Source organism: Hyperoodon ampullatus (assembly GCF_949752795.1).
Source record: "Hyperoodon ampullatus genome assembly, chromosome: 2".
NCBI classification, from domain to species: Eukaryota; Metazoa; Chordata; class Mammalia; order Artiodactyla; family Ziphiidae; genus Hyperoodon; species Hyperoodon ampullatus.
The window spans coordinates 9448433-9502603 of NC_136915.1; the positions used below are offsets into that span (position 1 = coordinate 9448433).

Consider the following 54171-nt stretch of genomic DNA (forward strand, 5'->3'; position numbering starts at 1 on the left):
CTAATATGTATACAGAGCTTATTAAGTTACTTATATACTTACTTGGTAAGTTTACATACATATATAATATATACTATAGTATGTGTGTTATATAACTTTCAATCTTCAGACTACCTCTGGGAGGTTAATGCAGAGATGCAAACCCAGGTGGTCTGGCTCTAAAGTCAGATAAAGTCTAATGAGGGAATAATTTAGAATGCCCGTGAGCTACTGTCAGTTGTGTGGCATGTTTTCCCAAATTCGTGCCCCACCGTCAGGGGAGTAGGGAGCCTGCAGGAGGTGGGAGGGGTAGGTGGATACAGGGCAGGTCGAGAGACAAAACCTCGGGGCAGCCGCAAGCCTGGTGGGAGCCCGACCCCAAGGCGGGTCTCCTGCCCCCTCTCCCACCCCCACCAGCCCCGCTGGGAAGGGTGACTCGAAGGGGAGGGGACGTTAGAAGGAGGCTGGAGGGTCTCGGAGGGCTGGGAGTGGCTGGCGCTGGAGGTAGGGACCCAGCGCTAGGCTGGCAGAGCTGGGGTGAGAGGGGGCGTTGGGGGCGGGGCGGCCGGCTGTGTGGGGCGGGGAGGAGGTGTGTCCACGCCCCTCCCCTCCCCGCCCCGCCCCCCGGCCTCTCTCCGGCAGCGCGCCGGCTTTCACTTTCAGTCCGAGGCGCCAGAGGCAGCGGAGCGGGAGCGGAGGCGTGAGGGCTCAAGGGGCCCGCCGAGCCGCCCGCACCCATGGTGCCCACCGCCTTCTGGGCCGCGCTGGCCGTCGGACTGCAGCTCTGGGCCGCAGGGCGCGCCGTGCCCACCCAGGTAGGTGACTCGCGCGGCCCTGTCTGGGGTGGGGGGGCTCCATCCCATCCACCCCGGGCTGGCGCGCGTCCCCCGCCCCGGGGCGTCCGGGGCTCCGTGACAGGGGTGCGGGGCTCGGGGCGACGGAGGCGCCGCACCCGCCACACCGGATAAGATGCACGCCGCTGGAGACCCTCTGGGGACCCCGGGTTTCGCACACGTGCGCCCGGGGCCGGAACTCTGGCCACCGCGACCCGGAGTCGCACCTTGGTCCCTCCGCCGTCGGTGGCCGGCCAGCGGGGCCTGGGCAGATCCCAGCCAGACTGTGGACCCCAACTCCTGTTATCCCTGCGACCCCTGGCCTCTCCGGGGTGACTTGGGGGTGGGGGTAGGCGGTGATCTGTACTGGGGCGCTGTCCCCGCTACCGATGCCCGGCACCTTCTTCAGAAGACTTCCTCCCCTTCTGGGCTACGATTTTCCTCTTTCTTAGAAATACTGGGGCTGCGTGTGTAAAAGAACAGGGCCAGGTGTGCAGTAAGCACCTAATAAGGGCACAGACTGTGGACTGTCTTCCGTGCCCTTTGCCCAGACCCCTTCCCCAGGACCCACCTGGAGTGTCCAGTGGCCACTTCAGAGCCTGCCGTCTGTGGACTCTGGGGTGATGGGGAGGAAGACAGTGCCCTCAGGTTCCCCTGGGCTGACGTCCCCAAGGATCTGTGCCTGAGCTCTGGGCGACAGGGGTGAGGGAGGACTTCTGGGCTGGTTATCAAGACAAACATGATGTCTAAGGGGCTCTAAGAAAATGGAGAGAGCAGAGACCCCAGAGCTGTTATTCAGCGCTAACTGCACCCACCACAGTAGCAAGGGAGAGTGTATAGAGGATTGTTCCACCTTTGCCTCTTGTGGCAGTCTCCATGGTCTGGTAGGACAGAATAGCCCCACTTTGGACTTCCCTGGTGGCGCAGTGGTTAAGAATCCGCCTGCCAATGCAGGGGACACGGGTTCGAGCCCTGGTCTGGGAAGATCCCACATGCCGTGGAGCAACTAAGCCCGTGCACCACAACTACTAAGCCTGCGCCCTAGAGCTCGCGAGCCACAACTACCGAAGCCTGCGCGCCTAGAGTCTGTGCTCCACAACAAGGGAAGCCACCGCAATGAGAAGCCAGCAACAAAGAGTAGTTCCGGCTCACCGCAACTAGAGAAAGCCTGCGTGCAGCAACGAAGACCCAATGCAGCCAAAAACAAACAAACAAATTAATTAATTATTTTTTAAAAAAAGAATAGCCCCATTTTGCAGAGAAGGAAAACTGAGGCTCAGCAAACTCCTTGTGTTTCATGGAAGGGCATGGGGTGCTCTCTTTCTTCAAAAGGGACACCTCTTCCTTTCCCCTCTTGGCTAGGGAGGAGGTGTACCTTCATCCTTTCCTCATGATCTTACCCTGATGGATGGGTGTGTGCTGACCCGTCTGGATATCTTGACCAGGGAGGAAGGTGGGAGGTGGCATTGACATGTGAGGTGACTCACTGGCTAAGGCTAAAGACACCTTTAGAGTCCAGTTCTCAAGAGCAGAGGACAGAGGTGGTCAGACCAGAATTGACTCATTCACAGTTGGTGCCAGGGTGGGACCTGGGAGTGTTGCCCCAGAGGTTGTTCTGTAAACAGAGGTCGGGAGAGTCCCAGGTCTGAGACTCGAGTGTGGATGCTGATGGCTCTGGTCCCCAGCCTGACTGCAGCGTGCCAAGACTAGGGGCATCACTGTGCCTCAGCGAGCCTGGGGACATACGAGCCTCTGGGGGGAGGAGGCACAGGGCTTCTCTGCAGGACAGCAGCCCCTAGTCTTGGAGTTGCTTGAGGGGTTTTCCTGAGTCTCTCACTTCCCTCCCGTGTGCCCAGCTCCTGTATCAGCTCAGGTTCCCTCCTCCGGGACTGTCTTCACAGCCTTTTAGCTGGTCCCCTGGCCCCTCTCCCACTGATGCTCCTTGGTGGCATCGCTGGGGTGGCCCTCCTCAAATAGGAGTGCCTCTCTCCCTGCCTGGGAAGCAGAAGGCTCCCAGTGGCCAAGGCAGAAACTCCCCCAGGTGTCTCAGGCCAGAGCGAGTGAGGTCTCCGGGTGTTTGCTGCCGCCTCTCTGCATCGTACCCCATACCCCACGAAACACGGCCATTGCGTATCTTCGTACTCCACGCTGTCTCTCTCCGTGGGGCACCCTTTCCCCCATCCTTCAGGGTCTTTTGCACGTTTCCCCCTACCCCCCACGCCAAAGCCTTTCCTCACTCTCCCAGTTGGATTTTTAAAAAATTTATTTATTTTCTATTTTATTTATTTTTTTGGCTGCATTGGGTTTTCGTTGCTGTGCGCGGGCTTTCTCTAGTTGCGGCGAGCTGGGACTACTCTTCACTGCGGTGCGTGGGCTTCTCACTGCGGTGGCTTCTCTTGTTGGAGAGCATGGGCTCTAGGCGCACGGGCTCGGTAGTTGTGGCTCTCGGGCCCAGGCTTAGTAGTTGTGGCGCACGGGCTTAGTTGCTCCGAGGCATGTGGGATCTTCCCGGGCCAGGGCTCGAACCCGTGTCCCCTGCATCGGCAGGCGGACTCTCAACCACTGCGCCACCAGGGAAGCCCTGATCCTCTGCTCTTTGAACTCCCAGCCCTTCATCCCTCTCTAGGACAGACTACATTCTGCTTTTTAATCTGGTTGTGTTTTATCCACCTCAATAGATGGAAAGTTCCTTGAGGGCAGGTACTGGGGGGTCTTCCTCCTTATTATTAGCACCACAATAGCACCTGTTGTTTGAATGCCTACTAAGTGCCAGGCAGCATGCTTAGGATTTAACTACAGAATCTTGCTGAAACCTTCCTTATAGCAACTCTTAAAAGGTGGCGTTCCCACTTAGAGATGTGGAAGCTGAGGCTCAGAGAGGTTATGGCCTTTCCCAGGATTATAGAACTGGAGGGTAGAGGGTGGGGAGGTTCGGATGCAGGTCTGCCTGATTCCAAAGCTCTTCTTACTCTACCCTCCCCATGCCTGTATCCCCCTCCTGCCCCCAGCCGGGTCCCTGGCACACAGTGGATACTCAGTTGTGTCAGATGTAATAGATCAAGTTGTAGAAAGAGCCCCAGGGAGACCTGAGCTGCTGCAGGTGTGGCAGAATCACTCTGCCTGCAGGGTTTTTGCCTCCTTTAAAAGCTGTATTTGCTGGCTGGTGTGGGATGCATCATTCATTCATCTAGTCATCCATTCATTCAACAAACAAATGCCAGTACAGCTGGCAGGATAGGTGAGCCTTTGGTGCCATCTAATGGGGATGGGCAGGGCTCCAGCTGTCTGGCTTTCTGTTGTTGCTGGGAGGGGGCTGAGGGGATCTCTACCTGCTGGGTTGGCCTGAGGCTGAGGGGCCTCAATACCTAGGAGGCTGGGACCAGCTCGAGTTAGGGGAGAGGTTGGGGACTCCTAGCTTGGCCTGGGGACGTTAGCCTTTGGTGGAGATGGGTGATCCAGGGTACCTGCTGTCCTGGGATGTCTCTTTGTCCCCTGTCTGATATGTCAGAGGGGAACCTGTTTGCTGACTGAGGATGTGGCCCTCACTGTGGTCCTGGGTTTGGCCCAGTGGCTCCTGGAGGGGTATCCAAGAAGGTTGGAGGGGGAGAGTTTTGATGCCATCCGTGGGGTGTTTGTGTGTGTGTTTCATTCAGCTCTACACATCAACTTAGTTCTCAGGTTTATGCCATGTGGGCTGCTTTTCTGTTGCTCAGACATGCCACACACACCCCTGCCTCAGGGCCTTTGCACTTGCTTCCCCTTTACCTTGAATGCTCCTCCCGCTGATATCCTCTGGTCTCATTCCTGCACTTCCTTTTGCTGAAATGAATTCTTCTCAGGAATGCCTTCTCTGGCCATCCTACCTATAAAAGCTCCCCACCAGGTACTCTCACTCCCCTGACCTGCTTTGTTTTCCTATGTAACACTCATGGCCTATTATATTTCTTTCACTTGCATTGTGTCTTTCTACTAGAGTGTTAAGCATGGTGAGGACAGGGACTTATTCACTTGTTCATAGCCTAGAAGAGGATTTCTTGTTCTCAGTTCTCTTGACATTCGGGCCATATGGTTGCTGTGGGAGTTGTCCTGCGAGTTGTAGGATGTTTAGCAGCATCCCTGGCCTCAACCCACTAGCTGCCAGCAGCACTTGTCCTTCAGTTGTGACAGTTAACACTGTCTCCAGATGCTGCAAAATGTCCCCTGGGGGGAATTGCCTCAGTCGAGAACCATTGGCTTAGAACGGTGCCTAGCATGTAGTGGGTGCTAAAAAATATTGAATTAATGTCCGAAAATATTCATCTGACCTTCATAATGACCTTGTTTTATGGATGAGACAGAAGCGTTTGGAAAGCCAGTGGTGGCAGGGCTGGGCTCCAGTTCGTCTCACTCTCTCTGGGATATTTCTCTGGGTTCTTCCTCTGCTGTGCTGAGTCTGCTGAGGCTAGCGGTGCTCTCCCCAAAGTGCTCACCCGCCCACATCCCCCTCCCGGCTCGTGACAGGGCCACCCGCTGGCAGTGACTCAAGAGCCCAGGAAGCATGTGACTTGCCCAGAAGCAGACAGCGAGGGAAACCAGGGGTTATGGTGGAGAGAAGGGTGCTACCAAGGGAAATGGGAACAAAGTGGAGTTGCTGTGGCTCCCGCCAGGCCCCAGGGAAGCAATATTGATGACTTAGAAGAAACGCTCTGGCCTCAGAACTGGACAGACCTTGGCTAACTTCTTACTTTGCTGTTTATAGACTCTGTGACCTTGACAAGTCTTTCCATCTCTAGGAGCCTGCCTCTGTGTTCCCATCTGTAAAATAGAAATGATCCTTCACCTCACTGGCTGGTCGTCAGGATTAAAAGTGCTTTATATGCTGTGCAGCCCGTTGGTGGCTATTTGAGCATCTGTGGCTTCGTAGGGCCTGTGAGTCACCGTGGAGGCAGATTCCCTGTCTCTGAGCCACAGGGCTCCGAGGTAGGGGGGGCAGACCTCCATTTGCCCAGAGCTCCTGCCCAGCATCCCTGAGGACAGTTTCCCTCCTGCCCGCCTTCTCCTGGCTTTGCTTCCTGCTCCAGAGCCCTCTTCCTGGGGCCTCTCACACCACCTACCCAACTGCCTGGCCTTAGGAGCCTGGCATGTGGCACAGGCTGCGGGGTCAGGAAATCCTCCCCTCCCCCTCCCAACTCCTTTCAGTGAGTGACAGGTGCTGGATCTCATTTGAGGGTGAACAAGGGACACGTGTGGCATAGAATAGAGGAGTCTCATGACCTCTCTGTGAAGGGGATGCAGAAGGCCTCGACTTTCCCACCTGCAAGATGGGCATGGGCTGATTCCAGGCTGTCTTTAAAATCTCTTCCATCTCTGACCTCCGTGATCCGGAAGGTTGTATTTACCTGTAACCCTGAAAAGGGGAAGCTTTATGAAGGCTCTTCTGAGGTCATGCTGTCCATCCCCCAGCTTCCAAGTGATTTCTGAGACAGCAGGACCCTGAGGAAGGAGCACTGGCCTGGGGCCCAAGAGACCAGAGTTCCCATCTGTACACTGTGGTCACCGGCTCACTGTGTGACCTCGCTCGGGTTACTTAACCTCTCTGGGCCTAAGCACCCCTATCTGTAAAACCTAACAGCACTGATCCTGACACTGTCTTGGAATGTTGGGGAAGTATCAGTGTTGCCTGTGCTTGATGGAGGCCACAGACTGGGGGCGAGGTGGGTCTAAGGGTTTTCCCAGGAAGGAGAGTCCACCACTCCCCCCCATTAACATCTTTGATTCCCAGTCTCTCTTCTTCTTTTTTTTCTTTTTCTTTTTTTTTTTTTTTTTTTGCGGTACGCAGGCCTCTCACTGTTGTGGCCTCTCCCGTTGTGGAGCACAGGCTCCGGACGCGCAGGTTCAGCAGCCATGGCTCACGGGCCCAGCCGCTCTGCACGGCATGTGGGATCCTCCTGGACCGTGGCATGAACCCGCGTCCCCTGCATCGGCAGGCGGACTCTCAACCGCTGCGCCACCAGGGAAGCCCCCCCAGTCTCTCTTCTTGCTGACCTCAGTCCCACTTGTTTTAGCTGGAATGATTTCCTTGACTCAGGCCGCAGTAGCATCGAGAATTCCTGGCTGCTGGTTAGCTTGCATCCGAGACAAGATGCACAGCCCTCGGGCAGAGCAGGCTTCACGGGTTTCCCACCTCCCTGCCCCTTACTGCCTAATTAGCCCCTCTTAAAGTTCAGAAGCCAGACCCTTTGGGGCACCAAACCACGGGAAAATCCGTGCTGTGGGCATCACTGCGGGGCCTGCTGCCTGGGATCCCACAGGTTCGGGGAAGCCTTGAGTGCAGGGGTGGGGGGGTTCCTTGAAGAAGGCTTTGTCACCTGTGATGGACTCAGCTGTCCCCCTGGTTCTGAGTCCCAGGGCTTTGGGTGTTTGTGCCCCTCCGCTGAGATGTTGACTGTGGGGCTGGGACTCTGGGGCCCACAGTCATTTTCCATCGTGTCGTGTCATGAGGTCACAGGTGGTGGTGACATCACTGTGGTTTGGGGCACTCGAGGTGCGAGCCCAGGAAGAGAAAGTGTCTGTTCACCGACGGGGGTTTGAAGGAGTCGATTTCCATCTGCCCCAGGTGTGAGCAATGCTGGGGGCAGTCGGGGGGCGGGGCAGCTGTCCAGGAGACCCCAGACTCCAGCTCTGGTCTGTCTCTGCCCTGGTGGCCTGTTGACCGTGACACACCGCCCTAGCTCTCAGTCTCCACGTCCCCTTTGCAGAAGAGGAGAGGTTGGAACAGGCTGCATCTCAGGTGTCACCTGCGGAGGTTGAGGATCGCAAGACTATCCATTTTGTTACTAGAACAAGACCTGTTAGCCGGTTCGCAAGGCTGCAGAGTCCATCTCCCAGGCCCCAGACCGGCCAGCCGCCCTCCCGTTCTTGGTAGCAGATACTGAGTGGGCACGCGTGGGGACAGCTGGCAGTGCGGGGTGACATCGAGGGACATGGCTGGATCCCTTTGGCCAGCAAACCACTACTCTGCCCCCGGCTTCGGAGCTGGGACCCCGGGTTGATTCAGTGCTTTGACTGGAGGAAATCCCCAGGGGCTTTTGTTTTCCTCTGCTGTCCAGACAGGGGCCCACCTGTCTGTTTCCACCTGAGCCTGGCCCTGCAGTGGGTGTGGCTGATTTGGCCACACATTCGGGGAACTGAGCGGGTCTGAGGGTGAGAGCAGCACGGGGAGGGATTTGGGGCAGGGGGCTCCGGATGGGCATCTGCCGGACTGTCCGTGGAGAGCCTTCTCCAGTGCCGTTCAGGAGAGATGCCAGAGGCTGCGGAAGGGACCGGAGCATGGGGCTGGGGGGTGGTCCCGGGCCCAGCCCTGGCTCAGCCTCTAGCTCGGGAGGGCTTGGCCAGTTCCCTTCTCCTCTCTGACCCTCTCAGCTGGCCCAGCTGGAAGTGGAGATCAGCAGAGACCTGGCCCAGCCTGAGTGTTAGACAAGGGGGAGGGGGAAGGGGATAGAGAGGGTCAGTGACTTTGGGCAGGAGGTGGCCTGCAGCTCCGGCCTCTGTGGGTCTCCAGCTCAAGGCCCAGGTCTGGACTTGACAGTGACTCTTAGGGAAGGGCTCCCAGCACTTGGCTTTAGTGACTGGGACGGCCGCCAGCACCCTGGGCACCCCTCCGGGTCCTCCCTCCTGCAGACCCAGGGCACCGCTTCTGTCTGCCACGCGCAGAGGCTCCAGGTTCAGCTTGTCCCTGGTGAGCCTGTCACCTCCTGCTCTGCGTTCACAGCCCCCAGTTCTGCTCCTTCCTGTCCTGTCCTGTCCTCCTGGCTCTCTCGAGCCCCTCCCCCACCTCATGGCGTGATTCCTCGTCCTCCCTCCCCTCCCCCCCCACCCCATGGCTTCACTCGTTTCCTGGCCTGGCCCCTTGGCCACCCCCCTCGTCTTTTGACACCTTCCTGACTCTGTCCCCCACATTCCTCTTCCTGCACTGACCACACAAGGATCTTTTTAAAGGCTGAGCCCTGGAGGGTGGTCAGGATTGGGCTGAATGGATACCAGGAGTAGGAACAGCAGGGGATAGTAGCTAGGCCATCCTAGCTGGAGCAACAGGCCTGTTAGGGGTGGCGATGGCACTTGAGGCTTTAGGCCGTTTAGGACCAGTTTCTGGAAGTAGTAAAAAATTTAAAAATTAAATTAAAACATTGTAGCAACTGTAATTTTTTTTTTAAAGTAGTTATGTATTCAGTATTTTATTTATTTATTTTTGGCCGTGTTGGGTCTTCGTTTCTGTGCGAGGGCTTTCTCTAATTGCGGCGAGCGGGGGCCACTCTTCATCGCGGTGCGCGGGCCTCTCACTGTCGCGGCCTCTCTTGTTGCGGAGCGCAGGCTCCAGACGTGGAGGCTCAGTAGTTGTGACTCACGGGCCTAGTTCCTCAGCGGCATGTGGGATCTTCCCAGACTAGGGCTCGAACCCGTGTCCCCTGCATTGGCAGGCAGATTCTCAACCACTGCGCCACCAGGGAAGCCCCAACTGTAATTTGTGGAGCGTTTACTAAGCACTTTACATGTGTTATCTCATTTAATCCTCACAACAGTCCCATGAGGTATATACTGTTATCAGTTCCATTCTGCAGATGAGAAGACTGAGGGTTTTTAGCCTCATTTATTTATTTATTTTTTAAAAAACGAAACTCCTTTGATGCTGCCCTCCAATAGAGGGGAGTCTGGATTCAAAGCCAGGCATCCTTTTTCCGGTGACCATGCTTTCGGCTACCATACTCACTTCGTATCAGGAGTTGAGGCAATGGGGAGCCACTGATAGTTTTTGAGTGAGGGAGTGACCAGAGCAGAGGGTGTATTAGGAAGATCACTCAGGCCTCAGTGGGAAGGACAGATGAGGTGGAGAGAATGTTGCAGTAGTTGAGGCGAGAGCTCTGGCTGAGAGGTTAGTAGCAGAACAGGAAGGAAGGATCAAAGGCTTCAGGGAGCAGGAGGTGGGCTTTGGGCTGGACCAAAGACCGAGGGTGGGGACAGAGACGCTCGGGAGAAAGGAGAGCCGGCCCTCTCCACCCCGTCCTGCAACATGAGGCGCCTATGGCCTCAGGCCTGTCCCTGCGACCTGACCGTGGACAGTGTCACCCTCGTGTGTTCCTGGAGTTCTCGTTCTCGGCCCCAGGGAACCCGGCTTCGCTCACCCTGGCCGCTGCTGGGGTGGACCTGAGGCTGGGCAGGGCTGGCCTTTGCATCTCAGGCATGAAATGTGATGAGCCCCCCATGGGCAGAGGGGCAGGATTCCCGGGGGCCCGCCTGCCTCTGCTGCCAGGACCTTGGGACCTTCTCCCTGGGCTTTGGTTTTCCTCTCAGTGGTGAGGTGGGGATAAAAGGGTCCCCTCTGTCACTTCCCTTTGGGGTCTGGGAGAGTGCAGCAAACCCTGAGCGAGGACTGACGTCCAGGGGGTGCTTCGTGGGTGCCAGGCATGGGTCTAATGCATTTACATGCCCCGAGTGCCTTCTGTCCTCAAGGCCACCTGGGAAGGGTGTACCATTATCATCCCCATTTGATAGGAGAAGCAGTCGAGGCCCAGAGGTTAAGCTTTGGGCTCAGGCTCTCAGCTCACCAGAGGCAGAGCCCAGATGCCAGCCCAGACAGCCCCTTCCGCACTCTGTGCTTAAACTACCACCCAGAAGTCACGGTGGTTGCAGTGGCCATGAGGGTCTCTGCCATTCTGGGGATGCCACCCTCTCTCTCTCTAAGCCCATTTCCTGCCCAGTTCTCCTGCTAACCCCAACTCATTTCAGCTAATTGGAAATGAAACCTTTTGCTTCTGTTAAACAATTCAGCATCTATTAGGTACCCGCTGTGGGCTGTGCGCTGGGCTGGGTGTAGAGCCATGAGTAATAAAAACCCAACGACTAACGCTCAGCTCTTGCTGCTGCTGGGCATGGCGCACTCCACACGCCTTGGCCCAGTGAATCATAACAGCCCCGTGAGGTGGGCACTGCTTTTGTCCCCGTTTCAGAGATGGCAAAACTGAGGCTGGTGAGTGGCAGAGCTGGGACCGAAACCCGGGTGTCTGGTTCAGAGCTCACGCTAGAGGGTGCCGACGGGGAGACACAGGGAAGCAAACGATTAACCAAAAGGTGGTCCGTGAATTAGAGAGATAGACCCGGGGTGTCGCTGGAGCCCTCAGCGGGGGGACCTCTGACCCCATCTGCGGGTCCGGAGAAGGTTCCCTTGAGATGATAGTGGAGAGGACTCTTGAAGGAAGCCAAAGAGTTAGCCCTGCAAGAGGGGAGGGCAGGATGTTTGGGCAGAGGTATCAGCAGGAGGACACGTGAAGGAGGGTGCCAGAGCCAGAGGGATGATGCAGGGTGAGGTGAAGACTGAGTGGGAGATGCTGGCACGGCCCAGGTGGTGGCCCCCGGGCCCCAAGCTGAGGACGTTGAGCTCAGGACAGACTTGGTGTAGGAAGGTGGCTTCAGGTCTGTCTGGGAAGCCTGGGGACCAAGAGTGAGGAGGTTGAAGGTGGTGGCTGGGCCTGGGGTGTGTGTGTTGGGAGGGGATGGAAAGGGTTGGGGTGTTTTCTGCAACTAGACCGAGGGTTCCTTGAGGGTAAGGACCACGCCCTGGTATCTTTGTACCCCGGTGCTTAGCACAAAGCCTGACCCCAAGAACCGGATACCAGCCCGGGCTTCCTGTCCTCCCCCAGCTCACTTCTAAAGCGACATCACAGGCAGCAGGCGGGGAGTGGGATGTGTCACCCTCGGCCGCCGCCTGTGATGTGGTCGGTCCTCCTGACGTACGTGCCGCTCCGCTCCGTGATGGCAGATGAGCCTCCACTGCCTGGCTCTGGCGTCATCGCCGTGTCAGCTGCACCCCGAAGTCTGCGGGACTCCCGAGAACCCCCTAAGATTGAAGCCCAAATGGTTCTGCTGTCTCTCACCATATGCCAGGGCCCCAGGGACCTGCCATGGAAATGCTGTGGTCTCTCTATTGGTTGAAGCCGGTTTCCCTCCCTGGGTCCTTGGGCAGACGCCTCTGCTCTGCGCCATGGCTGCAGTGTCTGTGCCTGGCATCCTGGAGACCCTTTTACCTGGGAGAGTCATTGAACCCGCCCACACCTTGCTCACTGTGTGTTCTCCGGAGAGTCACTCTCCCTCTCTGGGCCTCTCCTCTGTGATATGAGGGAGCAAGAGAAGATCACGGGGTATAAGACTGTCTGAGGACACTGAGGGAGACGTGGCTGGGACTAGTTCTGCTGCTTGCTGGCTACGTGGCCCCAGACGTGGTATCGAATCTCCGGAAGCCTCTGTTTCCGCATCTCTAAAATGGGGTGATGCTGACCTCTGTGTTGGTGCAGAGGTAAAACAAGAGAATGCATGTGAGCACGCTCAGCGCTGTCTGCACGCCGTAGGTGCTACTCCTGGGTCTGAACAGTCTCTGTCTCTCCCACTTTGTGAAAAGAGAAGTTGTGTGGGGCATGTGAACTCCTCAAGCCTGAAGCTCCCCACCGTGGCCTTCTTCCCACCACGTCCCCTTCCTGCTCTCACCCTGCCCAGGGGTGCTCCTGGGGGAGGCTGGGAGTGGGACCCCTTCCCAAGGGTACTGGCATCTAAGTGGGGGGCGGGGGGTGGAGACCCCTGCAGCGCTTCGTCCGTGCTGGCAGGAAGAGCAGCGGGCTCCACGGCTTCAGTGCTTCCAGATGACACTGTCTTGGTGGTGGCCACTTCCTCCTCCTTCCCCAGGCCTGTCCTTCTTGCCTTCCCCTCTCGCAGTCTATTTATAAATAGGAGAAGGGACTAAGGGCCCCCATCTTGGGGTGCATGCAGGGTCTTGGTCGGGGAGCAGGGAGGCAGGAAGTCAGCTGGCGCGGGGTTGCCCAATTCCCCGAGAAAGTGCGCTGACTCAGACTCCACAATCAGAGAGGGTCTTGCCTGGTGCCCTGGCCCTGCTGCTCACTGGGCGAGCCCCAGTGCAGTGCCCACCTTGAGCTAGCCTCCCTCCTCCAGCCCTGGCTGCTAGCTGTGGTTTCTGGTCCTCCAGGGTGAGAGTGGGGAGGAGTGGGAAAGGGAGGGAGTGGGGGCGGGGAACATTCATGCCTGACCCACCAGGTAAGTCTGGTCCTGCTCTGGCTTTGCCCCCTGCCGGCCTCTGAGGCTCGCCTCCTTTCAGGGACTCACAGCCACATCCCTGTCCCTTATCCTGGACACTGGGTCCTCTGGCCACTTAATGGACCCCTGGCTGCTGGGTTTTGGTCACTCACCCAGACTCTTTATTTTGGGGTCCCCTCACCCCTCCAGGTGTTCCGCTTGAGTAAAGTGCCTTGGAGATGACCCAAGGCCACTACCCTAGAAAGCCCGCATCGGGCCTGCAGGCGTCCCCTCCTCCCTCTGCCTTAACGAGGCCCGCTCCACTGTCCCTGCAGCTGGCCTACTGCCGTCTCCTGACCTTGGGCTTCTTGAGGACTGGGCCTGGGGTCAGCCTGAGGGTGACTCCTTAACTCCAAGGGTCACAGGTCGGCTTCCCCAGACTTGCTCTCGAGGAGGGAGGGAAACCCCCTCCACTGCAAGGCCTGCATGGGCCACCTGGCGCCTCACCAAAACTGGGCCGCCTGCCCCCAGCGACTTGTCCTCGCCGTGCCTGTTCTTAGCTGAAACCGAGGCAGAGAGAGCCCGGTTCTAATATTCCCTCCGACACAAGTCCACATGTGTGTCAGGGCCTTCGCAGACCCTTAGAGCCACCCCCCTGGGTCCCCTGGGAGTCTGGGAGAAGATGACGGACCCAAGTTAAGACCCCACCCCCCGCCTTTAGGAGGAGGAGGAGGCCGGGCAAGGTGTTATGTCACTATTTTACGGATGACAGTGTTGAGGCTCAGAGAGTAAGTGATGTCCCCAAGTCCCCTGGGACCAGCATATGCATCCAGATCCTCTGAACTGAGTCCAGTGCTCCTCCTGTGAGGCCAGGTGTCCGTATACCTGGGAGGATGGACATCTCCAGCCACCCTCCTCCCAGGGGACGCCTGCTCAGGCCGTCCTCACCCTCGGAGGGCGTTTGAGGGGCAGAAGCCCCGCCCCACACCCACTCTCAGTCTGGCCTCACACCCCAGCCCCTACCTCCTAGGGCATTCAGTGTTTCCACCTCTCATGTGGGTGGGCCACCCACCCACCCCATCCTCCTGAGGTCTTGGGAGGGGGCTGAGCTTTTTGATGCCCATCCTTAAGAAGCCAGAGCTGGAAAGGGCTTAGAGCCTCAACCAGGCCACACCACCATTTTACAGATGAGGCAACTGAGGCACAGAGAAGCTAGTTACCGCCCACAGTAGAAGAAGTGCCTGAGTGGGGGAGGGAGGACCTTTGGGGTGGGCCCAGCGCAGGGAGGGTTGAGATCCAGTCTTCCTGGGGCGGGGAAGGAACACAGAGCTGGAGGTGAGGAGACCTCTGAGGCTCAGTTTTCTCATCTGTGACTTGGGAATACTAATAGTACCAACCTCACAGCACTGGAATGAGGAATCAGAGACGGTACTGCGTGTGAACAGCTCTGCACGATGCAGACTTTCAGGATAAGGTGCTGCCGTTTCTGTCTCCTAGCACCCTCACCCTCTCCCTCACCTTCGCCCACCCTGGCCTAGCTGCCCTGGCCCCCTGGCTGTGCCTGGAACACGCGGAGCACATCCTCCCTGGGGCTTCTGGCCCCACCTTGCTTTTCCCTCTTCCTTAGCTCCTGCTACCACCTCCCATTTTCCACTGTACGTGTCTGTGTCTCCCCAGCTAGAGCCCAGCTTCCTGGGCAGGGACTTGCTTATGTTTGATGCTGAGTGCCCGGCGCCTTCATGTTTGTTGAATGAATGAACGAACGTTTCCACCTTTGCCCCGGTCTTTCTCCACCAGTAAATGGGAGGTCATCTGAGATCATCTCTAAGGTTGCTGCCAGCCCTGAGCTGCTGCGCCTCAGTCCCACCCCCACTTCTGGGCCATGTTTCCTGGTCATCAGCTCCCACGTGTCCCTCTAGCACTTGACACAGCTGCAGATCAGCTGGGCCAACCCTCCCTGTTCACAGGCTCCTACCTTTGAGCCTTTGCTGACCCCGCTCCTGCTTGCTGAGGAGCTGCCGGCTCCTGACAGGTCAAGGAGCCCCGTGACACAGGCAGTTCTGGGAAGGGCAGGGTCTCAGGTGCTGGGTGTCCCTAACCGCTGCGGGCTCTTCTGAGATTCCTGCGTGGTTACCTGGGAAACCAGGTCAGAGCTGAGGTCAGAGGATGTTGGCCTGAGGCTGAGAGAGGTCCCTTGCACTGGTGTGTGTGTGTGTGTGTGTTTGTGTGTGTGTGTGTGTGTGTGTGAGAGAGAGAGAGAGAGAGGGAGGGAGGGAGGGAGGGAGAGGGCGCATGTGCCCGTGTCAACCAGCTCCCCAGGCTCCGCTCGGCGTGGAGGTGGATGAACGGGTGCTGGTGGCACGGTGGTGACTCAGGGCAGAGGGCGGATCTCAGGGGCTGGTCCCTTTAGCTGTCCTGAGGAGGGGAGCAAAGACTTCTCCAGTGGGACCAGAGCAAGAGTCACATCCCAACTCCACCTCTTCCCTCCCAGACCTCAGACAAATGACTTGATCTCCCTGAGCTGTGAAGTGGGCACATGCCCGCCTGCTTTTGGGGGGTAGGAGTGGGATTCTGTAAAGTGCTTGCAGCGTGGCCTGGCAGATAGTTGTTGGTGCCTAATGAATATCCTGTTTTTCCCTTTCCTCTCCAAAGGGCCAAAGCTGAGAACCTGGAGGAGTGCTGGAGGCCACATGGTGGGAGAGGGTGTTGAGTTTGGGAGGCGCTTGGGGTCCTGGGTCTGTGTCGAGGGGAAGGGAAGCTTGGGCCCACAAGAGAAAGGAGGCAGGATAGGGGCGTCGGAGGTGTGGCTCTTCTGGTGTAGCCTTGGGTGCATCGTTTCACCTCTCAACCATCTGTGAAATGTTGGTGAGGAGTCTATCCGATGGTGGGTCCAACACGTACTGTCACTCCTGGGATGTAGAGGAAATGGAGCTGCAGACTCCGATGGGAAGCAGCTCTGAGGCCTGTGGTGGATGAGCAATGGGCCCTGTTGGCCCCTTGTGCACAGGCATCACTCAGCCTGCCACCAGCCAGGCCCTGGCATGGCCTTTGGGAAACCCCAGGAGGTGGGTTGACTTCTTTCCATCTCTATTTCCCCGTCTGTGAAATGGGCACAATCAGATGTGCCTTACAAATTGGATGTTAGATGGGTCCTTCCTTCTGTCCTTCCTTTCTTCCTTCCTTCCTCCTTCCTTCCCTCTCCCTCCCTCCTTCCTTTCATCTATCATCCTCTCTCCTTCTCTTTATCTATCTGTCCATCCATCCATCCATCCATCATCTATCTTCTCCAACCTCCCCCAACACACACACACACACACACACACACACACACACACTGGATCACAGATTTCCTACCTGTTAAATGAGTGGTTAATGCTCATCAGTGATTTCCAAGTTTTTACGTGGGGATGCTGTATTTTGAAAGTTGGGTCTGCTAAGCATGCTGAGTGAATTCAGTACTACCCAATTCATTTCCTCATTTTAAAATGTCGGTCAGAGCTCCCCTGTGGGTGGGTGGAGTGTGACTCTGAGCCTCCCTGACACCAGACAGAAGAACAGAAGCTTCCATAGCACCGAGTTTCCCAGAGGCTGGTCACCATGTTCTGGGCCCCTCCAAGGACCCTCCGCTTGTCTGGCTCCTTTGCTGACCTGAGGCCCAGCTCCTAGGGCTGTGCCCCAGCTTAGCCTCTGCTCTGGTGAGCAAGGCAGTGGAGGGAGTGACCTTTTGTCCCACTCTGCAAGGGGCTTTCTGTTCCTCATTGTTTAGCCATGACAGGGCAGTGGTTTGGTTTTTTTTTTTTTTCCTGTCCGAGGATAAACAGGCCTCAAGATTGCTTAAAGGAGGGCTGACCTCCTCCGCCCGCTGCCAGCAGCTCCGGCTGGAGTCAGAGCGGCAGGAGGAAGTGTAGGGAAGGGGATTCAGAGCGGGATTCAGACAGGAAAAGACCCTGGATGGGAGGCCGCCGGGCAGTGGCCTGGGGGCCCTGGGGGTCCAGCTGCCTGCCTTTGTCCCGGAACCCTTGCCCCACGGGTGGAGAGAGAGCCCAGACTTGGCCAAGGCAGGGCCCTTTCCCGTCAGGTCCTTTGGGCCCTGACAGGAAATCCTCCCCCAGGCAGGGCAGGCGCCCTGGGCTGCACCACAGAGGGCTGCCCCGGCGAGGGGGGGCGAGGAGAGGAGGAGTCCTCTCCCTGCCCAGAGCTGCCGGGCCCGTGGCTCTCAGGGCCCACAGGAGTGAGGGGCTCCCCTAGTTACCCCTAGGGTACTTGGGGGGAGGAAGCCCACCGTGTGCAGGGTCCTTGAGACCTGTGCCCGCCACCGTGGGGGGCAGGGGGCTCGAGGGAAGGAGGTGTGACCCCTCCCTGCCCTCAGGATGCTGTGCGGGGGGAGGCTGCCTCCCGGGCTGCTCAGTTAGAGTGCGAGGCGCAGCGGGCTGCAGGGGGGCTGGGGGGGCAGTTAGGCGCTGCGTTGCAGCTAATGTGCAGTGAATGATGGTGCGAAGGGGCTGCAGGAAGCACGACGCTCCGGCTTCGGGGCTCCCCCAGCCTCTCCTCCACGTGCTGCCCCAGCTCATCTCGCTCTGGCCTGCGTGCTGCTCGGGTTTGCTCAGCCCTGGAGCATGGGAGTCACTTGGCAGTTTTCTTTTCTCTTCTCTTCTTTTTTCTTTTCTTTTCTCTTCTCTTCTCTTCTTTTCTCTTTTCTTTTCTTTTTTTTTAACAGTACAGCTTCTTGGCCCCCACCCCCAGGCTCCTGCTCCTTCATTGCGGTAGGTAAGAGTGGGCATTATAATAGACACCCCCCGCCAGGGGCTTTGGACGCAGGCAGTGACCCCCACCCCCAGTAAGTGGGAGGAGCCCCGAGAAGGGGCTTTACTCCAGGAGCAAACAGCGAGGGAGGAAGTATCAGGACTGAGTGAGTGTGTGTGTGAGAGAACATGTGTGTGCGCGCGAGAACATGTGTGTGCGCGCATGTGGGCGCAGCCCTGGGCATATCAGCTTACAGTCCAGATGGGGATGGAAGTTACTTTTTAGGCTCTGGGTCATGCAGAATGGATCCCACTTCCCTTGCTGGCCTGCATCTCTCCCAGCCTCCTTAGAGCTGCCTTCCTGGGGTTTGGCACCAGGCCTGGGGTGAGGGTGTGGGTGAGGGATGGGCCTCCGGGGCCGATCCGCGTGGAAGGCGCACCCGGGTTAGGGCTCGGTGTCCCTGGTGCTGAGGTTGGACCTGCAGGAAATGATACTGTGATGAAGCCCACTGCTCGGATTAGTGAGCCCTGAGCCCCTAACTGTCAATACACGCCAGGCTCTGGGGTGACAGCGAACAGTCACCGGGCAGTGGACGCAGCTCGGCCAAGGGCATGGGGGCACAAGAGCCACAGATCGCCCCCCAGCCCCTGGGCGTCATCGCCCTGATGCTTCCAGCTGTTGACGCCGAGCTGTGTGCAGCCAGGGTAGGTCTGCCAGGCCGAGTGGGGCGGGCAGCTGGGTTTCCAGGCCCACTTGTCCTGGATGCAGGGACCAGCCAAGGGCCCACCTGCCCCTGGCTCCGGCAGTCATGCCTTCCTGGTGGTGCTGTGGAGGGGGAGGGGAAGGCCAAGTGACAGCCTGCCTCCCTACAGTTCATGCCCTCTGACCCCACGGTTGGGGGGCGATGCTCTGGAGCGTGAACAATGTCACAGCATTGGTCCCACCTGAGGGCTGGGAGCCATTATGGGGCAACACCCAAGACAGCTGGAGATGGGTGTCCTGCTGGTATAGGGGATCTGTGTGGGGTGCAACTACATCCACTAAGTAGAGCACTCCATAAGTGCTCCAGAACTGTAACGATCATCATCAACAAATATTCTTCTCCTGAGCCCAAACTCTGCTGTGGGCCCCATGTTGGAAGCTGAGGGTCTAGAGGTGATGAAGTCGTCGTTTCTGCCCTTTGCATTGCAGACATGTGTATGTGTGTGTGTCTGTGTGTGTTATGTGCACAGGTATACGCACGTGTGCATGCAAATGTACCTGCGAGGGTGGGAGGACAAGAATGTGCCCCATTTCAGCACAGTGAGATGATCGTCAGGAGGGCATATTCAGTGTTTAGAGAGAGCCCAGAGCAGGAAGAACCTGAATCAGCCTGGGGGAGTCCGGGAAGGCTTCCCAGAGGAGGCAGCACTCAGCTGGAAGGACAAAGGGGTGATTACCAGGTGCAAGAGGGAAGGCGAGGCAACCTAGGCACGGCTGATTTGTGCTGAACTCCGCCGTTCGCTGTGACCGAGGCCACCGCCTTCTGGGAGGCTTCAAGGCCTCGCCTCTGCCCCATGTGGTGTGAGGAGCTGGCCCCCCACTCCGGCCAGCTGGTTCCACGTCTCCGCCCGCAGACGTGAGTGTGCTACACTGAGGGGGGAGGAGGGGGAGGTGAAAGAAGGCAAGGACTATCCCTTCTTCTACCTCTACCCACCCCCCACCAAAGGGAGAAGTCCGCATGTCAGTAGAGCCCCAGCAGGGAGAAGGCCAAACACTTGCAGGACGCAAGATGGGGCTCTGGGCGTACAGCGTAGCAGGATCCACGGGTGGCCATGCTAATGGCTGTCCTTCCCTTCCCCATTCCAGGCTGTGTTTATCCCCTATGTCCCGGAGCCCGGAAGCACGTGCCGGCTGCAAGAATACTACGACACAAAGGTCCAGATGTGCTGCAGCAAGTGTCCACCAGGTGAGGGCAGCCACTGGGACCCTTGCCCTCAGCCTGGCTGGGTCCCTGTGGGCCGGTACCTTGAAGGGAGCGGGTGTGTTACGGGGGTTAGGGGGTCAGGGTCATGGCCCTGGACTCTTACTGACCTCCCACTGGTTCCATGAATCGACCCCCTGCTCCCTCTTGCTTCTGGGCCTTTGCACATGCTGTTCTCTCTGCTTGGTGCACTTCCCAACTCCTTTCCCCTGGTCTACTCCTGCTTATCGCTTAGGTCTCTGATGTCTCCCTCCTCCAGGAAGCCTGCCAGCACTGCCTGGCCAGATCTGACGCCTCCTTTGCGCTCCCACTGGCCCTTGGCATCCCCCATGGCAGCAGCTCTTTTGACATTGTGTGATCCTGGCCTGGATCTCTTTTATTGCCCGCACTGTGTGCTCCTCAGAACAGGGACTGTGGCTTATTCTCTGCTGAATCCCCAGCACTCGGCACAATACCTGGCACATAGCAGGTGCTCAGTGCATATTTGACTGAATCAGTGACTGCTACCCATTTCACAGATGGTGGACCTGAGGCCTAATCCCAGTTGGGAGAGGCAGGTGGCCCAACACCTGGTGCTGTCCATCCATTCATTTGTTTATAATTTATTCCTATGATGTTTATAAAGCATTTGCTGAGTGTCAGGCACTGTTCTGAGTGCTGGGAATACAACAGAGAGCAGGGCAGACAAAATCCTCGCCCTCGTGGGTTTTGCATTCTAACAGAGGCCTAGACAAATAAACCAGTAGAAGAAATAGACATATGGTCTGTGAAGGAAACAAGGCAGGGGAAGGCAGACAGAGACAGAGTAGGACATGCTGTTCTATATGGGGTGGTCATGGAAGGCCTTTCTGAGGAGCTGACACGTGGGCAGAGACATGCAGGAGGTGAGGGAGTGAGTTATGCAATCATACGGTGGCAGGGAGCAGCATGTGCAAAGGCCCTGAGGTGTTAGCTTCTTTGGTGAACGTGGAGAACAGCATGTGTCCTAGAGTGAGTAAGCAGGGACCATGGTAAGGAGTTTAGATTTTCTTCTGCAGGATCCAGAAGGACATTGAAGAGCTTTGAGCCTGAGATGTGGGCAGGCACATATGTACCTGTCACCTCCAATGGCCATTTTAAGAGACCCCAGGGGAAGTGACTCTTCTTTCTTCCGTTAACCGGTAGGGTCTCTGTAAGAAGTTACTAGATTAGCACAGCAGTGAAAGTGGCAGGATAAGAATGGGGACAGGCACTCCGAAGAGAAACTTCTTAAAGGTTTGCCTGGGTGTTCTCCCATCCCCTGGCATGCCTTCTCTGGAGGCCTTCAGGAGTCCCATGGCCTCATCCTTGACAGGATACCAGGGATGACTACTACTGCCTTTTTTACCTTTCCCAGCTGGAGAATTTCAGCCAACTATAAAGAAGAAAGGAACCGGCCAACCAGTTCTAACTAAAGTCTAATTGACTAATAATAGGCAATTCCAATGGTGCAATTCCAGGCACCTGAAAAGAGCAGAGAGGAAGATATTTTATGAGCGCTGCGGGGTTCAAAGATGGCGTGACAGCTGGTACACGTTAGATGGGAAAGGATGCAGAGTCGAAACTCCATCCAAGAGCCTTCCCAGCCAGGCCTCACGACTCTGGGGCTCTGGAGGACAATGGATGAGCCCAGGGTCCCGGCAGAACGCCCCCCCAGCCCTCCCCTCCTCTGCTGAGACTCCTCGCCTTGCTTTCTCAGGCTACCGCGTACAGTCCTTATGCAACAAGACCTCAGACACCGTGTGTCACTCCTGCGAGAGCAGCACGTACACCCAGCTCTGGAACTTGGTCCCCGCGTGCTTCAGCTGTAACTCCCGCTGCAGCTCTGGTGAGTCGGCCGGCCCAGAGTGAGGGGTAGTCCTGGGCATCCTCCCCTGGCCACCATGCACTCGGGCCCCTTTGCCTGGGAGCTGGCTGGGATTATCCCAGACCTCTGTTTTCATGCCCCAGGGCACAGGTACAGCTCTTTACTTTTTATCAGCGGCACTGTCACCCCCTGTCTCACTGAGTCCTCTTTACTAGCCCCTTGGGGCAGGCAGGCCAAGGGCAGCAGTGGGAAAATGGTGCCCGTTTTTAGAGTTGAGGACATGATGCTTGGGAAAGCGGGCATGCTCGTTCATGCAGCGATGGAGACTCTGTGTCCAGCAGTCTCTTGGCCCCGTCCTGAGGGTGGCTCAGCGGTCTGCTGGAGATCAGAGCTGTCTGGGGGTGGTGGGGCTGGGTGGGAAGACAGAGTGGGCGTGGCGGTGGGTGAGGCTGGTGGAGGCAGGAGTGACCCTCGGCTGTCTTCTCGCTCCTCTAGACCAGTTGGAAACTCAAGCCTGCACAACAAAACAGAACCGCATCTGCACCTGCAAGCCGGGCTGGTACTGCACCCTGGGAAGGCAGGAGGGGTGCCGGCTGTGCGTGCCACTGCGTAAATGCGGCCCTGGCTTCGGCGTGGCCAAACCGGGTATGGGGCCAGGGCCAGAGGTCCTTGGGGACCCCCTTGGGCCTCTCCTTCCTTGGAGCGTCGTCCGTGGCAGCCAGGTGCCTGGTACCCATCTGTCCAACCATCCCGATTCATTCTTTCCTCCAGCACTCCTGATCAGGCACCTCCTGTGTGCTAGGCCCTGGGGATCCAGAGATGGATCAAATTAAGCCCCAGGCTACTGGAAAATCAGGTGGTGCCCCAGGAAGACACAGTCACTAGAATTAGTTAAGGACAAACCGCCCAGGGGTGTGTGTGTTCGTGTTGAAGGGGAGGGGTGCAGCCCGAATCCCTCAGGCCCCTCGTTCTTCCCCAAGGGCTCCAGTTCCCATAGGGCCAAGGCGCACCTGTTCCATAGAAAAGCTGAGTTGGTGACAGTTTCTGATTTTTCTTAAAGGAACTGCAACATCAAATGTGGCGTGCGCTCGCTGTGCCCCAGGGACGTTCTCCGACACAACATCATCCACGGATACTTGCAGGCCCCACCGGATGTGAGTGGCTGAATCCTCTGCTTCTGAAGGAACAAGGAGGGGCTGTCCCTGGGCGGTCATGAGGCCTAGAGCACAGAACAGCGTGCCATGGTGGCCAGAATCCCCCCAGTTACTCCCTTGGGTTGAGGCATTGCCGAGCCCTGTTCAATGCCAGGACTGGTTTATCTGACAGTGGGTGGGTCCCTGAACAGACAGCATGGTGAACAAGAGTTTTGCCCTGGAAGTCAAGACTGGGTGGGGACATAGGGGACATAGGTCTTGAAAGAGGGCGTGGCACACAAACCCGCTCCCCTAACGCAGTTGCTGGACCCCTTGCACACTGGCCTAGGTCCCACGAGTGAGCCCAGCTACCCTGAGCCATTCAGTCCCCTGTTGTCCCTGACCAAGCCTCCTCCTCCCCCAGCTGTAGCTCGGTGGCCGTCCGTGGCACCTCAGAGATGGATGCAGTCTGCACATCTGTGCTCCCCACCCTGAAAGCGGCCCCGGGCCCAGCCCTCACAAGATCCCAACCCATGGAGCCGACTCCAGGGTCCAGCACAGCTCCAAGCACCTCCGGCCGGCTCCCGATGGCCCCAGGTCCTCCAAGTTACCCAGTTGAAGGGCGCAACACAGCGAACATCTCTCTTCCCATCGGTAAGTTACAAGGGGGCCCATTCACCCTTCCTCCCTCCCTCCCTCCCGTCTCAGAGTCTTACCAAGAGCTTGTTATGGGCTAGACCCTGTACGCCCTCCTGGGCCGTAGGTAGCGTTGAGACTTGCCCTCTTCCAAGACTTACTAATGCCACTAAGAATTACTGGGTGGGGAGAGGTAGGGTCAGCGTTCTATGTGAAAGTGGAGATGGTCTTCTGGTTGCTGTTTCCGACAAACCCGTTAGGCTTTGACGGTGGGCTGGGCCAGGTCACCTCATGGGCTTCCCTTCTGGGGTTAGGACTACGGCAGGCCAGAGGGCTCAAACTCGTGGCCCTTGGGCTGAGTGTGGCCTACAGACACGATGTGTTAGGTGCACGGATTTTGGGTTGTTTTGTAATCAAATCTGAGAGCCTCTGCTTGCCCCTCGCCTGCCATCACCCCAGTCATCTTTCGTTGTCAGCTGACCTGCCCGGTCCCTGGTACACTTGAGTTTGCTTTTGAAGCTGTGTTGAACTTCTCTTTTCCTTCTAGGGCTGATCGTGGGTGTGACGGCGTTGGGTCTGCTAATAATAGTCCTGGTGAACTGTGTCATCGTGACCCAGAAAAAAAGTAAGATCCCATCCTTCCTTCCTTCATCCATCTATTTTTTTTTTAATGAATTAAGGAGGCAACTTTAGTGAAGAAGGACATGAGCTCAGCTTTATTTATTTATTTATTTATTTATTTATTTATTTATTTATTTTTGCTGTGTTGGGTCTTCGTTTCTGTGCGAGGGCTTTCTCTAGTTGCGGCAAGCGGGGGCCACTCTTCATCGCGGTGCGTGGGCCTCTCACTGTCGCGGCCTCTCTTGTTGCGGAGCACAGGCTCCAGACGCACAGGCTCAGTAGTTGTGGCTCACGGGCCCAGTTGCTCCGCGGCATGTGGGATCTTCCCAGACCAGGGCTCGAACCCGTGTCCCCTGCATTGGCAGGCGGATTTTCAACCATTGCGCCACCAGGGAAGACCCCCTTCATCCGTCTATTTACACATCCGTTCAGGAAGCTTTTCTGGGGTACCCCTCTGAGTCCAGCACTGGGCACAGCCTTATGGGTCAGACAGAGCTGCGTATGGCAGTCCCTGTTCTTAGGAATTTAGAGCCTGGGGCGGAAGGCACTTCCACTAACTTACCTACTAAAAGGCAAGATGCCCTCAGGGCTATCCAAGAGGGTAGAAGTCCAGGATTCTTGTCTGGGAATCCTGGGGGTTCAGGCCTTCTGGAGCAGGTGGCATCTGAGCTGGGCAAGATTTTGATGGAGACATGAGTGCAGGAAAGAAAGGGCATGCAAAGCAGGGGGCATGGTATGAGCAAAGGGGGGCAGGCTGAAGAATGGTTTGGGGGGGTGTTGAGGGCTGTCTGCAGAGTTGGGTGTGGGGGCTTCTGTGTACCTTGTCTGATAGGTAATTGCTCCCCCCGGGGCTGGGCCTACTCCGACTGCTTCTGCTTGGGCCCCGTGGTCCCCCCTAGTTAGAACAGATGTGACCTGAGGAAGTCACTCTCTCTGACTTGTCCCCTCTCTCCTCTTTGCAGAGAAGCCCTTCTGCCTGCACGGAGACGCCAAGGTGGTGAGTGCCCCTCTGCCTTCCCCCTCCTCCTTCCCTTGTCGTCTTCCTGCTGGGCTGGGTTGTCATCCCACGGGAAGCAGTGAATTCTCTAGGTTGGTCTGTCCAGCGTCAGGCAGTGTGCAGAGCCCTGGGAGGCTGAGAAAAGGCCAGCCAGGGTCTGTCGCTGGGACGAGTAAAGGTGACTTGAGTGTGAAAGGCCACATCAGGGAGCAGAGGGGTCAGTGGTGTCAGCGGCAAGCATGTGGTCACGGACCCATGGTGTGACCTTGGACTGACAGGAAATTGCTCATGGCTGTTTCCTCACCGTTACATGGGGACAGTGTCTCAGCCAGCTTGCAGGGCTGTGCCTTTCACCCAGCTGGCAACAATTCTCAGCATCTCCATCATGTTTACAAAGCACTTCCTCATGGAGCAGTGGTTTTCAAACTGCGTGCCAGGGTACCCAAGTGTTCCACAGAGGGTCCTGCCTGGGGGGTCATCTCTGGGGTTGAGGTTAAGACTAGGGGTCTGGGCCTGGGTCCTCCCCCAACTTCACCCTCTGATCATTTTTATCAAGTAGAGTCTTTGCAGGATTTTTGCTAGAAACAGAACACCAGCATAGTATTTCATCACTTCTCCATCAGGAAGGCATTTGGCTGCAAGTAACCAAAACCATTAGGGTGACTTAAAACAGCTTTATATTCTGTCACACCACAAAGTTGAGGGGTTGATGGCTGCTGGAGCGGTTTGGTTGCCTCCTTCTGTGAAGCCAGCAGGACCCCAGGCTCTGCCATCTTTGGTGTGTTGGCTTTTGTTCTCTTGCTTGTGGCCTGTGTCATAAGACGATGATCACCACTGCATATGTGACCTCCAGATTTGAGGCAGGAAAAAGAGGGGAAATGGCCAGGACAGCCATGGTGCCTTTTGCAGGAAATCAGACACTTTCCTAGAAGCCCTGGGTAGACTTCTCCTTTTGTCTCATTGGCCAGATAGTATCATGTGACCACCCCTAGCTGCAAGGGAGGCTGCAAAAGGGGGTGCTTTGCTTTCCTAGTCTTTATGGTAGAGGAGAACCAGGGAGAGGGCTTGGAAATGGGTGTGGGGTGAGCCAGTACATGGTGTCTGCTGCCACTCTGCACCAGGTAGGCAGAGCAGGTTTTTTTTTTTTTTTTTTTTTTTTTGCGGTATGCGGACCTCTCACTGTTGTGGCCTCTCCCGTTGCGGAGCACAGGCTCCGGATGCGCAGGCCCAGTGGCCATGGCTCATGGGCCCAGCCACTCCGCGGCATGTGGCATCTTCCCGGACCAGGGCACGAACCCGCGTCCCCCGCATCGGCAGGCGGACTCTCAACCACTGCGCCACCAGGGAAGCCCCAGGGCAGGTTTTTACATCCAGTTTTACAGATGAGGAAACAAGAGTCCAAGGAGTTCCCTCCATGTGCCCCGTCCTGCTGGGGCAGGGTTTCTCAACCCTGCCTGCTAATTCTTTGTCATGCGGGGATGTCCTGTGCATTGTAGTCTACTTAGCAATATCACTGGCCTCTCCCCACTAGATGCCAGTAGCACTGCCTCCCAGGAGTGAGAACCAAAATGTCTCCAGACATTGCCAAAGGGCCCCCGGAGGACAGGATCAGCCCCCGGTTGGGAACCACTGTGCTAGGGTAAAGCTCAGTTCTGGTGGCCCAGTTCCTGAGGTTTACACAGGGTTTTGGACTTGGTAGGGACCAGACTGATTTCATCTCCTGATTGTCCTGACAAGAAAAGAGGTACAGAGAGGGAAAATGACTTGCCCAGGGTCACACAGCTATATCTCTGGGCTCCTGGCCCAGTGCTCTTTGACCTGCCCTACGGTATTTCAGCAGACAGAAAAACTGGTTTGGGAGTTCAAACTATTTCCCATTTCCCCGGTGTGTGAATGCCACTCCTTCCTTTTTCTGGCTTCAGTTCAGTGACACTGACAGTTGCTGCCTGGTTGTCCATAGAGCAAGTGCACTCTCTAAGCTCCACCCCGGCACCCAGCTGCCACTTTCTCTTTGCTGACCAAGCGTTTCCCAATACTGGGTGCAGTAAAGCTGTCTCAGGTGTGGGCTGGAGCCCCCGCTTCCCCTTTTCCTTCACTGAGTTTTGTGTTCACTGAATGTGGGTGACTCCACTGTTGTTTGTTGAGTGCTGTTGCACGTAGAGCCCAGGGGTATGCTGGTAACTGGCCCTCCAGGTGGGAAAAAAAAACCCAAAACCCTGATTCGTGGAGTTTGCTCATTTCTGTGTTATAAACGCTCCCACCATGGCCAATTTCAAGCTACTTACTGAATGTGGAGCTGGGAAGAAACACACACAGGTCTGAGCTGGTTCCAGCGCCCCACTGGCTGAGCCCCGGGCCAGGCCTTGCATCCTCACACGCCCCCTGTGAGGTACACAGTGTCATCATCCCTATTTCACAGATGAAGAAACTGAGACTCAGGGAGGTTCAGGTACCTGTGTAAGGTTAGGCCACTTGGCGAGTGGCAGAGCCCAGGTTTGAAACTCAGTCTGAATCTGCAGGGCTTGTCTTTACCCACCGTCCTGTTCGCCCAGGGCAGATGTTCAGAATTGTTCCAGGCAACCCCCGTCCCCAGCAGGGACTGCCCTCAGAGGTTGGTCCCCTTCCCAGGTGCCCTTCCGTCCCCGGGCTCCCAGCCCTGCCCTCACCCCCATGCTCAGCCTGCGCCCCACTCTGTTCCTCAGCCGGCTGGCAGCGGTCCTGCTAACGGCGGCCTAGTATAATGCTCCTGGCCCAGACCACTGGGGTTGAAAGCACGGTGACTCAGCACTTCCCTGTCCCTCCTTGTAACGCCAAGGCATGGCAGGACGGTGGCTTCCCTTTGTTCAGAAAAGGCCAGCGTAACCACATGTGTGAGCTCACCCACAATCACCGCCACAGACACACTCACACAGGCTCTCGTTTCATAAAGAGGGAGAATATTCATGCGGTGCTGAACGTGGGCCAGGCTCAGTACTGAGCGTTGTTCGGTCTCACAGCCGTGCTGTGACACAGGCAGTATGATTATTGCCCCAGTTTTACAGTCCAGGAATCTTGGCTCAGAGAAGTTAAGTACCTTTCCCAAGGTCACACAGCGAATGGGTGGCCTGAGACACAGACTTAGGAGTGCCTCTCTTCACCACCTCCAGCACACAAGCTAATTGCACCACTCACAGACATGCACACGTGCTCCCTCACACAGAGACACATGTGTGCACACTTCAGACACCCTAACACCTATACCTACAGGTGTATGAATCTCAGGAACACACGCTCGCATATGCAGACAGACACAGGCTCAGGCAGCGGCTTTGCCAGGGTCTCTGCTTCTGCCCATGGCGGGGCCAGGCTGGGAGGTGAGGAGGGCCGGCTGGGATCCTGTTTGTTCAGTGAACCCCCTCAGGGCTTCCCCTTCCTGGGGTCCCAGCCCAAGGAACAGGACTCAATACATGTGCCCCACTCAGAGCCTGCCTGAACTTTGCGACTTGTGGCTTTTGGGGGAGGGAGGCAAGCTGTGACCTTTGGGGGTTTCTGTTCTGCCCGGCCCTAGCCACCAGCAGAAAAGTGGGACGCAGGCTGAAAAGCCCCTTCTCTGGGGGGTGTGAAGAATGACATTTGGATGTTCCCCCTCCCCCTCCCTCTCCCCTGCCTGTCCAGGCTCCGAGCAGGGCTGGGGGTGGGGTCAAATACCAAGGTCAGACCATCTGAGCGAAGGTTCAGCATGAACTTGAAATGCCCTCCATTCCTCCAAAGCGGGGGGCAGTGAACCAAGGAGGCGGGACTGAGTGGGAAGCACACGGCTCTGGTACACTGAGCCAGAGTGTGCACTGAGCCACGGACCCGCTGTGTGATACTGAGCAGGGGAATCACCCTCTCTGGGCCTCTGTGGCCTCACGGGGACTGCTTGCAAAGGATCCTTCTGGCCTGGAGTGAGTCTGTGAGCTGACCTCGGGATATGCAGGGCTCAGGCAGGGCTGGGGGCTGCGGGGATTGGCTCCTGTGTCCTCCACCTCTGACCTCACCTCCCTAACCCTGCTAGACTGTATCCCTCCAGCACTTACTCGCCTCAGTTCTCATTCTACCCTGGACCCTCTTATCCTGGGTAGGCCAGGGCAGTGGGTGAGAATGTGGCCCCTCTCTCTTGTTTCTGGAATCCAGTGATCGCCCAGAACCCCAAGGCAAGGGCTTGTGCATCTGTTCAGTTGGTGCGGACAGGCAACCGCCTTGGAGTGAAATTTCCAGGGGTTCCCAGCACGGGTGTCTGGAAATGGGGCACCTTGTCTTGAGCCTCTGGGGCTGAAACCCCAAACACCCAGGAAAGGTGTGTAGGTTTTAGCCCAGATGCGCCACGTCCTAATAACTCTGTGACCTTGGGCAAGTAACTCAACCTCTCTGATCTCGGTTTCCGCATCTGCAAAGCGAGGATAACACTTGGCTGTTGGAAGGATCAGTGTAGATAGTGTCTGGAGAAGCTTCAGCACAGTGCTTGGCATTGGATGGATTCAAGCGTCAGCTAATATTTTATTATTACTGTTGCTGGGATTTGTGTTTTATGAGAAAAAGATGCAGAGTCAAGAGCAGCTTGGGGAATGGAATCTGGAAAGTGTTGCCGAGACGGCAGGGCTGAGGGTCCTAAATGAGAGGACTGTCTACACTGGATTGACTGACTGAACACAAGGGCGAGCAGACGTTTTCTGTAAAGGTCCAGACAGTCAATATTGTAGGCTTTTTGGATCATCTGGTTTCTGTCATATCGCCTCAGTCCTGCCATTGCAGTGGGAAAGCAGCCACAGACACAACATAAACAAATGGGCGTGGCTGTGTGCCAATAAAACTGTATTTATGGACACTGACATTTGAACTTCATATAACTTCGTGTCACAAGATATTAGTCTTTAAATATTTTTTTCAACCATTTAAAAATGTGAAAATTATCCTTAGCTCGCAGCCTGTACGGAAACAGTGGCAGGCTGGACTTGGTCCGTGGCAGTAGTTAGCTGAGCCCTGATTTAACAACCCTTGACCAGCGCTTACGATAGAACAGGCACTCTTCTGAGTGCTTTACAAAAACTCAGCCATTTAATCTTCACAATAACCCTAGGAGGTAGGTTGTTATTCTTTCCTTTATAGATGGAAAAACAGAGGCACAGAGAGGTTAAGTAACTTGTCCAAGGTTGCAGAGCTAGTGAGTGATGGAGTCGTGATTTGCACGCACGTGGTCTGGATCCGGAGTCCATGCCCTTGGCTGCTAGGCTGAGCCGCATCACCCCATGCTGATGGGGTGACCTCAGGAAAGTCACTCTCCTTCTCTGGGCCTCTGCTTCCTTATGCAAAATGAGGGTGAAAATCCTGCCTCACCTCTAAGACTGTTGGGTGAACAGGGCCTCATGGCCCCTGCCCTCTTAGGGCTCACACTCCAGCAGGGCAGTGATGCTAATCACAGAAGCCACAGAGAATCACACGTCCTAAAAGTGCTGTGTGTGGAGAGAATGTGCACAAGTGCTGTGTAAACTGTGAAGTGCTGATGGTGGTGAGAGGGAAGAGGGGACCAGGAGCCGGCTGATGGGCTGACCGCCCTCCCTCCTCCCTCGTCTCCCCATCCAGCCGCATCTGCCAGCGGACAAGGCCCGAAGCGCCCCAGGCCCCGAGCAGCAGCATCTGCTGACCACGGCGCCAAGCTCCAGCAGCAGTTCCCTGGAGAGCTCGGCCAGCGCCGCGGACAGGAGGGCGCCCACCAGGCCCCAGCTGCAGGCGCCGGGCGTGGAGAAGGCCCCGGCCAGCTGCGGCAGCTCAGGTAAGAGGCTGGAGCCCCCCTGGCTTCCTCCCCCGCCCCCCCCCAGTGTGTTTCTTCCTCATTTCTGTCTGAGCTGTCTCTTCCTGGGCCTCCCCTGCAGGATGAGGCCTGAGCTCCCAGCAGGACACTGGAAGCCCTGCACCACCAGCCTGGGCCCCCCTCCAGCCTCCTTCCCCCTGCCCCCTCAGGTGAAACTGAGCCACAAGCTTCTTTCTGTTCTCGGAACCCCCACGTCCCTCCCACCTTTGCCCTGCGGGTTCTCGCACCAGGAACACCCTTCCTTCTAGACCATCTCAGCTTATCCTCTGCGTCCCCAGTATCCAGGCAGGGAGTTTTCCTATATATTATAGTACATATAATACATAATATGTAAAATAGCATATAACAATGATATGTTATGTAAATATTATATATCAATATATGAATAATACATTGATATTATATTGATGCTATATATGATATATGTAGCATGTAGTATATATTAATATTATATATATAAAAGTTATATTAATATGTTAACTTATACATTAATGTTATATATAATATATATAGCATATAACATGTTAATATTGTAATATGTCATAATTATATATTTATTGTATATTATGTATGTTATATATTATATTGTTATATATTGTATTAGATAATATATTGTTTTATTATTAATATATTATTAGAGTATATATTATAATTATATTATAATTATATATTATATTATTTTTACAATATTAATACCTATTATATTTCCTCAGCCTATCAGATGAGGAAACTGAGTCTCAGAGAGGTTAAACTGCTTATTCAAGGGCGCAGCTGGTAAACAGAAGAGCCAGGAATCACCCCTGGGCTCTCAGGGTCCAGAGTCAGCCTGGGAAGCTGAAAGAGTAGATGATGGCCCTGGGACTCCACTCACTGTGCCTGTAGTCCGGTCCCTTTGGGCCTGAGGCATCAGGACTGCAGATCCCATGTGGCGTCTGGAGAAGCCCGTGCCCTCTGTACACAGTCTGCATTTAGCCCCAGACCTGGTCTGTGACCAGTGTCACCCCTGGTGGGCACATGCAGTGCCCACATTGGAGGAGGCCCCTGCGGGGGTCCCCCAGAAAGCCTGGGGCTTCCTCGGGCGTGTTTTGTAGTGAGAGGCCAAGCCCGCTGGCCTGCATCTCCCCCTCTCACCTGGCGGCGCTGGCTGGCGGGTCGAGGCATGACCGTGGCCCTGGTTCATTCCCAGATGCCCTCCCGGCTGCTCTGGTGCCGTGAGACTCTGACCAGGCTCCTTAACGCTGCCAGGCCTCAGCTTCCTGTCCTAGAGACGAGCATGGCAGCTCCTTGGCAGGGCTGCGACAGCATTCACTACCTGCCTCCTGACTCAGGCAGTGGGCTGCGGCGTCCCACTTGTAGTTTCTCATCATCACCCACCCTCATCAGTGCGATGTCTTGTCAGTGCCCTCACCCCAGCCTGAGAGCTCCCCAAGGAAGGGACTGGGTCAGTGCCTGGAACATAGCAGGTGGCCCTAAACGTTTGTCGAATGAATAACTGAGATCAGAATATAAAGCTCTCGGTCTTCTTCTACCTCTTAGATTCATCGTTCCACTTTCTTTGCGACACCTCTTCCACACGCATCCTGGTGTGGCTTCCTCCCTGGGGAGCCCTGACCGTGTCTGCCCACCCCTCCTGCCCGCTGCCTCTTTTCTGTTCCTTCCGCGCCTCTCTGGCCTCTGCTCTCCCCTCCTCTCCGTCCCACCCGAGCACCTCTCCCCGCTGTGCGAATGGGTAAACCTCAGGTCTGTGACCCCTCCTGGTCCCCCGTCTGCCCCCGCAATGTCTCGTTCACAGTGTGCACGGCCTTGGTGACTCTGGGTGACATTTGGGTGCTGTGGAGGCACAGGGTGGAAAGTTCCTTCCGGCCCCATGATTTCAGCACCCCACCTCCACCTCGCCTGTTTGGGGCTGTTCTGAGCAGAGCAGCTCGCCAGCTCCATCCTCCTCCCAGGCTTCTCTGGAGTTTGGAAACAAACTAGACTGGAAAACAAACAGCCAGTCCTCCCAGCAACCCCTGGACACTCAGGTCGCCATAGTAACAGCAGCAGCAACCATCCTTTTTGAGGGGCTATTCTGTGTCCGGCCCTTACATTGATCTCCTCAGCTTATCCACCATTTAGTCCCTCACTAGTTAGGAAACTCAGATGCCCACAGGGCTGGGAGGGGAGGCGGGGCTGAACCTGTGCCCTGAAGCCCTTGCTGCCAGTCGCATTCAGGTCTGTGGGTCCTGCATAGCCCGCTCTCCCCCATCTGGCTCCCAAGGGAAGCTCTAAATCCAGATTCTGAAAATGTAAACTCCTGAATTTTAAATGTTGGCAGCCAATTCACTTAAAAACACTACCACCACCAAGAACAGAACACACCTGTGGGCTGGATTTTATTCATTCACACGTGTCCCTGTTACAGGCACTAGGGCCACAGCAGGGAACAGTCAGAAAGGCCCCACCCTTCTGGACTCAGGGCTGGTGGGGGAGAACCCAATGAGGACTCCAGAAATGGATTGCACAGTGGGCGGAGCTAGGGGCTCTGGAGATTATAGCAGAGGGAGGGACACAGGGAGTGATGGATGGGCGGGAGTGAACCTCCTTCAGAGAGGGAAGCCACGGAGGCTTCTTGGAGGAGGTGGCCTCCAGGCTGAGGCCCAAGTAAAGGAAGGAGTGAGCTATGGGAATAGGGAAGAATGTTCCAGGCTGAGGGAGCAGCACGTTGCAAAGGCCCTGAGGCTTGGAGGGCTCAAGGAGCTGCAGGGAGGTGAGTATGGCTGGAGGGAACCCAGCCAGGATCTCAGAGCAGCAGGAGATGGGGGTGGGGCAAAGGCAGGCACCAGGTCGTGCAGGGCCTCATAGGCCATGGTGAGAACTGTGTTTGGAGCAGCCAAGAAAATGATCTGGCTCTGGCTGCTGGTGGAGAACAGACTGCAGAGGGGCCAGGTAGAAGCCAGGAGACAGGTGGAGACTGCACTAGTCCAGGGAGTGGATGGAGGTACAGGCGGTATGCAGGCGGTGGTGAACTTGAAGGTGGACCAGGTAGGAATTGCTGGTGCCTTGGATGTGGGGTGTGAGAGAAAGATGGGTCCAAGGCTTTGGGACTGAGCATCTGGGTGGATGGCAGGCGTGTGAACTGAGATGGGGAGAAGCAGGTTGGACGGGATATGGGGGTGGAATCAAGCTGAGGTACAGAAGACGTGGTTGGATATATGGGCCCAGCGTGAACCCCTGCTTCACTGAGCCTGTCACCCCATCTCTAGGAGCCATGCAGGCTCCGGAGATATGGCAGTGAACAGGGCAGAGTCATCCTTGCCTCAAGGGGATGGAAAGGGTCATTAGACCCATTTCACAGCTGAGCAAATGGAAGCTCCAAGGGTTTAAGTGACTAGGCCAAGTTTATGGAGTCAGAGCAGGGATCCAAACCCAGGGTTGTCAGGCTGCGGAGCTCCGGGCATCCCGGCCTCAGTGATGAGGACAAGCTACGTCCCCACCACACCCCATCCCGGAATCCCAGATTTATGAAATCTTAGAGGCAGCTCTATGTGGAAGGAAAAGATTTGCTGTGAATGAAGACAAGTTCAGGGTCAATGTTTAATTTCCGTAAAGGAGCAATTTCCAAGCCTTTTGGTGTTGGTTCCTTGGCATACAGCTGATGGGCCAGTGACAGGGGTCTCGCCTTTTCATAGCTGGTGTGGCCAGGGCTGCTGACGCCTTGCTTCAGTTTCGGGAAAGTGATTCATCTTTACTGCTTCACCAGGACTCTGTAATGTATCCTTCCTGTCCTGGCTCACTTCTCCGGTTCTTTGTGGGGAGTGTGTTTTGTTCTTGGAGCACCGTCACTTGCTTTATATAGTTGGCTCCTCCCATCTGTGGGGTGACTTGGGCGGGGTATTCTTATTTGACAGGTGAAGAAACTGAGGCACACAAAGGTTTACGGGACTTGCGCAAGATTACATAGCAAAGCTGAGCTAGAACAGGGGCCTCTTGGCTCCTGGCCCGGCACTCTTGCCCCGCCTGTCTTAATCTGCCTCTCGGGCAGGAGGCAGGCTGTGAAGACACCCCCCAAGGGTGTCCAAGGCCCCAGCTGACCACTTTCTCCTGTCTTGTGTTTAGCAGAGGCATCGTCTGGTGGCCACGGGACCCAGGTCAATGTCACCTGCATCGTCAACGTTTGCAGCAGCTCTGACCACAGCTCTCAATGCCCCTCCCAGGCCAGCTCCACGAGGGACACAGACACCAGCCCCTCTGGCTCCCCGAAAGATGAGCAGGTCCCCTTCTCCAAGGAGGAATGCCCCTTCCAGTCCCAGCCGGGGGCTCCAGAGACTCTGCTGCAGAGCCCAGAGGAGAAGCCCCTGCCCCTCGGGGTACCTGATGCCGGGATGAAGCCCAGCTAACCAGTCTGGCGTGGGCAGTGTCACAGCCAAGGTGGGACCAACCCCTGGTCCTTCTAGGCCCCTCCCCCGCAGGACTCTGACTCTTTCTGGGCCAAATTCCTTTAGCGGCTTCCACGGCCTCAGCCTTCCTCTCACCTGCAGGCAGAAGAACAAGGCAGGGAGAGTCATGGTGTGTCCTGTCACGGTGTGCGTCTCTCTTGGAAGGCCGGTGGACACGGATGTGCTGGGCAGCCTGGAACAAATCCCCTGCCTCTCGGAGAGCTGCCCCCTCCAGCCGGTCCTGCATGCTTGGTTCCTGGAGCCCTTGTCATTTTTGGTTTTTATTTTTCTTTTAATCCCTGGGCTCTACCGGGCTCTGACTTCCTGCTGGGGAGGAGGGATGCTGCGTGCATCATCCTTGGAGAAGGGGCGGTGGGGAAAGAGCAGGGCTTTAGCCTGAATGTGAGACTGCAGGATGGTCCCAGTGGGGTAGTAGGGGTGGGTGTCATCAGTCAGATGGTTCTGTGCAAGGAGCAGGTGGCAACCCCTGTAGGGGACAGGAGTCCCCCAGGTTAGCTCAGGACTTTTGGAAGCACCACCTCCAAATCCATTCCTGCTAGCTCCATCTCGTACCATGGGGTGAAAACCAGATGCCCAGAGCGCCCAGGCAGGCAGCCTGAATGAGGGCTGTGACCTGGTTAAGATGGCAAACCTCTAACCGGAAATCTTCCAGTTTTAACATGTGGCAATTTAAAAAAAAAAAAAAAAAAAAAAAAACCATTAGCTACCATGCAGATAAACAAGCCAACAGTGTAACAAAGCCAAACTCAGAGTTTGTATCCTCTGCCTTTGACCTTCACTCCCATTTACCCCCAGTTTGAGCTTCCCCTCCCCCACTGTCTGGTGTGGGGCTCCAAGGCCACACCTTTTCCTATCAGGGAATTTCAGGAACTGGAGATGACTGAGGCCCTGCAGCCATCTCCTCCTACCTCAGCCTGGACCTTCCTCCTTTGCCTCCCAAGGGGGTGCTCCTGTTTCTCCCGACCCCCCCCCCCACTGTTCTTGGAGTCCCAGGTCCCCATGGAGCCTCGGAGCCACTTTGGTACTGTGCCCACTGAGATCCTGAGTGGTCTTGAGACGCTGAGAGCCAGTCCTGTGTCTGCATGTCTGTGTTATGTGTTGTGGTTCTGTGTAGCCCATGTTGTCAGATCAAACGGCCTGCCAGAAGCGACCGAAGCTGACACTTTTGCCGAGGGATTCTTCCTCATTAAGGAGTCAGCCCACTCCCCCCAAGCGCATGCCCAGGCCCTGTAGACAGTGGACAAGTGTGGCCTTAACCGGATTCTGGAAGGAAGGGGGTGGGGGCCTCCTTGAGAAGACTGTTGGGTCCCTGACATTTGGATCCCTTGTTGAAAAATTCCACTGGACTTGAACTTGGCAGCTGAACTTCTGGAGGATAGGAGAAGCCCAGCAACTACCATGGAGAGAAGAAAGGCTCCCCACTCTGGAATCAAGACGTCCCTCTCCCTGGACTAGCCAGGGTCTCCAACCACATTGGACCCTTTATGGCCGTGGAGCACTTCTGCCCCCTGGTGGACTGTCCTGGGAGGACCTCAGGCCTCATTGTCATCACCCCAGCAGAACAGGGATGAATTGGAAGGAGACTCTTTCTGGGTGTGGCCTCATTTTGTTACCAGAATTGCCACCAGACCCTTGGTCAAAACCCACCAACACCTTCCTTGAACAGGAACTAACATACACCTTTAAGTCGCAGGGTCTGGACACAAAGAAGCTATAGGAAGAGGGAAGCAAAAACTGGATAGGACCCGCTGAAACCAAGATGGCGATGAATCTGACCTCTAGTAGACCCTGAGTCTCATTCTACACTGATTTTACTACATTAGCTACTAAATGACACACCTACAATGGCTGTGACCGGAAGTCACTGACCAAAAAAGGACAGAAAAGGGATGGCATCCCATTTCTAGGAAAACCCTGCCTCTTTCCCAGAAAAGTAATGCATTTGCCTCCCCATCATTCGTCTCACTCTAACCCCCATTGTCCTTACTTCTTAAAAGCAAATCCCTCTCACCATTAAGGCGAGAAGTGCATTTATGAACTAAGTTCCTGCTTCTCCATTCCCCGGCCGTTGAATAAATCTCACACTGCTCTAATCTCAGCTTCGGTTTTGTTTCTGGCTGTGCAAACCCAAATGGAAAAAGAACCTTCTCTGCCAAGGCAGGGGGCCTCAGCCAGGCTAGGGCCCAAGTGGGGGGGGTCCATTCGACCTAATTTGGTAACAATTTTCCAGCTTGTGGGCTTGTGTTGATCCCAAGACAAGGAAAGTTTGCACTGTGTGTATCCCAGACAGCATTCCTGCTTATAAATAAACGTTTCATTTGTTTTACACATTGACTGCTGGCTCTGTCTTCGGGTCTGAGCTGGGGTATGTCCATGGTCCTAGTGCCTGACACCAGTGTGAGGGGGAGAATGGGTCATGGCCACTGGAGTCTTGACAAGTCCAGGCTGTGGTGGGACCCCAGAAGCACCCGCATTACAGCTGAGAGCCCGGCTGTGCCCTCGGGCCTGTGAACAGTGGGAAGTCAGCTCTTTGTCCAGAGCCACCCAGCTGGCCTCCAAATATGCCCTCATCACATGCCCCGTCCATCACCTTGGTCTGGGCCCTCTCAGGGTTGCGGTGGCCTCTGCAGGTCTGCTTGTTCACGTGCCGTCCCTCCTCACTCAGGGGAGCAAGACTCTGGCCTCCAGGAGGCCCCACTCTCGGAGACACCTATGAAGCCTATCACTGCATGCTCAGACTGTAAGCAGGTAAGTTAGGGGGTCCTTGGAGAAAGAGAACCAGGGATGGCTTGCTTTTTTTTTTTTTTATTAATTAATGAATTAATTAATTTTTGGCTGCGTTGGGTCTTTGTTGCTGCATGTGGGCTTTCTCTAGTTGCGGCGAGCGGGGGCTACTCATTCTGGTGCGCGGGCTTCTCATTGCGATGGCTTCACTTTGTTGAGGAGCACGGGCTCTAGGCACGTGGGCTTCAGTAGTTGTGGCACACGGGCTCAGTAGTTGTGGCATGCAGGCTCTAGAGCACAGGCTCAGTAGTTGTGGCACACGGGCTTATTTGCTCTGCGGCATGTGGGATCTTCCCGGACCAGGGCTCAAACCCGTGTCCCCTGCATTGGCAGGCGGATTCTTAACCACTGTGCCACCAGGGAAGTCCGGGATGGCTTTCTTGACAGAAGAGAAGCCATTTTTGGCTAAAGCTGTTTTGTGACCTAAACCTGGCCACAATGCTTGCCCTTGAACAGGTCTCAGTAGTCAATGATCTTGAGCAAAGGAATGAAGAAACAAACAATAGTCGGGCAAGAGAAGTGACAAGAGCAAAGATAATGTATCAGTTTTAAAGACTCCCAGTTCTGTTTCAACGGTGAAGATTAGCCTGATGCAATCAACCACCAGATCAACTAGGGCCTGAAGGATGAGGATGTTGACCTTTTCTGACCCTCGTGACTTCAATCAACTAAAGCTTGGACTCTGCCTGCTGCCCAAGCCCCATCATGTATAGGCATGTACACTTAGCTTAAAACTTCCCCAATTTTGCTGTTTGGGAAGACATTGCTTTGGCAGAGAACCCCGGTGTGCTCCTGACTTGCTGCAAGTAATCACAAATCCTTCCTTCTCTTGATCTTCGGCTTGTTCAACACCCACCAAGAGGCAAACCCAGTTTTTGGGTAACAAGATGAGCACAGGGGCTCTGGGAGCAGAGGAAGACCCCAACCACAGCCAGGGGATCAGGGGAAGGGTTCTGGAGGTGACCTCTAACCTGTTCCTAAGGCATGAACAGGAGTTTTCCAGAATAAAGGATTGGGAGGAGGTTGCAGGCAAAGGGGTTTCCTCATGTCAAGGCCTGAACGGGAGAGAGACCCTGGCCCTTGAATTCACTCAGACTCCTTCCCTGTTTTCTGTCACTCCCTCACCGGACCCACCTTTATTCTTGATGATTTCCTGGACCTCCCCTTGATGCCCAAAACTCAGCCTCTGTGCACCGGTGCCAAATCGAGTCTTGGAGACAGAGTTTTGAGTGAAGTAGAAAAGAATAGCTTCATTGCTTTGCCAGGCAAAGGGGGACATAGTGGGCCTGTGCCCTCAAAAACTGTATGTCCCTACCTGGCTTGGGGAGGGGGATTTGGTGAGGAGTTTTATAGCAGTGGTTTAAGGGTGGGGTTGCCAAACCATGACCTTCTCTGGAACGAAGAATGCTTCATCAAGTAGTTAACATCTTCCATTTGTTGGAGGTTTTAGTTCTGTCGAAGAGCTCAAAGCTATTGCTATGTGTGTCCCTTTAGGTGGAACCAGGACCCTGCACCAAGGCTGCACTGTTGTTTCTTGGCTGCTCCTCCCTTGTCTCTGAATCCCCTCCCTTCCCTGATTAGCAACTGTTCGAATCTGCCCTTTGGGACTCAGGGAAGGTCATGAAGGCTGGAGTCTATTCCCTACAATCAAGAAATGGGGGACACAGAAAGGCTTCCTTGCCCAGGAGCCCCACAGTGTCCTGCTTGGGTTCACTATTGCTGCTGTAACAAATGAGACAAACTTAGTGGCTTAAAACAACATAAGTTCATTCTCTGTAGTTCTGGAATCAGAAGTCGAAAATCAAGGGGTCACCAGGGAGGCTAGGCTCTAAAGGAGAGTCTGTTTCTGGAGCCTCTAGGGGAGAATTCGTTTCCTTGCCTTCAGCTTCTAGAGGCACCTTCATTCCTTGGGTTGTGGCTCCTTCCCCCATTTTCAAAGCCAGCAGTGTAATACCTTCCGTAGTCAAATCTCCCTCAACCTCCCACATGTGACTACGTCAGGCCCACCCAGGGAATCGAGGAGAATCTCCCCATCTCAAGATCCTGCCAGGTTACATTCACAGATTTCGGAGATTCGGACGTCAGCGGCTTTCTGGGAGCCATTATCCAGCCTCCCAACCTCCACCATCCGTACACTCTTTTAGAGAGAATATCTCACACTCCGTCTTCTCTCCTCAAACCTCTGACCTCTCCCCACCATTACCGTCAGCTGGTTACCTGGCTGCCCATTTCACTGAGGGGATAAAATAAACACAAGAGAACACCTCAGGCTCTCCCACCGCATCTAGCCTCCCACCGTATCTGTGCCCAGGGCCTCAACTTTCTCCCCTGTGACTATGGATAAACACCCAGGCTGCTGGCTAAGGGCATCCTCCTCTCTGCTCAGGATCTCAGCATATCTCTCAACTCTAGGACATTGCTCCAGCACCTCTCCTCTCTCCTTCCTTTAGCATCAACTTCCTGGTCTCCCGGATCTTTCCTGCCTGCATGCAAACATACGGATGATTCTCCCATGTAAAAAACAACTTACTCCCTCATACCCATTAGAATGGCAAATATAAAAAGAAAGAAAGGGGGCTTCCCTGGTGGCACAGTGGTTGAGAGTCCGCCTGCCGATGCAGGGGACACGGGTTCGTGCCCCGGTCCGGGAAGATCCCACATGCCGTGGAGCGGCTAGGCCCGTGAGCCATGGCCACTGAGCCTGTGCGTCCAGAGTCTGTGCTCCGCAACGGGAGAGGCCACAACAGTGAGAGGCCTGCGTACAGCAAAAAAAAAACCCAAAAAACTGGAGTCAATCCTCTCAAACCCTACAGCTGCTTTATCAACTACGTTTATATAAGATTCTAAATTCCCTGCTGTCATTTCAGCAATCTTCATATCACCTGTACCAGGAGTAGATTCCATCTCAAAAAAACCACTTTTTTTTTTGCTCATCCATAAGAAGCAAGTCCTCATCCATTCAAGTTTTATCGTGAGTTTGCAGCAATTCAGTCCCATCTTCAGGCTCCACTTCTAATTCTACTTCTTTTGTTATTTCTACCACATCTGCCGTTATTCCTCCATGGAAGTCTTAAATCCCTCGATGTCATCCATGAGCATTGGAATCAACTTCTTCTAAACTCCTATTAAGGTTGATATTTTGACCTCATCTCATGAGTCATGAATGGTCTTAGTGGCATCTAGAATGGTGACTCCTTTCCAGAAGGGTTCTTTAGCTTACTTTGCCCAGATCCACCAGAGGACTCACTATCTATGGCAGCTATAGCCACACAAAATGTATCGCTTAAATAATAAGACTTGAAAGTTGAAATTACTCCTTGATCCATGAGCTGCAGAATGGGTATTCTGTTAGCAGGCACGAAGACATTAATCTCCATCAGAGCTCATGAGTGACCAGGTGCATTGTCAATGAGCAGTAATATTTGGAAGGGATCTTTGTTTTTGAGCAGTAGATCTCAACAGTGGGCTTAAAATATTTAGTAAACCATGTTGTAAACAGATGTGCTGTCAATGCAAGCTTTGTTGGATTTATAGAGCACAGGCAGAGTAGATTTAGCGTAATTCTTAAGGGCCCTAGGATTTTCATAATGGTAAATGAGCACTGATTTTAACCTAAAGTCACCAGCTACATTAACCCCTAACAAGAGAATCAGTCTGTGCTTTGAAGCTTTGAAGCCAGGCACTGACTTTTCCTCTCTAGCTATGAAAGTCCTAGGTGCCATCATCTTCCAATAGAAGGTTGTTTCATCTACGTTGAAAATCTGTTGTTTAGTGTAGCCACCTTCATTCATTATCTTAGCAAGATCTTCAGGATGACTTGCTGCAGCTTTTATATCAGCACTTGCTGCTTCACGTGGCACTTTTATGTTATGGAGACGGCTTCTCTCCTTCAGCCTCATGAACCAACCCCTGCTGCCTTCAGACTTTTTTCTGTAGCTTCCTCACCTCTCTCAGCCTTCCTAGAATTGAGGAAAGTTAGAGCCTTGCTCTGGGTTAGGCTTTGGCTTAAGGCATTGTTGTGGCTGGTTTGATCTTCTATCGAGACCACCAAAACTTTCTCCATATCAGCAATAAGGCTGTTTCACTTTCTCATCATTCATATATTCACTGGAGTAGCACTTTTAATTTCCTTCAAGAACTTTCCTTTGCATTCACAACTTGGCTAACTGGCACAGGAGGCCTACCTGCCTAACTCAGCTTTCAACCTGCCTTCCTCCGTAAGCTTCATCATTTCTAACTTTTTTTTTTTTTTTTGGCTGCATCAGGTCTTAGGTGCGACATGCAAGATCTTTGTTCAGGCATGCGGGATCTTACACTGCGGCCCACGGGCTTCTCTCTAGCGGGCTTCTCTCTAGTTGTGGCGTGTGGGTTTTTTCTCTCTCTCTCATTGAGGCGTGTAGGTTCAGTAGTTCTGGCACGTGGGCTTAGTTACCCCGCTGCTTGTGGGATCTTAGTTCCCCGACCAGAGATCGAACCCACGTCCCTGCATTGGAAGTCAGATTCTTTACCACTGGACCACCAGGGAAGTCCCTCATCATTTCTAACTTTTGATTTAAAGAGACGTGTGATTCTTCCTTTCACTTGAACAATTAGAGGCCATTGTAGGGTTATTAACTGGCATGATTTAAATATTGTTGCGTCTCGGGGAACAGGAAGGCCGAGGAGAGGGAGAGAGATGGGGGAGTAGTTGGTCAGTGGAGCCGTCAGAACATACACAACATTGATTAACTTCACCATCTTATGTGGGCGTGGTTTTGGATGCCCCCCAAACAATTGCAATAGTAACATCAAAAATCACTGATCAGGCTTCCCTGGTGGCGCAGTGGTCGAGAGTCTGCCTGCCGATGCAGGGGACACGGGTTCGTGCCCCAGTCCGGGAAGATCCCACGTGCCGTGGAGGGGCTGGGCCCGTGAGCCATGGCCGCTGAGCCTGCGCGTCCGGAGCCTGTGCTCCGCAACGGGAGAGGCCACAACAGTGAGAGATCCGCGTACTGTAAAAAAAAAAAAAAAAAAAAAAAAAAAAAAAAAATCACTGATCACATTTCACCATTACAAATATAATAATAATGAAAAAGTTTGAAATATTTCAAGAATTTTTTATTTTTGGCTGTGCCGCGGGCTTGCAGGATTTTCGTTCTCCAACCAGGGATCGAATCCAGGGCCTCCCTTGGCAGTGAAAGCGTGGAGTCCTAACCACTAGACCACCAGGGAATTCCCAAAATATTTCAAGAATTACCAGAACACAGAGACACAAAGTGAGCAAATGTTTTTGGAAAAATGGCACCGATAGACTTGCTAGACGCACAGTTGTCACAAATCTTCAGTCTGTAAAAAACGCAGCATCTGCAAAGCACAATAAATCGAAATGCAATAAAACAAGGTGTGCCTGTACTTAACTCCACTGAACTCTTCTCTCAGGAATGATTGAGATGGCAGATTTTATGTTATGTGCATTTCACTACAATTACAAACAGCAAATACCTCCTTGAAAACAATTCTCCCTTCAGTTACTGTCAGATTTCCCAGCTACTGTTTTGGTTTTTTTTGGTTTTTTTTGGCCACACTGCACAGTTTGTAGGATCTTAGTTTCTGGACCAGGGATTGAACCCGGGGCCATGGAGGTGAAAGTGCTGAGTCCTAACCACTGGACTGCCAAGGAACTCCCAGCTACTCCTTACAGCAAAACACGTAGAAAATGTCTGTTGGCATTCACTGTCTCCAATTTATCTTCTTTCATTTTCTCCTGAGCTCACGCCCCTGAGGCTGTGTCCACCTCACCACTAAAGCTCTACTGGCCAGGTCGCTGCTGACGCTAACCCTGCTGCTTGAGTCACAGAGGCTCTCAGGTCTCCTCTCACTCCCCCTGTGGGCAGCGTTTGACCCAAGTGACCAGCCCCCTCCCTGAAACATGCTCCTCACCTGCTTCCAGGGGCTCACACAGCCCTGGCTCTCCTGCCAGCTCGTCTCGGGGGCTCCTTCTGCCCGCTTTGCTTCTCCCTCCTCATCTCGGCCCTTGGGCATCTTCTCCACCTCCCACACCCTCCCCTTCGAGTCCCATCCAGCTTCATGGCTTTAAGTACCACAAATGCATCCCGCCGGCTCCCAGTGTTTGAATGGATAAGTATTTACTGTGCTCCTACTTCACAGCAGGCACTGCTCTAGGTGTTGGGATACAGCAACGACTAAAACAAATGGGTGGGAAGAGAGACAATAAGAAAACACACAAACGGCTTACAGCAGATGGTACAAGTATTAGATTAGGGGTATTACATGCTTCTTAATAGCATCTAAGATACTTTTTCTGTGCACCCGTCAGCATCCCAGGATAGAGCTCTCATTCCCACTCATGTTTATGGGGTACTGCTCTTAAGTACAGTATACCTAACTCACTAATTATGGCTGGGCCATAATTAATGAGAGTAGTATTTTCTAAAAATGGATTCATGCGCACACCCAAGCCACATTAAAATTTCAACTTAAGAGTTTCTACAAAGTCTGTCTCCTTTCTATATGAGGAAAATGAAGCTGGCCACAGAGAACGGAAGGATTGGGGGATCCCCCTCCTGGATCAGGACCTCAGGGAAGGGACCAGAGAGGTGACTTGGAGAAGAGGCCTGACGAATGGAGGGAGGGCCGGAGCATGACCTGGGGCTAGGATGGGGCACGGTGAGAGGGAAAGAGAGGGGCCAGGTCTAAAAGGCTTCCCCTGTCCTGCTAAGGTGGGCAGTGGGCAAAGGGACTCACTGAACACTTGTAGCTACCTAGAGGTAGCGCTAGATCTCACAGGTTAAGGGCTCACTCCCACAAGACTGCCTTCATTTCACACACCAATCACAGGTCCAGGTGTTACCTGTGCTTCTGACCGACCTCTTATACGACAACCAACTTTGGTTTCATTACTTTGCTAAAGCAGCTCATAGAACTCAAGAAAACAATTTACTTATTAGGCTACCAGCTTCTTACAAAGGATATAGCTCAGACTCAGGAAGAGCCAGACAGAAGAGATGCAGAGGGCAACGTTTATGTGAGAAGGGGCCGGGACTTGCATGCTCTTTCTGGGTGCACCACCCTCCCAGCACATCCACTTGTTCAGCTGGACACTTTCTGAACCCCGTACTTTTGGGGTTTTAGGGAGGCTTCATTAATAGGCATGCTTGATTGAATCACTGACCATTGGTGATTGATTCAACCTCCAGCCCCTCTTCCCAACCCAGAGGTAAGGGGCTGAGGTGGAAAGTTCCAACCCGCTAATCACGTGGTTCATTCCCCTGGCAACCAGCCCTCATCCTTAGGGGCTTTCCAAAAGCCACCTATTAACATAAACTTAGGTGTGACTGAAAGGGGTTTGATATGAATAATAAGACACTGGTTTTGCCTTTATGGCTCTGGAGCTATTTCAGAAATGAGGACCCAAGGACAAATATTTGAACAAAAGATGTTCCATTGCTCTCATCACTTGGGAAATTCCAAAGATTTTTTAAGAGTTGTGGGCCAGGAATGGAGGATGAAGATCAAATATATACTTCTTATTATAAATCACAGGATCACAGTGGGTAAATTTGGAGTAACTGAAGGCAGCCACCTGCCTGATGGGTTAACCAGTCAAAATGGGCCAGTTGGGGCTTCCCTGGTGGCGCAGTGGTTGAGAGTCCGCCTGCCGATGCAGGGGACACGGGTTCGTGCCCCGGTCCGGGAAGATCCCACATGCCATGGAGCGGCTGGGCCCATGAGCCATGGCCACTGAGCCTGCACGTCCGGAGCCTGTGGTCTGCAACGGGAGAGGCCACAACAGTGAGAGGCCCACGTACCGCAAAAAAAAAAAAAAAAAAAAAAAATTACGTCCCTCAGAGTAAGGGATTAATACATGAACTACTATCTATGAAATACTTGGAGTTGTGCCTGGCACATAGTAAGTGCTCAGTAAACATTAGTGGCTATTTTTGTGTGTTGGAGGGGGTGATCCTGGGGATGCAACAGAATGCCAGCTGGAGCTGGCATGCTAGGAGGGACTGTGTAAAAAAATATGTGTAGGCTATGCCAGTGGTGAGTGTTAAGAAGAAAAATAAAGCAACGTAAGGGGACACGCAGGAGTGGGGGTACTGCTGGTTTGCAAGGGGAGTTCAGGAAGGCTTCTCTGAGGAGCTGGTATTTGAGCAGAGGCCTTGGTAAAGGGAGGGTGGGACAGCCTTGGAACCCCAGGGACAGGACATGAGGTCAAGAGGGTGGCTTCAGAAGCCAGGGGAAGGATGTTGGGTTTTATTTCCCACATCATGGGAGAGATCTGAGTACCTTGCCTGCTCTAAGAGTTGGGAAACCGAGCTTCGGTTATTTTATCTCCATAATTGCTCCAGGAGATAGGCAAGGTACCCATTATCCCTGCCATGCAGAGGAGGGCAGGACCATCTGGGCTTGATACTCAAATAAGGAGTTGAGTTGGGTGGACAGTCTGTTTACTCTGGGAGGCTCCTGATAACCAGCTCTGTAGAATTTTCTCTCTCTCTGGGGACTTCTCTGCTCCACCTGGAGCTCTATATTCAGAAACCAGAAACCAGGGCAGCATCTGGAAAGCTGGGAGTTTGCCCAGGGCAAACCTAAAGGTTAAGAGTCCTGGGATTGTACCTTAGCTCCACCCATAACCGGCTGTGTGAACTTGGAGTAGCCACTGTCCCTCTCTGGAGCTCAGAATCCCTCTGTACGATGACGGGGCTGACCCCTGAGCTATGGTCTGTCCTTTGTCCTTCTTCCCACAGAGTGACAGTCCCACCCCTGCCCAGACTGTCTGCATTTTCTCAAGAGACTCTGGACCTGCACTGTCAAATACAAATACTGAATTTCGAAGACTTAGTACAAAACATATATAAAAGAGCTCAGTAATAATTTTTATACTGATTACATGTTGAAATGATACTATTTTGGAGATATTAGGTTAAATAAAATATTAACACGAATTTCACCTGTTTCTTTTCACTTTTCTTAGTGTGGCTGCTAGAAAATTTAGAATTACGTGTCTGGCTTGCATTATATTTCTATTGGACAGTGCTGCTCTGGAAACTTCTGGATCTGATTAATTCATATTTAAAATTATAGCTCCCTCTCCCCTAAGATGCCTATCTCTCCCATGGGACTCTTACAGTACTTATCACCTTCTCAGATATTGTATAATTTACATATGTTATATGTATTGCTCACCGTCTGCTCCTCTTGCTAGAATACAAACTCCAATAGGGCATTTTTTTTTTTACATCTTTATTGGAGTATAATTGCTTTACAATGGTGTGTTAGTTTCTGCTTTATAGCAAAGTGAATCAGTTATACATATACATATCTCCTCATATCCCCTCCCTCTTGCATCTCCCTCCCTCCCACTCTCCCTATCCCACCCCTCTAGGTGGTCACACAGCACCGAGCTGATCTCCCTGTGCTATGCGGCTGCTTCCCATTAGATATATATTTTACGTTTGGTAGTGTATATATGTCCATGCCACTCTCTCACTTTGTCACAGCTTACCCTTCCCCCTCCCCATATCCTCAAGTCCATTCTCTAGTAGTTCTGTGTCTTTATTCCTGTCTTACCCCTAGGTTCTTCATGACATTTTTTTTTCTTAGATTCCATATATATGTGCTAGCATACAGTATTTGTCTTTCTCTTTCTGACTTACTTCACTCTGTATGACAGACTCTAGGTCCATCCACCTCATTACAAATAGCTCAATTTCATTTCTTTTTATGGCTGAGTAACATTCCATTGTATATATGTGCCACATCTTCTTTATCCATTCATCCGATGATGGACACTTAGGTTGTTTCCATCTCCGGGCTATTGTAAATAGAGCTGCAATGAACATTTTGGTACATGACTCTTTTTGAATTATGGTTTTCTCAATAGGGCATTTTTATAGACAAAAATATGTCTGTTTTGCTCAGTGATGTAGCCCCAAGTGCTTAGAAGAGTGTCTAGTACATAGGAGGTGCTCAATAAATGGTGAAAGAATAGACGAATGGACGTAAGCCTAGGGAGGATGGGGCTTCCACCATTGCCAATTCTTCCTTTTTTTTTTTTTTCTAGAGAAGCTCCAAATATAGATTTTCACAAGTGATCTCCAGCTTTTAAAATGTAACTTAACTTCAATTATTTTAAGGCTTTGTGTGGGCCCAAAGGAACATTTCTCCAGCAGTTTTGGCTGGCTGTCTGCAGCCACTCTCGTCTAGATGATCTGAAGGCCAGGTAGGGAGGGGCCTGATATTGGGGAGTACTGAGCAGGGCCCCTCAAATCTGCTGCCCCAGAAAACCTGGCCCTTCTTGGCCAACATACATCTCAGAGTCTAGTGTGGATGGTAATTAAGGACATCCCCCATCTCCTGCAGCCCCTCACCTGTTATGTGTCAGAAACTTGCAGCTTTGGAGGCCACAGCATGGGTGGGGGACCATGGGAGGACCCTCCCTGTGGCCAACACAACCCCTTTCCTTCTGCCAGGACATTTGACCTCTCTGTTCCCTGTTTTCTCCATAACACGTATAAATTTTGCTCTAATAATTGAAGCTCAGGGCAGTGGGCTGGTGCAGGAAAGGCTGAGGCCACTATGGAGAGGGATTCAGGCTCACAGCAGAGTCCTGTATTGTCCTACGTCCTCTCTGCATGACTTTAAGTTCCTTCCCCTTCCTAGTCCTCAGTTTCCCCTTCTGTACAATGAGGGCTTTGGACCAGCTCTGCATTTCCAAACCCATCACCTGGGGAGCTGGATCCCCCTGCAGACTCCCTGAACTTGAACCCTTGAGGGTCAGTTCTTCCCACTGAGGCCTCCATCTAAAACTGTACAGTCCTCCTTCCTACCTTGCTTCCCTGCGTTATTTCTCTCTTTAGTGCCCATCACCATCCTGTTCACTCTATATTTTATGCTGACTTTGTTTGTTCTCCGTCTCTCCTCCCTTGCTGGCATGTAAGCCCCAGGAGGGCGGAGATCTTTTAAATATCAGCTTTATTGAGGAATAATTAACAGAAAACACAATTTCAATTTTAAGTGCACACTTCAATGAATTTTGACAACTGTATACAGCCTCATGATCATCACAACAATCAAGATACAGAACAGCTCCATCATCCTGAAAAGTTCCCTCCTGTCCCTTCCTAGTCAATCCCCTCCCTCCACCCCTGTCCCCTGACCACCACTGATCTGCCTGTGCCATTCTAGTTTAGAATAGCATAGAAATGAAATCATTATGGTACATGGCCTTGCGTGGTCTGGCTTTTTTCACAAAGCTAATACTTTTGAGGTTCCTCCAAGATAGTATCTGTATCAGCAGTTTGCTCCTTTTTATTGCTGAGTAGTATTCCACTGTATAGGTCCATTGCAATCTCTTTTCTTCTTTTATAAACATTTAAAATATTTATTTATTTATTTTGGCTGCACTGGGTCTTAGTTGCAGCATGCGGGATCTTTGTTGCGGCATGTGAGATCTTTAGTTGTGGCATGCGGACTCTTAGTTGAGGCATGTGGACTTCTTAGTTGCAGCACACATGCAGGATCTAGTGCCCTGACCAGGGACTAAACCCAGACTCCCTGCACTAGGGCGTGGAGTCTTACCCAGTGGACCACCAGGGAAGTCCCTGCGATTTCTTTATCCATTCTCCTGTTGATGGATATTTTGATTATTTCCTGTTTTGGGCTATGATGAATAAAGCTGCTATGAATATTTGTGTATAAGTCTTTGCATGCACATGTGCTTTCATTTCTCTTGCGTAAATACCTGGGAGTGGGATGGCTGTGTGGTAAACGTATGTTAAGATTGATAAGGAACCGAGGCCCAGAGACTCTCAGTGATACTGGTTGAAGGAATGGTGCCCTGGCACCTGCATTTTAAATAAACTCCCCAGGTACAGTCAGGTGTCTCTGTGTTGGAAGATCTGGACCCTGAGCTCCTTCAGCTCTGATGGCTGCCTTCCCTTCTGCCTTCTGTGGAGTCTAGGGTTTTACACCCAAACCTCAGCTTCTGGGGGGACCCAGTGTTGAGATTCTGATGGGTTGACCCCCACCTCAGAGAAACTCAGGCCTTGCTTGGGAGTGAGTCAGCCCACAAGCACCTTCATTAGCTTAGCATCATGAGGGCTGATAACTGTCATGGTAAATAGATACTCTTGCAACCTTGCCAGCCTGTGTCCTACATCTTCTGACTTTTTATGAGCCTGAGATGTTCTTCCTGCCCTTCTGGTGATAATCCAAGATGAGGCGTTCATTTGTTCATTCTTTCATAGCATTGGGCCTTTTCTGTGCTAGGCCATGTCTAGGTACTGAGGAAACATTTGTGAAAAAGATAATTTCTGCTGTCAATATAATTTCTACTTTCAGGGTGACGATAGATAACATAGGTATAAACAAATAAGATAATCTCATCTCAGGCAGCATTAAGTTCTGTTAAGATAATATAACAGGGTAATGGATGAGGGGGACATCAGATAGGGCAGCAGGGAAATCCTCTCTGAGATGGAATATTTGAAGCAAGGAGTGGCCTATATGATTATCCAGAGCTGCCCTGTAGTCATACAAGTCTACTGAGCAATTGAAATGTAGCTAGTTTGTATTACGATGTGCAGTAGTGTAAAATACACACCAGATTTAAAAAACTAATAAAAAACCCCCCAAAATATTAATAATTTTTTTCTGTTGGTTACAGGTTGAGATCATAATATTTAGAACATATTGAATTAAATAAAATATATTATTAATTTCACCTTTTTCTTTTTCCTGTAAAAAATGTACCGACTAAATAAATGTACTATGTGGCTTGCATTATATTCCCATTGGACAACAGTTAGGGTAAAAGCATCCTAAGTAGAGAGATGCAAATGCAAAAGTCCTGGGGTAGGAACGGAAGGATGCTGGGACAGAGTGGGCCCGGGAAAGAGTGGCAGAAATGGGAATGGAACAAATTCAGTAGGATCTTGGTGTCGGCTCTCTGAGGAGGTGGGTTTTAAGTATAATGCGGAAGAGGTTTTAACCAGGTAAGTGGCATGGTATGAATTATGTTTTAACAGACTCCTGCGACTGATAAGTGGCGAACAGATTGCGGGCGGGTCGTTGTAGAAGGAAGAATTCTGGGTTCTAATACTTCTGAGCCAATATGTCCTATATATTATCCTTCCCCCGGACTCGGTTTACCTCCGCGCTGTAAAATGGGGGCGGGGGGGAGCTGTTTGGGCCTTTCTACCGCTTCAGCCCCAGCACCTGCGAGCCCTGGAGGGTCGGGCAGCCCTGCAGGAGCGGCCGCGGGCGCCAGGGGGCGCCTCCTCGATGACTCGGCGCTCGGCTGGCCAGGCGCCGGCGCGGCGCCCGCTCGATTGGTCGGGTCGGGGCGGGTCTGAGCGCCGCGGGCCAGCGCCATTGAGGAGCGGCGGAGAGGAAGCGCCGCGCGGTGCCTGGCTGGGACAGGCGGCCCGGGACACCGACAGGTACGGGCCGAGGCGGGGCGGCGCCGGGCGGCGAGCAGGGCCGGGGGCCGCAGGGCGGGTGTGGACCTGCGGTCGGCCGCTCCGGCTCCGCTTCAGACCTGGAGGCCCCGGCCCGCCCGGGCGGAGCGCTGCGCTTGGGAGCCCGGGGACCCCGGCGTCCGGCCCTCCGGCCGTCTGAGCTCCTCGGGGGATCCCTGGGGTGTCCGAGCCCTAGACGGCCCCGAGCGCCCCGCCCTCACCGGGACCCTCGAGTCCGAGGCCCTGCGGGCACCCGAGCCTTATGCTCGGGCGTCCTGAGCCTCCCGGGACTTCGGCGTCCGTGTGCTGGGGAGTCTGAACCCCCGCCGGACCCGCACGCTTTCCCGGGTCGGGGCAGCCTGGTGCCCTGGGATCGAGGGGGTGTCAGGCCGCGTCTCCCCGCCGGAGCCTCGGTCTCCACGCGGGAGCCCAGGGTATGAGCCCCACTGCCTTATGCCCAAGAACATGGCTCCAGTCAGGGCTCCAGAGGGTCTTAACCATCCCCTTCTCCAGCCTTCTGGGGTTACGTTCTGGGGTGGGGACATCAGGCCTCAAACCTCTCTTCACCCCTCGCCCCCCGGGGTCACGCCCTGGCCGAGCCCCTCCTTCCGGGGCTGGGACGCGCGGCTCTGTTCCCTTCAGGCTCTATGTGGGAGGTGGGCTCTCCGTCCCCTGGAGCCGGGCTTAGGGTTCTGAGGGCAGAGGGGCGGCAGGCGGGCTGGAGGAGCCTCGCCTCCTGGGCAGTCTCCTTCCTGCCGGGCCCCCGCCCCTCTCCGGCCTCCGATGTCCGAGCTCCCAGGGCCGGCAGCCCTCAGCCCCGCCGCCTCCGCTCCCGCGTCCTGTTGCCAGCCCTTCCTACTCAGGGCTCCAGGGCTCCAGCCGCTCCTCGAGGGAGGGGCCTGGCTCAAGGTCATGGCCGGCTGTCTGCCCACCGGTAGGCTGAGCACTGATCCCCAGTGTCACCTGCCCCACCGATTAGGGGAGGCCAGGTGGGGTTAGTACCAGGCCTAGAAACCCTGATGGACCAGAGTGTAAAAACACTTTGGGATTCTGGCCAGTCTGGCGGCCCTTCCTGACACCGGATTCCTTAACGGAATCCTTGAAGTGGCCTCAAACCTGGTCTAGATGCTAAGCAGAGCTAATGGATGCCGTCTAGCTTGGGCCTCAATGTACTGCACAGGGCGTTTTATAGTGTTTCTCACCCCATCTTCTTTTAATCTGTGCTTTGCATTCGTCCACCTTCAGGGGAGGTAGGGTAGGGCCAGATCTTGTGTACAAACTGACAGTTGTTTCCCTTTATAAGGAGAGCACTTGTGGATGGCACCAGAGAGAGTTTGTTGGCATTTAGGACCAGAATCAATGGCAGTAACTTCAAAAGTAAAGAGTGTTCCAACTTTGGCTCTTTGCTTAAGTGTGTTTGGACTCTACATAGCAAGTCTAGGTTAGTCAGGTTCATGTTTTGTTTTTGTAGGTTTACTCATTTAAAGTTATAGAAAGAAGTGTTTCCTTTACTCCGGCTGTTGAACATTTCCTATTTTAAGAAATTTGTCCTTGTAATCTCTTCTTTAAATAAGTGTACACAGTAATTTTTAGCAGATTCCTAATTTTACATAAAAATGTAGCTTTAAAAAAGATCTTTGGAAAGAAATCAGTAGTTTTCCAAATGCTGTTTATTTTCTTATATGTTTTTACTGTCATTGTTGACAAATAAAAGTTAATCTTCTCTGGAAATGCAAGACACTATTGACAAATAAAAACAGATTTTTCCTGGAGGTTAACTCTTGTAGAGCTTTTTGGGGTTTCTGGTGGTGGAGGCCTCTCAGTTGGGATAAGAGTATCTCCTGGCACTGAGGTGAATAACTGGAGGTGGGGCAAAGTGCTTGGAAAGGATCCCGAAAGGGCCGGTTCCAAGTGGGATGCCTGCCACAGCCAACCTGGAGTGTCAGGCTTGGTGGGCTGGTGTCCGACATGCTTGGCTCAGAGCAAGATTGGGAGCCCACTGTTCTAACTAGGATCTACTAGCTGAGCAATCTTGAAACCCATTTAAACTTTTGTGTCTCAAGTTCCCTCATGTTAACTTTACAGAATACTAAAAATAATCTCTGTTTTGTAATGCTAATAAACAGCAGTTATTGTAATGACAACAGTAAATCAGCACTGACTGTAAATACTGCAGCTGGAACCAGAGGATTTCTGTTGTCTGCAGTTACTGACTGAGGGGGTCCCTTGTATCAGCACTGTCTGGTGTCCAGGTACCAGCAGTGCAGCTCCAGGACAGTTAAGAAGAACGATAAACCACTGTCGTCTCCCTTCCATTTATATCATTTTATGAATGAGCCTGATGAACAGGTTTGCAAAATTGATTTCGGGAAGGCTTAAAGAGGATCGGTGCAGAATATGAAGTTCATTGATGCAATCTCTTAGGCCTTTTTTGCCTTAATCTAGGACAGGGCTTCTCAACCTTGGTACTATTGGCATTTGGGGCTGGATAATTCATTGCTGTGGGGGCTATCTCGTGTATTGTAGGAAGTTTAGCAGCCTCCATGGTCTCTTCTCACAAGGTACCAGCAGCAATCCCCCCAGTCGTGATATTCAAAAATGTCTCTAGGGCTTCCCTGGTGGCGCAGTGGTTGGGAGTCCGCCTGCCGGTGCGGGGGACGCGGGTTCGTGCCCCGGTCCGGGAGGATCCCACATGCCGTGGAGCGGCTGGGCCCGTGGGCCATGGCCGCTGGGCCTGCGCGTCCGGAGCCTGTGCTCCGCAATGGGAGAGGCCGCAGCAGTGAGAGGCCTGCGTACCGCAAAAAAAAAAAAAAAAAAAAAAAAAATGTCTCTAGACATTGCCATATCACATCTGGATGAGAACCTCTGATC

The 54171-nt window shown here is 53.7% G+C and overlaps 1 protein-coding gene across 1 annotated transcript; it reads left to right on the forward strand.

Annotated features, from left to right (window-relative positions):
• Positions 1-716: 716 nt before the first annotated feature.
• TNFRSF1B (TNF receptor superfamily member 1B) lies at positions 717-34993 on the forward strand (the record flags this gene model as incomplete). Its single annotated transcript, XM_079696302.1, has 10 exons — positions 717-794; positions 19458-19557; positions 21290-21418; positions 21893-22042; positions 22458-22551; positions 22955-23184; positions 23714-23791; positions 24750-24784; positions 30386-30575; positions 34713-34993. The coding sequence occupies 10 exons, from the start codon at positions 717-719 to the stop codon at positions 34991-34993; spliced, it is 1365 nt and encodes a 454-aa protein (XP_079552428.1).
• Between the last annotated feature and the right edge of the window lie 19178 nt (positions 34994-54171).